The sequence below is a fragment of the Sus scrofa genome, chromosome 3, assembly GCF_000003025.6.
Source record: "Sus scrofa isolate TJ Tabasco breed Duroc chromosome 3, Sscrofa11.1, whole genome shotgun sequence".
In the NCBI taxonomy this organism is placed as follows: domain Eukaryota; kingdom Metazoa; phylum Chordata; class Mammalia; order Artiodactyla; family Suidae; genus Sus; species Sus scrofa.
The window spans coordinates 93297446-93359951 of NC_010445.4; the positions used below are offsets into that span (position 1 = coordinate 93297446).

The 62506-nt window shown below is 44.6% G+C and overlaps 1 protein-coding gene across 6 annotated transcripts; it reads left to right on the top strand.

The window, feature by feature from the left end:
* LOC110260018 lies at positions 5782-60510 on the top strand. Of its 6 annotated transcripts, none has more exons than XR_002342724.1 (3): positions 5782-6390; positions 7272-7486; positions 47754-48367. XR_002342724.1 is itself a non-coding variant. In XM_021087545.1 (3 exons), the coding sequence occupies exons 1-3, from the start codon at positions 6491-6493 to the stop codon at positions 59329-59331; spliced, it is 591 nt and encodes a 196-aa protein (XP_020943204.1). In that variant the 5' UTR covers positions 6404-6490; the 3' UTR covers positions 59332-60510. The 6 variants fall into 6 exon arrangements, 5 of the variants coding, with proteins under 5 accessions (XP_020943204.1, XP_020943208.1, XP_020943203.1 ...); XM_021087545.1 differs by lacking the exons at positions 5782-6390; positions 47754-48367 and adding exons at positions 6404-6807; positions 59273-60510; XM_021087549.1 differs by lacking the exon at positions 5782-6390 and adding an exon at positions 6404-6807.

A 62506-nucleotide genomic window follows, 5' to 3' on the forward strand; every position in this document is an offset into this window, starting at 1 on the left:
GCCCCAACCCTGTCTCATTTTGTGCCAGCCTTCCTTTAAGCCTCCACTGCTTCAGCCTCTCCGATCGCTAAATGGTCCCCATGTTCCCAAATTCTTTCATGTGTGTTTCTGTGGATGTTCCCACCTAGAATGTCTTTTATCTGCACAAGCAGGAATTATAATATCTGCTGTTACAATGACTGAGACTGAAGGTTGTAGTATAGAGCAAGCTCCTAGCACGGTGTTTTGGCAAAACGCCGTCCTCACTAAATGCTGGTGACCATTCTTTCCCTTCTTCTCTAAGGAACCCATCAGCACAGGGGGCTCTTCCCCTGTGAAGCCCCAGGCCCGGTTGATGAATCACCCCCCAGGACCCCACCATGCTTTGTTCTGCCCACAATTAGAGACCCGTTAGGGGATCTGTGTTCCCAAGCTGTCACCCAGGGTAGAGGCATCTGTGTCTCCTTGGAGCTTACCATGATGCCTGGCACACAGCATGTGCTACATCATGTCGGTTGAACAACTGGAACCAAGGTGGGTCTGGAGCCGGTGAAGTGTTGGGATTGCTCATCTTGCCCCGGCCGGAGTGTGTACTCCCAGTGTTGCTGCCGGGAAGAAAGGTCAGCATCCATGCCCTCCTGGGCTGGGGAACCTGGTGGGTGGGGGTGAAGGGGTGCCTCCCTCCTGCAGCCTAATCAGACATCTGGGTACACAGGCCGTGAAATCAGAATCCGCCTCCCAAGCACCACGGCCACGGCCAACTTTCCATCAATGAAATATTCATTTGCTCCACAGCCATGGTCTTCTCTGTGCCAGAAGGGAGGGGCTCCCACCTGCTCAGTGCCTGCCTCCTGCTCCTCCTGCAGACACCTGCCCTCTGTCCCCAGATTGGGCCCTTTGTTATCCAACCTCTGTGCCTTTACTAATGCTCTGGCCTCTTATCCCCCCCAAATCGGGACCGTCATTCTTCTGCCTTCCTGACTATCCACATCCAACTCACCCTTCCCCAAGGCCCACCCTCTCCACTTCATTAGAAGTGGTCTTTCCCTCTTTGAACCCCAGACACACATCTGAGCAGCAAACCTACACTTCACCAGCCCAGTCAGGTGGGATTAGTTCTTAAGTGGATCCATCCCAGTTCACATGGAATAAAGACCTTTGGCTCAAAATGATGGTTTGCCACTGCTATGGATTTCCCTCCTGTAGACTGGGATTGGGGCTGGGGTGCTTAGTAGAAAGGAGGAATGGGAGGAGTTCCCCTTGTGGCTCAGTGGGTTAAGAAACCGACTAGTATCCATGAGGATGCGGGTTCAATCCCTGGCCTCCCTCAGTGGGTGAAAGCATCAGGGGTTGCTGTGAGTTGTGGTGTGGTCTGATAGTTCCAGCTCCAATGTGATCCCTAGCCTGAGAACTTCCATAGGCTGCAGATGTGGCCATTATGAAAAAAAGTAGGAATGGGAATTTCCAGTGAAACAAAAGGGGGCTTTCAGAGACCTCTGCCTGGCTTGGACCCCTAGAACCTCTCACTTTAACCCAGGACAATTCTCCAGTCCTGCCCCTCCTCCAGACCAATGGCTCACAGGGGCAGAGCAGGGGAATGCTTAGGGATAAACACTAAGCGATCTCCAGCCCTAAGGCACTGGCACTGCCTCCAGGGGGCAGAGGGGTGCACGGCGACTGCTGTTCAATGTGGGGATGTTGTGCGACTGCCCAGTGATCCAGTGATAAACTGAAGGCAAGACTCTGGCAGAAGAAATGGCATCACTGTGGGGCCCCTTGGCCCCCCGTATAATTGGAGCAGGAGGGCCTGGCATGCATCTTGGAATTACGTGTGGATAAGATATTTCAAATCGAGTCTAATTTTCACACACTATTCATATGATTTTGATCCAGTGGTTCCTAAATAGTGACACTGGCTAGTCCATTGCCACAGGGTGGCATGTGGAGAATAGGCGTACAATTTGGATTTGGGTCAGGGGATGGGATTTGAATCCGAGCTCTGTTCCTTGCTGAGCTGTGATCACAAGGAAGAACTTTATCTCCTCAGGCATCAGTATAGACATGCATGGGAATTTTTTTGTGTGCGATTTTTTTAAAAATGAAAGTATAGTTGATTTATGATGTTGTACCAATTTCTGCTGTGCAGTAAAGTGATCCAGTATACATTTCTTATATTATCTTCCATCATGGTCTATCTCAAGAGACTGGATGTGGTTCCCTGTGCTATAGAGTAGGACCTCATTGCTTGTCCATTTTAAATGGAATAGTTTGCATCTGCTAACCCCAAACTCCCAGTCCATCCCACTCCCTCTCCCCTCCCTCTTGGCAACCACAAGTTTATTCTCTATGTGTGTGAGTCTATCTCTGTTCTGTAGATGGGTTCATTTGTACCATATTTTAGATTCCACATATAAGCGATATCATTTGGTATGTCTTTCTATTTCTGACTTACTTCACTTAGTGTAATAATCTCTAGTTGCATTCATGTTGCTGCAAATGGCATTATTTTGTTCTTTTTTTAGTGGCTGAGGAGTATTCCATTGTATATATGTACAACATCTTCTTAATCCATTCATCTGTAGATGGACCTTTAAATTGTTTTGGACATGCATGTTGAATGTGTGCGTGATGTGTTTAGCTCTATCCACTGAACCCTTTAATTTTTTTTTTTTAGCATTTCTAAGCACTATGTCAAATATTTTATTTTTGGTCCCCTCATTTAGTCCTCACAGCTCTAGGAGGAAGATATTATTATCCATATATTACAGTTAAGCAAAAAGAGAATTAAGGCAGAGGTTAAGGTGTTCCCATCATGGTGCAGCGGAAACAAATCTGACTAGGAACCATGAGGTTGCAGGCTCAATCCCTGGCCTTGCTCAGTGGATTAAGGGTCCGGCGTTGCCGTGGGCTGTGGTATAGGTCATAGACACGGCTTGGATCCTGCGTTGCTGTGGCTGTGGTGTAGCCTGGCAGCTCTGGCTCCAGTTAGACCCTAGGCCTGGGAGCCTCCCTGGAGTGAGGCCTTAAAAAGCACACACACACAAAAGACAGAGGTTAAGTAACTTGCCATAAAACCCATTTATTTATTTATTCTTTCATTTATTTATTTAAGTATAGCTGATTTATAATGTTATATTAGTTTCTGGTATACAGCAAAGTGATTCAGTTATACATATATACATTAATTTTTATATTTTTTTCCCTTATGGTTTATCTCAGGATATTGAATAGAGTTGCCTGTGCTATACAGTAGGACCTTGTTATTTATCCATTCTGTATGTAAGTAAAACCCATTTGTTAGGAATTTCCATCGTGGCTCAGCAGTAACAAGCCCAAATAGTATCCATGAGGACAAGGGTTCAATCCCTGGCCTCCCTCAGTGGGTTAAGGATCTGCTGTTGCCATGAGCTGTGGTGTAGTCGCTCACAGACATGGCTTGAATCTGGCATTGCTCTCATGTAGGTCGTGCGCTACAGCTCTGATTCAAGCTCTAGCCTGGGAACTTCCATCTGCCCTGAGTGCGGCCCTAAAACAGCCAAAAAACATAAAATACGAAAAAACAAAAAACCCAAAAGCCCATTTATTAAAGGGTGGGCCTGGGATTCCACATCAGGGTTCCTAAGCACTGTGAGATTTTGCATTCCTATAAATGGGGATTAAAAATCTCTCCATCAGTGATGTCAGGAAAAAATGAGATAATCTATATGAAAGAGTCTTGTAAATGGCAAAGCATTGTTTTCCAAAGGAGAAGACTCAGTTCTTGTCCTCAAGCACTTTTAGTTTGACTGAGTTGGTCAATAAGAGCTACATGGTGCCTAGTTGGATGAAACCAGGTGTCAAAATGTCCAGGGCACACCTGAGATAAATCCACTTGTCATCACCATCATCACTAATGGGACAAATAGGCATGATGTGCCTCCCGACACCATGGCACAGCACAGAAAGGACACTGCCTTCCCTTCGAAGTATATTTTTGCTCCCAATAGCTTGAATCAAAGCAGACAAATCCAGGTGGTGGGACATTTTAAAGGAGAATTTGCCTGGACCCTTCAAAAATGCCAAAGTCATAAACAACAACAAAGTCAGGGAGATTGTTCTAGATTAAAGGAAACTAAAGAGATATGACAATGCAATATACTGTGTGAATCTCAACTATGTTCTGGATTTTTCTTTTTAAAAAAGCCATAATGGATATTTTTGGAAGAATCAAAGACATTTAAATATGTTCTATAAGCTAATATTACTGAACCAATGTTAAATTTCTTAAGTGTGATAATGAAATTGTGCTTATGAGGGAAATTATTGGAGAAATGTCCTGGTTCCTTTTTTTTTTTTTTTTTTTTTTTTTTTGGTCTTTTTTAGGGCCGCAACCGGGGCATATGGAGGTTCCCAGGCTAGGGGTTGAATTGGAGCTGTGGCTGCCGACCTACACCACAGAGACAGCAACTTGGGATCTGAGCTGTGTCTTCGACCTACATCACAGCTCACGGCATTGCTGGATCCTTAACTGACTGATCGAGGCCAGGGATCGAACCTGTGTCCTCATGGATGTCAGATTTGTTTCTGCTGAACCATGATGGGAACTCCTGTCCTGCTGCTTAAGTGTTTGGGATGAAATGTCAGGATATCTGTGATTTTCAAAGGCTTTGGCAAAAAGAAAGCATATATATATATGCTGTACAGCAAAGTGACCCAGTTATACACATAGATATCTGTATAAATATTTATACACTTATATAAAGAGAGAAAAAGAAAAAAAATGGCAATGTTAATACTTTGTAAATCTAGATGAAAGATTTATAGATTTTCTGGAGTTCCCATTGTGGCGCAGTGGTTAACCAATCTGACTAGGAACCATGAGGTTGTGGGTTCGATCCCTGGCCTCGCTCAGTGGGTTAAGGATCTGGCGTTGCCGTGAGCTGTGGTGTGGGTCGCAGACGCGGCTCGGATCCAGCGTTGCTGTGGCCCTGGTGCAGGCCGGCGGCTACAGCTCCGATTGGACCCCTAGCCTGGGACCCTCCATATGCCACGGGAGCGGCCCTAGAAAAGGCAAAAAGACAAAAAAAAAAAAAAAAAAAATTGAGATGTTGAACAAACAGGTTTGATAGGGACGGTCAGTAATTTGCCACAAAACCTGTGTATTAAAGGGCAGATCTGGGGCTCTGCATGTTACTGTGTTAAGAGGAAATAGCTACTTAAAGGAACTTAGAGCTGAACCCTTTTATCATATTAAAAAAATCTCCACCAAATTTGTTTCATTGTTGGTTCCTTTTTTTTTTTTTTTTTAGGGCCACACCCACGGCATATGGAGGTTCCCAGGCTAGGAGTCAAATCGGAGCTATGGCTGCTGGCCTGCACCACAGCCACAGCAACGCAGGATCCAAGCCACATTTTCAACCTACACAACCAGTCACCACCACGCCAGATCCTTAACCCACTGAGCGAGGCCAGGGATTGAACCCGAAACCTTGTGGTTCCTAGGTGGATTTGTTTCCACTGCGCCACAACAGGAACTCCCTGTTGGCTCCATTTTTAATCAGTAGGGTAGCTTAAGAGGGGCCCATGGGGTCCTAGGGTGTAAGGCAGCTCCTCCACTCTTCTACAGGAGCCACTTCTCTATTTGGTCGTTCACTGGGGCCGCTTTCCCTTTGCCTGTTGTGTAGTCAAAAGAATTCCTTGCCCCAGATTCCAGGTTCCTAGGAGAAAGGGCTCAACATTCTTGTAGAAGCTGGGTACCCTCTGCAGCCCCATGGTTTCCATGGTGCAAACAAAGCCTGGCTTTACCCACAGGAAGGACAAAATGGCCAGAAGAGGATTTTCAGCCATCGTGTCTGTGGGCCACTTTGAGAGTCACCTAGGATGCTTGTTTAAAATGTCCCATACCTAAAGGGCTAAGGCCTGGGAACCCTCATTTTAACTAGCATCCCAGCTAACACTGGAGCACACCAAAGTTTGAGATCTGACAGTGTAGGCTAAAATCCAAACCTCTAACGCTAACATTCAAGGCTGGCAAAGCTTGGCTACCCTCATCCCCCAGCTTTACCTTCCCCTCCAGCCAGGGTGAAGGGTTCCCTAGCCCACCCTCCTTTGCGCAGGCTCACCTTTCTGGCAATTCTCCTTCTCTCCCCTCAATTCACGTGATGCCAACTCAGCTTCAAGTCCTGCCTATTCCCTGGAATTTTTCTGATCGCCTCAGCCCATATTCCAAGTGTTGCTCCTTTTCTCTGATTTCACTCAATGTGAAATTGGTGTCACCTGATTTATTAGTTGTGCTTCACTAGCTATGGTGGTTTTCGTGCTTTGGTTGAGTTAATATCATCCTCCTGCCAACCTGTGAAATTCTCGAGGGCAGGGATTCCATCTTTATCTCTGCGTCTTCCTCCTGTACCAAGGACAAGGATGAAGTACCAGGTAGGTCCTCAGAACTAGGTTTCTAATAACCGAATTGAAGGCAATCTGGGGGATGCAAAATGTAGAAGAGATGCTGTAGGAGAGAAAGAAGAGGCCGAGGATGGGCTCTGGCCATGGCAGCTTTCGTGCGGGGGGTGGGACATTTCCATGGATTCTGGGAGCCCAGGCTCTGTGGGCGGGTATTGGGGTGACCATCCCTCTCCTCGCCATAACTATTTGCATCTGGGGCTGGGCTGCTTTGGTGTCTCTGCCTTCTTGTGACAATTTGCATCTACAAATTTACATAGCCGTGAAGGAGCTTTCCGAGAAAACAGGGCCCGCCCACCTCCCCGCCGTATTCCGTCTTTGTTGTTCCAAGTCACCTGCGGTGAGCCTGCGCCTGGAGGTGTGGGCCTTGGAGCCAAGGCTGCAGAATAGGTCTGGCTGCGCCCCTGAGTATCTGGACTTCTACTGAGCCTCTCAATAATAGAAGTCCCGTAGCTCCTTGGTGACCTACCCGGGATTCCTCCATTGATTGACACCTGCCCAGTCATGCTACAAGCAGTTGAGACCAGCAAGGAGGGCTGGGCGCGGAGGGGGACGACATGGGTGTTTTATCATAAATGTACATGGGACCTCCCCTGTAGGCCAAGGAAGGTGAAGCATGCCACATTCACGCTGTTCCCAGATCCCCTTTGGCTGTTCCTTCCGCCTGGACCGCCCTGTCCCCTGGGTGTGTCTTGCTAAACGCCCCAAGGGGAGCTGGCTGGACTCCCCAAGGCGGAAGAAGACTCTCTTGAAGGCTGCTGAGAACAGCTCTCTCCAAGGGTTGTGAAGACGAAAATAAGACCACATTCAAGTATTGTTTCCTTACTTCTACCTCCCTACATTCCGCCCATAAGGCTCCAACCCCTGGACCAGCGCGTACCCCTGGACGGTGCCGAGCAGAGGCGTCCCTCGCAGAAGGACCGCTCTGACGGGTCTGAACTGCTTATCAGCCTCGAGTCTCTGCTCGGACAAAGGATGCACCCCCCCTACCACGGCTATGCGACCAAAAGCAAGGCGGCAGATGGAAGAAGAGCTGCAAAGATAGCAGCCGATGGAGGAGCACGGAAAGGTCAGTGACCCTGTGAACCGAAGCACACTTTGGAGGTTTGGGCGTGGAGAGCAGGAAAGCACAGAGTGGGCTCGTGATGGAGGAAAAGGGAAACGAGAAAAATCAATGATGCGGGAAGCTTCTCCTCACATCCTTCAGAGGCTGCAGGGAGAAGAGGGGGAGGGCGAGCAGGAGCTGGGAATATATTAGCTGCCTGATCCGTGTTACCAAGGGAGTGGTGGAGCCCGGCGCCCCGCGGCCTCTCAGGAGAGGGCTGATAATTACGGATGGGTCTCTGGTTTGATACAGCTGGGTGTCAGGGAGAGAGGTGGAATATATGATCCCTTCAAGGACCCCCTTGTTTGTACCAAAGCAGGTTACTGCATGACAGAGAATTCAGAGGGTTGTTGTATACTTATTTGTGTTGTACACTTCCTTTAGCTTTTAAGAAAATCTCCCAGCAAAAGTTCTAAGTGCTCAAGACCACAATGAATTTGGGGATGTCACTGCTCACCCGCCCCAGCTGTCTTTTATTTAAAATAGTAAAAACTCCAGGCTCCTGAAATCTTGATGACAGAGGTTTGAGAGTCAACCGGAACAGGGTCTTCAGCTTTCATTAGAAATGTCTGCGTTTCTCTTGGGTTAAGGGCGGGTGGGGTGTGTTGGAATATTAATGGGGAGTATTTAGATGAGGCTCTTAATTCGAGAAGAAGGTGAGAATTAATGCTTGACTTTAATCGGAGCCGGAATCATCACAGATAGGTTTTTACCCTCTCCTCCTCAATCAATTTCACTCTAATTAATTCTTCTGTGGCTAAGTCTTGTTGCATTAGATAGTCTGATTATTTCCACAATCAAGAGACTGTATGTTCATGCATTTTTAGTAAGGGACGACTGCATCCTTTTTCATAAGTGATCCTGCTGGTTGGCAGTTGCAGCAGCTAAAATAATTATAGAGCAGATTACTTACTTTTAAAGCATTGTTTGCTGTCATATTCATCCTAGGTGACAATTTGGAACAGCTCCGGAGGCTGCTATAATGGGCAGAGGAGCTGGGTATTTAATATGACAGTTTTCAATGTCAAGGGCTGTTTATGCATAGGTCAACGCCTCTTTTTAAAAAAAAATAAACACAGGGGTAATTTGGTCCTGCTGGCTGATGGATGTGCTGCAGAGCTGCAGGCCATTCTATGCTCAGTTTAAAACCTTGACTCTTAAAAAGGACCTGCTTCTGAAGGCTGCTTGGTACCTTCTGCCTTCAAGTATGACTGGTCCAAATATGGTTGTTCATGTCTGATGATGACTTATGGAATGGGGTGCTCTCATATCAGACCCCGCAATCTAGAAGGCTTGCAGCAGGGGACACAGTAATTTGAAAACTTCAGCCATTTGCTGTTTAGAAAGAGGATGAGGGGAAATCCACCAAAGGGAAAAGACTGCTTTTTATTTGGGGACAAACACTGGGCTTTTGGGTTATGCAGAGGAAAGCTCAGTGCTATTCTGGAATAGACAAGTTGAGACAGGAAGAAAGCAGTGGCCATGCCTACAAATGCAGAAAGCTGTCTTCCTTGTGGGCAGTCAGAGCCACCACTCACCCCAGAAGTTCTTCCAGTGTCCATGCGGTGGAGGAGGAGAGGGTTTCCTCTTCTCTCTTGAGGAAAACAGTGTTTGGACCTGAACTCCAGGCAGGGGAGATCTGGCCCAGGGCCCTCCTGACTATAGGAGTGAACTCTGCGGTCACATGGTGGCCTGAAGGCAGTGGAGGGAAAAGGCACACAGGGCACCCCAGGCCATGGGTCAGTGGACTCCAGGAGACCCCGTAGACAATCTCCAACTTAATTGCTTTTCTTTTTTCTTTCTTAAATTTTATTATAGTTGATATACAATGTTGTATTAGTTTCAGGTGTACAATACAGTGAATCAGTTATACATATATTCATTCTTTTTTCCCATAGAGATTATTACAGAATATTGAGTAGACCTCCCTATGCTATACAGTAGGTCATTTTTAGTTAGTTTATTTATAACAGTGTGTATGTGTTAGTACCATCCTGCTTGGTTTTCCCTTTGCTAACCACAAGTTTGATTTCAGAATTTGTGAGTTTGTTTTTGTTTTGTAAATGAGTTCTTTGGTATCACTTTAAAATTAGATTCCACATATTAGTGATGTCAGATAATATTTGTCCTTCTCTGTCTGACTTGCTTCACCTAGTATGATAATCTCTAGGTCCATCCATGTTGCTGCAAATGGCATTATTTCACTCTTCTTTATGGCCGAGTAATATTCCATTGTATATATGTACCACTTCCATTCCTCTGTTGATGGACATTTAGGTTACTTCCATGTCTTGGCTGTTTTATTTTATTTTATTTTTGTCTTTTGTCTTTTGTTGTTGTTGTTGCTATTTCTTGGGCCGCTCCCGCGGCATATGGAGGTTCCCAGGCTAGGGGTTGAATCGGAGCTGTAGCCACCAGCCTACGCCAGAGCCACAGCAACGCGGGATCCGAGCCGCGTCTGCAACCTACACCACAGCTCACGGCAACGCCGGATCGTTAACCCACTGAGCAAGGGCAGGGATCGAACCCACAACCTCATGGTTCCTAGTCGGATTCGTTAACCACTGCGCCACGACGGGAACTCCTCTTGGCTGTTTTAAATAGTGCTGCAGTGATCATTGGGGTGCATGTATCTTTTTGAATTATGGTTTTCTCTGGAGAGGTGCCCAGGAATGGGATTGCTGGATCATATGGTAGTTCTAGATTTAGTTTTTTAAGGAGCCTCCATACTGTTTTCCATAGTAGCTGTACCAACTTACATTCCCAGCAGTAGTATAGGAGGGTTCCCTTTTCTCCAGTTGTTTTTCTTCTGTAATTTTCAGTATCTTTTGTCAACCCCAAGCCTTCAGCAGTTTTCTTAACCTTACATCCTTAGGAAAATAAGAGTCTGTATCCACATTTGGAACAGAGGTGGGCAAGAGAATGTGATTTTCCTTTTGACCATGTCCTCTAAAGCCTATGCAAGGAGGCAGGGTGGTCCTGGAGCCCAAGGGAGGGATCCCATTTGCCCTGGGGAAGGAGACTCAGAGGATCCAGGGGACAATAGAAGCTCAGGCTGAGTCCTTGCTTAGGTGGGCAGGTGCAGAGGTGGAAAGGGACAAACCTCCTCCCCATATCCTGGGGAGAGAGAGAGAGAGACCTTCAAAAGGAGAAAGTACAGCTTGCAAATTATACAGGCACGGGTTGTTGGCTTGCGGCCATCTGGGTTGCCCTTAATATACACTGCAGTTGGCCAGAGTCTCAGAGATTGTCCTGCCCTCCTGCTCTCCGCACCAGCTGTTCAGGGAAACTGCCAAACTGTAGCAGCCTCTAGCTCATTTCCCGGGAAGGCCACTACCAGCTGTTCTGCCGTGCTCAGAGCCAGCAACTAGAGGCATCACTGAATCTTAGGTCACTGCTTCCACCTCTACTGCAGATGAGGAAGCTGACCAGTTCTGGGGCAGTTACTATCTACGTGAAATGACCAGAAGAGGTGAGCTGGCCCCCCAACCCCCACTTCACTGATCAGGAACCTGGGCTCAGAGAGGTAACATGACCTATTCTAGGTCACTCTATTGATCAGGGACAGGTTCAGGATTTGGATCCAAGGTCTTCCAACTCCTAATTCAATGCTCTTTCTGGATAGCCCACCCCTTGGGTGAATTTCTTTTTCACTGGAAAAAAGGGGGCTGGCTCAGGATCTCCAGCCAGCTCACCCTTGTATTTGCCAGATCACCAAACGCTTGTTCAGATCTTGTCTTTCCAATCTCCCCTGCTCCTTCAGGAGTCTTAAGAACACCTCCTAACAGGAGTTCCTCTTGTGGTGCAGCGGAAACGAATCTGACTAGTGTCCATGAGGACGTAGGTTTGATCCCTGGCCTCGCTCAGTGGGTTAAGGGTCCGGAGTTGCCTTGAGCTGTGGTGTAGGTTGCAGACGCAGCTCGGATCTGGTGTTGCTGTGGTTGTGGTGTAGCCCAGCAGCTACACCTCCGATTTGACCCTCAGCCTGGGAACCTCCATATGCCGCAAGTGTGGCCCTGGAAAAAAAAAAAAAGAACACCTCTTTTGACCATTTCACTACAGATTGTACCAGAATTTTTCAGTTTTCTCATCTGTAATAAAGAAACAACAATAGGAGAGGTGATTATTAATTGAGTTCATTCCAGTGTGTGGCACATAATATAATTGCTCCAAAAAAGGGTATATGTGAACTCAAGTCACTTTCATTATAAAAGACTGTGTCCAAAAGAGGCTGGGATTCGGTGAGAGTCACACTTGAGTAGGATGCTCCCTGGGGGAGGCACTGTGACCCCCCAGTAGTCATCAAGCAGTCGGTGGTCCCAGAAGCTAGCAGAGGAACAGAGAGACCCTAGTAGCTTCCAGTCACCTGCTCAAACCAAACCACAGTGTGAAGCCTGGCTGGGAGATGCGGGATGCGGAAGGGGAGAGTGAGTTGAGCCCTGGGGCGATGCACTTATACTTTTGTATTGCAAGTCCTTGGGGCTGTGTAGGCTGGCTTACCAGGTTTCTTTTTCTTTTTTTTTTTTTCTTTTCTTTTTTTTTTTTTTTGTCTTTTTGCCTTTTCTAGGGCCACTCTTGCGGCATATGGAGGTTCCCAGGCTAGGGGTCTAATTGGAGACTTAGCTGACCTATGCCATAGCCACAGCAACACGGGATCCAAGTCACGCCTGCAACCTACACCACAGCTCACAGCAACACTGGATCCTTAACCCACTGAGCAAGGGCAGGGATCGAACCTGCAACCTCATGGTTCCTAGTCAGATTCGTTAACCGCTGCACCATGACAGGAACTCCAAGTTCTGCAGCTTCTGACCTGGGTGTCATACCTGGGAAGCCTTAGTCAGGGTAAAGGTGTAGGACGGGGTAGAAGAGGGCAGAGGACCTCCATTTCCTTAGAACAATAGGACCCCCCCTGGGCTACATGTCGGAAACTCATTTGTTTTAATTTTTCCTTTAGTCTTTGTTCCCCCTCCTCTCCTTTCTGTTATTTTCTGCCGTCCTCTAAAGTTAAGTCCCTCACCCCTCGTATCTAAACCCCAGAGCTTATCACAGAAAATAAAGCAGACTGAAGGGAGGGGGCAATGGAGGGCCTCCCTCTCCCCAGGGGACGCATTTCTAGGAAGTGGTTTGGCCCCCATCTCCATGGTGAGTAGATCCTTCCAAGTGAGCACAAAAAGTGGACCAGAGAGGAAGGAGATCTTCCAGGGAAGTGTGGGGCCCCAGAGCTGTTGGCTGAGCTGTAGACAGAACTCTGCCCCCAGAGCTGGGCTGGCTTGTAGCCCAAGCTGCCGGGTGGAGGTGGAGCACCTGTGCAGTGGGTCTCAACTCTGACCTTTGCGCTAAGCTCTCTCAGGGCAGTGGCTGGGTCATAGGTGCTTTTTAAAGCACATGATCACTGGGAGTCCGAAGATCCAGCTGGGCTTGGGGCTGGTCCACATTTGAGCTGTGTGAATTGGAGTGAGTCTTTAACTTCTGGGTTTCAGTGTCCTCATTTGTAAAATGGAGAAGATACCCACCTCCTGGGTATGGCTGAGATAATGTATGCCAGTGTTCTAAGAACTGCGAAGTTCAATGCTAAGGGTAGTTATGAATATTGTGACTAATTAAAAAATTATTTCTGGGAGTTCCCGTCGTGGCGCAGTGGTTAACGAATCCGACTAGGAACCATGAGGTTGCGGGTTCGGTCCCTGCCCTTGCTCAGTGGGTTAACGACCCGGCGTTGCCCGTGAGCTGTGGTGTAGGTTGCAGACGTGGCTCGGATCCTGCGTTGCTGTGGCTCTGGCGCAGGCCGGTGGCTACAGCTCCAATTCAACCCCTAGCCTGGGAACCTCCATATGCCGTGGGAGCGGCCCAAAGAAATAGCAAAAAGACAAAAAAAAAAAAAAATTTATTTCCATCTTCTCTTCAGGGCTTCACACAGTGCAGGTGCTCAATGTGCAACTGATCGTGATACTGTGAAATAGTTATCTAGGCTTCCTTCCTTTCTGGGCTAAGAACTCCTGAAACCCTTGAAATTTCTTTAGGGATTAGAGTGATAAAGGTGTCTTATCTTTTGTTATTTATAACAAGCCTCTTTCAACCACTTTTGAGTTTATATTAATGTGGCAATTTTTGGAAAGCTTCTAGATTACCTAAGGATGGGGGTGGGGGCTGGTTGCCAGGACAACCAGTCATGATTAGAGGGTTGAAACTTTGAGCTCCCTACCTCCCTACACACACCTCTGGGGGAGATTGAATTCAATCACCAATGGCCAGTGACTTAATCAATTGTGTCTCTATAATGAAGCCTCCATAAAACCCTAAAGGACAGGATCCGGAGAGCATTCAGATTGGTGAGCACTCAGAGAGCAAGGAGGCTCTGTACCCCTTCCCCAAGTATCTTGCTCTTTGCATCTCTTCTGTCTATCCCTGAGTTATATCCCCTTATAATCAATGGGTGATCTAGTAAGTAAAATGCTTTCCTGAGTTCTGTGAGCCTTTAGCAAATGAATCAAACCTCACAAAGGGGTTGGTGGGACTCTCTGATCTATATAGCTGGTTCTACAGAAGCACAAGTGACAACCTGGACTTGCAGCTGGTGTCTAAAGAGGGGATGGTGGACAATCTTGCAGGACTGAGCTTTTAACCTGTGGAATCTGATGCTATCTCCAGGAAATAGTGTCAAAATTCAATTAAATTGTAGGACATTCTACTGGTGTCATAGAATTGTTTGCTGCACTGGAAACCCACATCTCTGGTGTCAGAAGTGTAATAGTGTTATAGTGGAGTTTTGAGCACGTGAGAGATATGCAAGGGAAGTGCATGTTTTACTTTACACTGATGATGTCAGCTTGTTCTGCATGAAGCTTCATTGGTCAGCTTAGACTAAATTATGCTGTGTAACAGGCACTCTCAATCACAAAGGATTCTCACTCACATTACATGTCCATTATTCAATTCTGTTCCATATCTTTCTCATCTTGGACTCATGCTATAGAGGCAGGATCTCTCTGTTGTGTGTTTTACCTCTTGGAAGAGGAAAAGGACAAGGAGGAAACACTTAATGGCTTTAAAGTTTTCGATGTGATGTACATCACTTCCATTGGGAAATAAAGTCGTGTTCCAATTCTGATGTCAGTGGGGCAGGAGGTATAATCTTCCTACAGGGAAGAGCACCAGCGAGGGGGAGTGTAAGGGTACTAGCAAATATTTTTTTAGCAAATGCTGGTCTACCCACAGAACAGTTTCATATTTTGAACATACTATGGCTTTAAATAGACTATTGTTTATGTAATAAAAAAACTTTGTATTGCAGATTTTACTGTACCTTAAATCCATATGATTCTTGTCTGTCTACCTAAATGTTGCCTATCCTTCAATGCCCACATCAAGTCTCACCTCCTCTATGCAACCTTGTTTACCGATCTCCACATTTATTGGCTCTTTAATCCATTCTGCCATTCTTGCCAGCCTTTTATTGGCTGCTGTTCTGTATGTGTCTTCCCTCCCCTAGGAGACTGGGAATCTTGAGAACAGGAAACCCATTGTGTATTCCACTGGGATTGCTGTCTGTTCATGGAAAGTACTCAGTGAGTCCTATGGGGTCAAGTTAAATACTTTGGTAGGGAATTTTATTTTTATGGAGCAGTCCTCCATGCTAATGTGACACAGTTTCCATTTTTGACAGATGGGAAAATTGAAAATGTTCAATTCAAGAAGTTTAGTGCACTGTCACGTTCATGCCTCCCAGACCTTGAGGCACTCTTATCACCCAAGCTGCCTCTCACTACTCCGAGGTGTGCAGGTCTAAAACATCTTTAATCCTTATGGATCGATCATTTCTGAGACCCATGTTCAGGTCTATCTGTATCACTGAGGTCAGATAAATGGCATCCACTAGACGATCAGCTGCTGAGTATATTGGGTTAAAGGAGCTAAGGAAGTAAATCACTCAGTAAGTGAACTTAGAAAGGCCAAGATGTTAAACTGCAAGCCAACCAGGATTTAATTTATTTGTTACTGAGGTCATTGCCATTTTTACTGCACACTAATAAAAGCCTGAGCTCTGTTACCAAGATTCAGCAGAAATTCTGGTCGTCATTTTTCCCTCCAGTGGCAAGAAAATGGAGACTGTCAGATTCGGGAAGCTTGGATGAAAGGGAATAAAGAAGAAAATCCCCTCCCCTGCTCTGTCATCTCTGTTTCCAGGACAGATGGGGTCATGTCATCTTCCTCATCTGTGTCATGGCTGCTCCGGGAATAGAGATCTCTTTCGGGGGCCAACATCCCCCTTTGCCCAGCCAGTTAGTTTGGGCCAGAAGGTGGACAACTTGGGGTTTCCACTGATGTTGAGCTCAATACAGGAGGCTCCCTACATTTTGGCCCTTGGCCCTTGGTTCCTTGTGCTTGCTCACCCCAACTTCTCTCGCACTTTCTCGTTTAACTAGCAAAGCCACTGCCAATGCCACATGCACCCAGTTCACTTTAGATTATAAGGCACTCAAAAAGCTTTTTCTCTTCCTGAAATTCCTTCTTTAGTCCTCAGAGTCACATCATATTCTGTGCTTGCTTCAACACCTCACGTAAAGTACCTGTTTCAGGAAGGATGCCAGTGACCTAAAACAATAATCATTTTACATTCTCTGTCTCAGCAGAGCTGCAGTTGCAACCTATGTCACAGCTGCAGTATTGCTGAATCCATTAACCCACTGTGCTGGGCTGGGGAATTGGACCTTCTTCCTGGTGCTACAGAGATACCGCAGATCCTGTTGCACTGCATCAGGAACTCTAGGGCATGGCATTTTTATAATTGAACCTTGAAAGTCATGTAGCTTCACTTTTGACATGCTCTGCTGGTTAAGGAGTCATAAAGGCCCATCTAGGTTCAAAGGAGGGGACACAGATCCCACCTCAATGAGAGGAATGGCAGCATCATGTCATAAGAAGAGCATGTAGGATGGGATAGACCGTGGCAGCTGTTTTTGGAGAGTTCAACCTGTTCCAATATGGTAACATGTGGATCATGTTGGATGAGAGCTTGGCAAGTAGGAAATAGTCAGCAAGTGCTGCTTCCTCTTAGATGCTTTGGAAAAAAAAAATATGAGATTTCTGACAATTCCTAGAAAGGCCATAACATTATGCAAATGTGAGGGATTGGCCTCTTTTAATCTCTGTTCCATATTATTGTTTGTTTGTTTTAAGTCATTTTAACGTTAAATTCCCCAAGAGTAGAACCACACCTTCTCACATTTTCTGGATTATTTTACTCTTTGATCCATTACCAGAAAATATCAGCGCCTTCCTTGACAACATTGGTGAGATATAAAGGTGATGTTTAGAACTGTGGAATAATGGAGTTCCTCTCGTGGCACAACGGAAATGAGTCCGACTAGTATCCAAGAGGATGCAGGTTCAATCCCTGGCCTCATTCACTGGGTCAGGGATACAGTGTTATCTGAGCTGCGGCGTAGGTCACAGATGTGGCTCGGATCCTGTGTGGCCGTGGCTGTGGCCAGCAGCTGTAGCTCCGATTTGACCTGTAGCCTGGAAACTTCCATATGCTGTGGGTGCAGGCCTAAAAAGCAAAAAAAAAAAAAAAAAAAAAAAAAAAAAAAGAACTGGAAAATAAAGTTGGACTGTAAGAATGGAACTAGACAATCAACACATAATAGATGCAGTCGTGTGTGTGTGTTTTATGTATTTAGTTATTATACATGTATATCTCAGTAACATATTGCTGTGTAGAAGACCACCCCAAACCTAATGGCATAAAATAGTGGTCATTTGATTGCTTAGGATTCTGAGGCAGAGGTTTGGGCAGGGCTCAGCTGGGACACTCATCTTTGTTTCGCCTGGTGTCAGCCCTAGCATCCTAAGAAGCAAGATGGCCTTACATGTCTGAGTGCTGGCTGTCCACTGGGGCTCTTTGGTTCTTTTCTATGTGGCTTCTTATCCTCCAGGATCCTCCAGGGCCTCACTCTCTCCATCAGTTTAGCCCAGATTTCTTCCATGGAAACTCATTTCCTGGAAGTCAGAAATGGAAGTGGAGTTCCCGTCGTGGCACAGTGGTTAACGAATCCAACTAGGAACCATGAGGTTGCGGGTTCGGTCCCTGCCTTTGCTCAGTGGGTTAACGATCCGGCGTTGCTGTGAGCTGTGGTGTAGGTTGCAGACGCGGCTCAGATCCCGCGTTGCTATGGCTCTTGCGTAGGCTAGTGGCTACAGCTCCGATTCGACCCCTAGCCTGGGAACCTCCATATGCCGCAGGAGCGGCCCAAGAAATAGCAAAAAGACAAAAAAAAAAAAAAAAAAAAGACACAGAAATGGAAGTTGTAAGGACTGTTTAGGCCCAGAAGTCCCAGAATGTCATTTCTACCCATAGGACCAGCCCAGGTTCAAGGGGAAAGGAAACAGACTCCACGCAGTGTGGCCCTGATTTTTGCAGCCACTTTTGCAAATGATCTTCACAAGGTACAGAAGCAGTGGACATCTGGACCCCTACCATGTGCCAGGTGCTAGTGTGGATTAATTCATTCCATCCTCACAACAACTCTGTTAAGTCGGGTCTATCAGTAGCCCCATTATGCAGATGGGTAAACTGAAGCACAGAGAGTTTAAATAACTTGCTTGAGGTTATACATATCATTTGTGTGCCCAGAGCCCATGCTGTATGGGCCATTCCTGTCACTGCCAACCCTTAAAGAGCTGACAAGGCTCACAGACTTGTCCAGAATAATCCAAAGGATACAGATAACAGCAATTAAAACTAATTATCATACTACTCAGCCATAAAACACAACAAAATGATGCCATTTCCAGCAACGTCGCTGAAACTAGAGACTCTCATGCTCGGTGAAGTTAAGTCAGAAAGAGAAAGACAAATACCATGTGATATCTCTTATATCTGGACTCTAATATACCGCACAAGTGAACCTTTCCACAGAAAAGAAAATCATGGACATGAAGAACAGACTTGTGGTTGCCAAGGGGGAGGACAAGGGAGTGGGATGGATTGGGAATTTGGGGTTAATAGATGCAACCTATTGCCTTTGGAATGGATAAGCAGGGGGATCCTGCTGTATAGCACTGGGAACTATGTCTAGTCACTTGTGATATGAGCATGATAATGGGAGAAAAAAGAATGTATACATGTATGTGTGACTGGGTCACTTTGCTGTACAGTAGAAAATTGACAGCTATAAACCAGCTATAATGGAAAAAAATAAACATCATTATTTAAATAAAAACCAAACCAAACCAAAACGAGAAAACGAATTATCTATTGAATGGCTACTATCAAGCAGAAGGGGTTTGCATAATTTCCGTTACCTCCCTGCATCCTCATTTCTACCCCAGAGCCCTGCAGGACAGCTCTTTACTATCCTCGTTGTGTAGATGAGGGAGCCGACACAGAAAGGTGAAAAGATTTGGATAATTTTGCCCAAGCAAGATTTAACCATAGCCCAAGTCACGTTAACCTACCTGGGGAGCAATGTGTGGATGGAGGGGCAATGGGGCAGACTCCTCAGCACTGCCCGTAGTCAATTCCTCCCTTGCTGTGGCTCCTCACTCTCCACACATCGTTCTGCCTCTAACTCAGCTCTCTGCCCTGCGTGCCTGGGGAGGGGGAAAAGAGGCGCAGGCCCACGGAGGCAGGGGTCCCAGACTGCTGGGCGGTTTCCTCACTGGGTGGACTCCTGCACATGCTGTTCCCTTTGCCCGGAATGCCTCTGATCTTGGCTCTGAGGAAAGGGCCTTATTGTAGCCAAGGGACCTCCCCTTTCTCATATGCGCTCTGCCTGAGCCAATGGGTGTTTCCTGATGCTTATCATTCTCTGCTATTAATTATTTATAGATTACAAAGATAATAGACTATGTTTCATGGCAGTTTGGGATTCACAGCAGAACAGAGCTGAAGGTATGGTGAGTTCCCACACCAGCCCTCCCCTCCCCCACCTCCCTCCATGCACCCATGTGACAGACTTGTTTCCTCATGACTGACCAAAGTTCGTAGTTTACATGAGGCTTCCTTTTTTTTGTTGTGGATCATACACAAAAAATTCCTCCATGCTCTACCTTTTTATCCCTGCTTCTGTCCAACTCCTGGCACCCTTTGATTTTTTTTACCATAGCCACAGTGTTGCTCTTTCCAGAACGCCTTAGAATCATATATATGTAGCCTTTTTGATGGTTTTTTTTCACTTAGTAGCATGTGTTTAAGTTTCCTCCATGTCTCTTCGTGGCTTGTTAGCTCATTGCTCATATTCCATTGTCTGGAGGGACCACTGTTTATTTACCCATTCACCCCCTGAAGAACATCTTGGTTGCTTCCAAGTTGGGGCAATTAGGAAGAAAACTGCTGTAAACATTTATGTGCAGGTTTTTGTGTGGACATAAGGCTTCAGCTTCTTTGGGTAAATATCGAGGAGCTTGAATGCTGGATTGTATGGTAAGAGTGTGTTTAGTAAAAGACCTTCTCACTGTCTTCCATAGGGGCTGTACCGTTTTATAGTCTCACCAGCAATGAATGAGCATTCCAGTTGCTCCACATCCTCACCAGCATCTAGTGTTGTCATTGTTTCAGATTTTGGCCATTCTTTTTTTTTTTTTTTTTTTGGTCTTTTGTTGCCTTTTCTAGGGCCACTCCTGTGGCCTATAGAGGTTCCCAGGCTAGGGGTCTAATCGGAGCTGTAGCCTCGGGCCTACACCAAAGCCACAGCAACACAGGATCCAAGCCGTGTCTGCAACCTACACCACAGCTCACAGCAATGCCAGATCCTTAACCCACTGAGCAAGGCCAAGGATTGAACCTGAAACCTTGTGATTCCTAGTTGGATTCATTAACCACTGAGCCATGACGGGAACTCTGCCCATTCTTAATGAATGTGTAGGGATAGTGCGTTGCTGTTTTAATCTGCAGTTCCCTAATGACCTATGATGTTGGGCATCTTTTCAGATGCTTATTTACCAGCTTTATTTTCTGTGATAAGATATCTACTTGTTCTGATCTTTTGACCAGTGTTCAATCAAGTTGCTCATTTTCTTCTTCTTCTTTTTTTTTTATTTCAGTACCCATTTTATTTATGTATTTATTTTTTGTCTTTTCATCTTTTCTAGGGCCACACTTGCAGCATATGTAGGTTCCCAGGCTAGGGGTCCAATTGGAGCTGTAGCTGCCGGCCTACACCATAGCCACAGCAATGTGTGATCCGAGCTGTGTCTGTGACCTACACCACAGCTCACGGCAACGCCGGATCCTTAACCCACTGAGCAAGACCAGGGATCGAACCCTCAATCCCATGGCTCCCAGTCAGATTCGTTAACCACTGAGCCACGACGGGAACTCCATTTTCTTCTTCTTTTTTTTTTTTATTGTAATCAATTCTTATTTCCCCAACACATTTTTTTTTTCCTACTGTACAGCATGGTGACCCAGTTACACACACATTTATACATTCTTTTTTCTCACATTATCAGGCTCCATCATAAGTGACTAGACATAGTTCCCAGTGCTACACAGCAGGATCTCATTGCTAATCCATTCTAAAGACAATAGTTTGCATCTATTAACCCTAAGCTCCCAGTCCATCCCACATAGTTGCTCATTTTCTTATTGTTGAATTTTAAGAGTTCTTTGTTAAATTTTTGGTTAGCATTCGTTTTCTGATATGTCTTTTGTAAATATTTTCTTGTGGTCTGTAGCTTATTTTCCCATTCTCTTGATAGATGTTTACTTTTTTCTCCCTAAGTGAAATGTTTGTTCTTTGAGATTAGAGACTTTTATTTATAGCTGCTTAGTACATAGTAGGCATTTATTAAATATTAGAAAGGGAGAAAGAATTAGCATTCTGCTCTATATATCAGGGTTTTATTACTTTTGTTGGTATTAGTCTATCCCTAAAAGATAATCCACCCTCAGCCTGATGACAACATCGAGTGTGGAAACTGATGAGGGAGTCTCAGACCTGGGAAAATTTACCAAGGGGGTGCTGTTTCCTGGGAAACCCTCTTGGGAACCAGTTGGCCTCTTGGCACCACCTTTTCTCCACATCTTTTTTTTTTAATGATTTTATTTTTTTTCCATTATAGCTGCTTTACAGTGTTCTGTCAATTTTCTACTGTACAGCAAAGTGACCCAGTCACACATACATATATACATTCTTTTGTCTCCCATTATCATGCTCCATCACAAGTGACTAGACATAGTTCCCAGTGCTATACAGCAGGATCCCCTTGCTTATCCATTCCAAAGGCAATAGGTTGCATCTATTAACCCCAAATTCCCAGTCCATCCCTTCCCCTCCCCCTCCCTCTTGGCAACCACCAGTCTGTTCTCCAAATCCACATCTTCATTTTAACATCAGCGCATTGTATTTCTTTCTTCCTCCCTTTCTTGTCTTTTTAGGGCTGCACCCATGGCATATGGAGGTTCCCAGGCTAGGAATCTAATCAGAGCTGTAGCTGCCAGCCCACACCACAGCCCCAGTAACACAGGATCCGAGCCACATCTGTGACCTGCGCCACAGCTCACAGCAACGCTGGATCCTTAACCCACCGAGCAAGGGCAGAAATCATACTCAAGTCCTCATGGATACTAGTCAGATTCATTTCTGCTGAGCCACAAAGGGCACTCCCGAGAACATTGTATTTCTTATGGGTGATGATAGATATTCAAAACTGAGACCCTCTCCCAACTATTTTGCCTTCTACAAAAGGGTGTGTGGTCATGTCTAGCTTTGCCAGTTCCTATGTCAGAGAGTTCCCGATGCGCTGCCCTGAAGGGACCACTAACCAATGGCCCTCCTGTGAGGCCATTTTCAGGTGGTTCACTTGGCATCAGCCGCTTTACTCTCTCCAGCTTCTGCCCTTTCCCTCCATCAGCTGTGAGAGCTGATCTGGACCTGGAATTTGTGTTGTCATATCACCTTCCCAGACATAGGTGTCCAGTTAATATGTGTTAATCCCCTAGGGACCCTTGCTGTCTTTGAAGCTGGGAAAAGGATAGATGGGAAGAGATGGTTATGGTGGTAACATTCTTGATAATAGCTCATTTTTTTTTTTGAGCACTTACCATGTGCTAGGCTTCCTGCTAAGTGCATAATATGTATTATCTTATTTAAGCATCAAAACTGCAATAAGACAGGCCTATTATTCCTCTCCTCCCCATCTGACAGGTGACCAAACTGAGTCACAGAGAGAGTACCTACATTTACCATGGTCAGATAGCAGACAGATGGCAGAGTCTGGATTTAAGCTCAGGACCCATGCCAGGCTTTTAACCATCATACTATAGCCCTCTCTCTTGCTGCCCATAGCAAAAAAAAAAAAAATGTCTCTCTGCCTCACAATCTGCAGAGGGCACAAGATTGACTTTTAGTACCCATGCTTCATGCTGCCCTGCCTGAACCCTGGAGGCTTCCCCAAGGGCACCCACCTCGTAGCCTCCTCTGCAGTGCTGGTGCTCCCCCTGGCAGCCTCCCCACCCCAACCCCGAGGAAATCTGCAGCTCCGAGGCTGTGGTGTCCCAGTCTCGCTCTCCAGTCCTTCTGGAGCTCTGATTAGCAGTATCTCCTCATAAGCTGTTCAAGGAGACCTTGTGGGTTCCAAAACAGAGCATTTAAATGGCTTATTGCCTCATAAACAGCACTCTGCAAGGACGCTGCAGGCCCCTGTTGATTGAAATGCTTCGTTTCTGTATTTTTGGGTTTGGATTTACCTTTCCCGGCTGTGGGTACTTCCTTATTCCAGGCAGGCTGACCTTTGCCAGGGGAAGGTTGATGTGCTGGGTTGGCAGGCTGCCCCTCCTGCCTTCCTGGACCTGTGAGAGGAGGAGCCAGAGGGGACATTCTTCCTCTCTCCTTTAGTCTGAGTGAGCAAGAGGGTAGAAGGCTCAAGCAGGAGAAAGGACAAGGAGACCTACAGCATCCAAGAGTTGCATCCTGAGGGTCCTTCACTGGAGTGTCTCCTGAGCTGTCAGCAGTGGCTAACCATGCAGTTAACCTCTGAGTCCTCACAGCTTCTGGTGTCCCCACCTGCAGATGAGAAAGTGGAGCCCAGAGATCACTCCCTGTTATGACACAGCTAACAAGTGGATCCACCAAAGATGGTTCACACACAGAGATGTCGCTTCGAGAGGTGAGGGCAAAGTTAAGGGACAAACAAGACTGGTACCCAAAGGTGAGCAACAGCAAGATGTTCTGAGCACCCACAAGCCTAAAGGACCAAGGAGTGGAAAGAGTGAGAGCAGAGATGGGAGGGAACTGGATCCATGGGGGTCAACCTGGAGTCACAAGGGACACAGCCACTGCCAGGACCAGGATCCAAAGCAAGGAGGGAGCAGGGGAGAAATACCCTCACTCTCATTTCTCCTGCTCTCTCAGCCCTACCTTGGCTCCCATTGGTCAAACCCATCCAGAACTCAGGTGATGCAGCTGAAAGGGCTCAGTCATCTGGGCACAGAGCAGGATGGAGGAGGTGAGGACAAGCTGGGGTGGGTGTGCAAATAGAGCACAACCACCATAGCAATTGCAGCTGGATTTTTGAGCCATAATCTCTTAAGAACCCTTGTCCTTCACCATGGTTTTTTCAAGCTGAAACACCCTTCCACTGTGAAGCACTGGATGGAGGTACCGGCCTGGCTCAGCTCTTTATTAGTTAGAGTGAATCTTCTCCCACTTTCCTCTTCCTCCTATAGGAACATCTCCCAAAGAATGAAATTGCCTGGACCCAGGCTTCTGGCCAGCTGGATCTCACCACAGCCCTGAATGCTGATATCATGGGTTTTTTGTTTGTTTGTTTGGATTTGTGCTTTCTTGGCTCAGTGATGGATCCTGGAGAAATCTGTTCCAATTTCTAACGAGCCATCTCCCCTTCTTACCCTCCACCTCCACTAGTTCAGTGCTTCTACCCAAGCCTTGCATTTTTCTTTGGATTTTTCTGCCATTACCATGAGTGGTCAGCCCCCAAGGACATTGCTGCTGCCCTGTCCCTGTTCATCTGGGCAGGGACTAGGTGCATTCTCTGATGAAACCAGACCAGAGAAAAGCTGAGGCAGGGCTCACCCTCTCGGGTGGCACCCTGGGCTAGTGTGAGCCATGAGGGGTGTAAGCCACTGGGGGTGGTTGACTGGAAAGCATTGGAATGCGGAAAGGTGGTCCCTCTGATATATCAGGACACCATGTTCAGGGCAAAAGGGAAGGAGAAGAGTTCATCTTCCATTACTATGGCAACAACAAGGTGTTGGCTAGAGACTTGGGAACTTCTGGAAGGGTCCCCATGATGTCTGTGAAACTAGATTTTCCATCCACACACTCATCCAGGTGCATCCACTTGTCTTTCCCCTGAAGCTTCAAGATCTGCTCAACCTGGCTGGTCAGAAATTTGCCCCCAAACACCATTCCTTGGGGCATTGGGACTTCTGGGCATCCCAGCCAGACCTGAATTCCAGAATTCTCACCTGCTCCCTGCCACCCACCCACCAGGACACTGATCTCCAGTCTCTGTCTGCCTTGCATTTCAACCATCAGCTTCACAAATGATGATGGTGATGATGTTGGCCAGCATCTCCTGTGCTTTAGCTACGGTCCCCAGTGCTTTATAAATTCTAGATAATTTTGTCTTCACAACACTATTATCATCCCCATTGCACAGATGAACATAGCAGGGCTTAAGAGAGATCACATGATTTGGCCGAGGTGACACAGCTAGTAAGTCATACAGAGATCCTGAATCCAGAGCTAGAAAAGCCCCCAGAGCCCACATTCTAGCCGTGACCCTGTATTGCCTATTGATGGCAAGGGATGGGTTTTTTTCCTTCTTTCTTCTTTTTTTAAAAAAGATTTTACTGAATTATAATTGATATACAATTAACTGCACATATTTAACAATACAAATTGATGAGTTCTGACATATGTATACAGCCATGGAATCATTGCTATAATCAAGATAATGAATATGTCTATCAATCCCCGTAGCTTCCTTGAGCTCCTTTGTAATCCACCCCTCACTCCCCCCTCCAACACAGTTCCTAGGCAACCAATTGTCTGCTTTCTGTCACTATAGATTAATTTGCATTTTCTAGAATTTTATATATGGAAATAGCATGTCCTTTTTGGGGGGTCTGACTTCTTTCAGCATAATTATTTTGAGTTGCATTCATGTTGCATGTGTCAATAGTTCATTCCTTTTAATTGCTGAGTAGTGCTCCCTTGTATATATATACTAAATTTGTCCATTCACCTCTTGATGGATGTTTGAATTGCTTCCAGTTTTTGATGATTACAAACAAAACTATTAAGAACACTCGAGTATGAGTCTTTTTTGGACATATGCTTTCATTTCCCTAGAGTAAATACCTATACGTGTGGAACTGCTGGATCATAAAGTAGGTATATGTTTATTATGATAAGAAATGACCAAACTATTTTCCAAAGTGGTTGTGCCATTTTACATCCCTCCCAGCAGTGCATGAGGAGTTCTGGTTGCTCCACTTCCTTGCCAGCGTTTGGTTGGTTAGTCTTTTAAATTAAGCCATTCTAGTAGGTAGATAGTAGTTTCTTACTGTGGTTTTAATTTGCATTTCCCAGATGACTAATTATATGATACACCTTTTCAGGTCTTATTTGCCATCTGTTTATCTATCTTGGTGCAATGGCTGTTCACAGTTTTTGCTCATTTTAAAAATAATTGCACTGTTTCACTTATGTCTTATTATTGAGTTGTAAATACTCTTTATATATTCTAAAACATGTCCTTTGTCAGATAATGTTTTGCAACTTTTCATATGCAGCCTTTTAATTTTTTTTGTTGTTGTTGGATGCTCCTGTGGCAAATGGAAGTTCCTGGGTCAGGGATTGAACCTGCACCACAGCAGCAACCCAAGTCACTGCAGTGACAATGCCAGATCCTTAACCCACTGTGCCACAAGAGAACTCCAGCCTTTTCATTTTTATAAGAGTCTCTTTTAAAGAACAAAACTTTTATTTAATTTTTAATTTTTATTTTTCGAAGTATAGTTGATTTACTATATTGTGTTAGTTCCTGGTGTATGGCAAAGTGATTCAGTTATAGTTATATATATATATTCTTTTTCATGTTCTTTTCCATTATAGCTTATTATAAGATATTGAATGTAATTCCCTGTGCTGCACAGTAGGGTCTTGTTGTTTATCTTTTTTATATATGGTGATTTGTGTCCGCAACTCCCAAACTCCTAATTTATCTCTGCCCCACCCCCTGTGCTCTTTGGTAACCATACATTTGTTTTTGAAGTCTGTGAGTCTGTTCTGAAAATAAGTTCATTTGCATATTTTAGATTCCATATATTAGTGATATCATATGATATTTGTCTCTGTCTGGTTTATTTCACTTTGTATAATATTCTCTAGGCCCATCCATGTTGCTGCAAATAGCATTATTTCATTCTTTTTATGGCTGAGTAATATTCCATTGTATAAATACACTGCATTTTCTTTATGCATTCCTCTTTGATGGACATTTAGGTTGCTTCTATGTCTTGGATATTGTAAATAGTGCTGCTATGAACATTGGGGTGCATATATCTTTTCAAATTAGAGTTTTCTCTGGATATATGCCTAAGAGTGGGATTGCCAGATCAAATAGTAACTGTATTTAGTTTTTTAAGGAATCTCCGTACTGTTTTCCATAATGGCTGCACCAGTTTACATTCTACCAACAGTGTGGGAGGATTCCCTTTTAAAGAACAAAAATTTTGAATTTTCTTTTTCAGTTTGTAGTGGTTTTTTTTTTTTTCCTGGCAATTGCCTGAAGAGAAGGTATACACTCTTTTATTGTTATTATTGTGGTAAAATATAATGACATAAAAGTTACCATTTTTAAGTGTACAGTTCAGTGGCATTAAGTGCATTCACACTGTTATAGTTTGTATTTTTAAAATCCTTTTAAAGAATTGTTGGCTAATTCAAGGTCACTAAGACTTTTTCCTGTGTTTTCTGTTAAAGGTTTCACAGCTTTAGCCCTAGTAGATTTATCTGAAGTGAAATTTTGGGTATGAAGTGTTCAGGGTTCATTCTTGTGTACGGATAAACACTTGTTTCTGCCCCATTTGTTGAAAAAAATTATCCTTTTTTCTTTGAGTTACATTATACTTTTGTCAAAAATTGGTTGTTTTTTTGGCTGTTTTCCTGGTTTGTTTTTCACTCTAGTTCTCAACACATTGCCTTCTGATTTTCACATACTGTTTCCAGTATAGACTTCCCCAACTTGTCTCTCTGCCCTGCTCTGGCTCTGACCTTCCCTCCTCACTGGTTGATAGATTTCTAGTGGTATTTTCCAGAGATGACCTAATTCTTGCCTATCCCCTAAACTGTAATCAGCCTTGCTCTAGCCTCCCTGGTCTGGGCTCTGTGCCCAGCACCTGGGTTCCGCTGCTGCCACAGCCCTGATGCCTGGAGGGCAAGGGCTGCAGATGGGTCCAGCTCAGGACCCAGGGAGCTCCAGCACAGCAGGCTTTCCCAGCTGCTTACTCAGGCAACCCTTGTGTGGGAGGCCAGAGATCCAGCCTTCATAGCAATGACACAGCCACCAGACCTTCTCAAGACTTCTCTGGTCATTGAGTCCCTGTTAAATCCAGAAATGAGATTTGGCAGAAAAAAATCAGATAAAACTGAACAAGGGGAATGCAGAGCCTTGCAGATCAGTGTTTTCCCACAAGGGAAGAAAAATTTTGTTTTAGGGCCATACCTGTGGCATAGGAAGTTCCTAGGCTAGGAGTTGAATTGACACTGCAGCTGCCAGCCTATGCCACAGCCATAGCAACAGCAGATCTGAGCCTTCTCTGCAGCTAATGACCCAGCTTGCGGCAATGCTGGATTCTTAACCCATTGAACAAGGCCCAAGATTGAACCCACATCCTTAGGGATACTCTGTTGGGTTCCTAACCCAGTGAGCCACAATGGGAACTCCAAGAATGGACCACAGTGGGTGATTTCTGCCTGATCATCCAAGATGTCTGATTAAAAAAACCTGGGATAAGCCTTGGGATGAATTCCTTACATCGTTTAGATTTTCAACCAAGCTGGAAGATGGGGAGTGTAATGCACAATTTTTGGGAGACATCATTCTGATCCATCAGGATGGCCCAGGGGGTATTGATCTCAGCAGGGGCTGTATAGCCTGCCTTCCAGACTGTTCCTGTTAGAGCCTCAAAGCAGTCTGTAAGAGACCTCCAGAAGGATTTTGTTTGTTTGTTTGTTTTGAATTTAGCTAAAAGGGGACACTGCACAGAACATCCAAATCAAATTTATCATCTGGCAAAAACATTTTCCACAAGGAATAAAGAATCCCTGTAGTCAGCATATGTCCAGGGATGCACATATAATTCTCAACAGGCTGGAAGGGCAGACACCACGAATGAACATGTTTGTGGGCCATGGGCTCTGAATTGGTTTTCCAGCCACTAGCCGAGCTTAGGCTCTTGCCTTTGTGAGCCAACAGCTCTAGTCTAGGAGGTTTTAAGATGTGAAGACAGAGTTTTGTTTTAGTGTTGTCCTATCTGGTTCATTCAGGGATGGCCCCATAACACCAAGTTCTAACCAAAGTCCTCACCACCCCTGGCAGGAAGTCACTCGCCTGCTTTCCTGGAGATGCATACAGCTTGCTTCTCTTGTGGGCCTTGTCAAATGGAGAGAGTACTTGGATGTGATTTTGGAGACACTGAAGGAAGGAAGGAGACATGGATTTGCATAATCATATGCTCATTTGCCCTTGGCCCTGGGTCTTGTTCTAGAGAAATTAGACCCAGGCTTGTCTCTTTTCCAGATTGTGGGGGAACAGAAGTAAATCAAAGAGGCTTAAGCTGGAGCTTGACTCTGACATTCCAGAATGTTGGGGACTTTCAACTCTGTTATGAGTACTGGAGTGGGGGTGGGGGGAATAACCTCCACTACTCTGGGAAATGGAGAGGGTGAGAAAACTGAAAGGACAGTTTTTCATGGTAAGTAATATCTCATTAAAAAAATGAAGCATTTTGGGAGACAGGATTAAGATGGCAGACTAGAACTGGAGCTCACCTTCTCTCATAAAAACAACAAAATTACAACCAAATGCTGAACAACCTTCAACCAAATAGACTGGAATCTCTCAAAAAGATATCCTCCTCCAGAAGACAAAGAAGAGGCCACATCAAGATGTTAGGAGGGGCAATTACACAATATAAGCAACCCCAGGTGGGCAGTTTACAGACTGGAAAGTAACTGTCACAGAGACTCACCTACAGGAGTGGGAGTGCTGAGCCTCATGTTAGGTCCCCACACCTGGGGATCTGGCACTGGGATAAAGAGCCCCTGGAGCATCTGGCATTGAAGGCAAGTGGGGCTTGTGCACAGGAGCTCCATGGGACTGGGGGAGATGGAGACCCCATTCTTGAAAGGTGCACACAGTCTTTCATATGCAGAATCCCAGGGAAAAGGAAAGAATCTGTGTCGGACCTGACTGTAGTGCTTGGAGTATCTCCTGAGAAAATGTAGTGACTGTGGCTCATTGTGGGGGAAGGACGTTGGAAACAAAGTTCTCCAGAATATTCATCAGCATGTGTTGCTCTAGAGGTGGCCATTTGTGGAAAATCTGGCCTCACCCATTAGCACTGAGAAGCCCCAGGCTAAACAACAATCCAGGTGGGATCACAGCCCCACCCATCCATAAATAGGCTGCCTAAAGACCACTCCAGGCACACAGCTGCCTCTAATATCACCCAGAGACAAACCCCATTCACCAGAGGGATAAGAATCAGCCCTACCTACCAGTGGGCAAGCATCAGTCCCTCCAATCAGGAAGCCTACAGCAAGCCCCTGTACCAAATTCAGCCATAAGGGGGGCAGACATCAGAAGTAAGAGAGGTTACAACCTTATTATCTGCAAAAAAGAGACCACACCAAAAGCCTATAAAAATGAAAAGGCAGAGAACTATAACTCAGATAAGGGAGAAAGAAAAAACTCTAGAAAAACAGCTAAGAGATCTGGAGATTATCAGCCTCCAAGAAAGACTTTAGATTGATGATGGTGAAGATGATGCAAGACATTGGAAATAAACTAGAGGTAAAGACTGATAATTTACAACAAACATTGAACAAAAAAATACAAAATCTAAAACTTAAGCAAGCAGAGATGCAAAATACAATAACTGAAATAAAAAATTCATCAGAAGCAACCAACAGCAGAATACAGGAGGCAGAAGAATGAATAAGCAAGGTGGAGGACAGACTAGTGGAAATCACTGATGCAGAACAGAAAAGAGAAAAAATATTGAAAGGAAATGAAGAGAGTCTCAGAGAACTCTATGACAATATTAAACATACCAAAATCTGTATTATAGCGGTGCTGGAAGGAGAAGAGAGAGAAAAAGGGACAAAAAATATTCGAAGAGATAATAGCTGAAAACTTCCCTAACATGGGAAAGGAACCACTCACTCAAATCCAGGAAGTACAAAGAGTACCATATAAAATAAACTCAAGGAGGAACATCCCAAGACACATATTAATCAAACTGACCAAAATTAAAGACAAAGAGAAAATATTGAAAGCAGCTAGGGAAAAGGAACAAATAACATACAAGGGAACCCTGATACAGTAATCAGCAGATTTTTCAGCAGAAACTCTGCAGGCCAGAAGGGAGTGGCACAATATACTTAAAGCGATGAAAGGAAAAAACTTCCAACCAAGATTACTTTACTCAGTAAGGCTTTCATTCAGATTTGAAGGAGAAATCAAAAGCTTTACAGATAAGCAAAAGCTAAGATAATTCCTAGCAACTCTAAACCAGTTTTACAGCAAATATTAAAGGAACTTCTCTAGGCAGAAAAGAAAAGACAGAAACAGGAAACAAAAATTCCACAAATGACAAGGCTCACCAGTAAAGGCATATATACAGTAAAGGTAGGAAATCATCCATACACAAATATGCTACCAAAATCAGAAATCATGAGAAAAGGAGGGTACAAATGGAGGACACTGGAGATGTACTTGCAATTAAGAGACCAACAACTTAAAACAATCATGTATATATATAGACTCCTATGTCAAAACTTCAGGGTAACTGCAAACAAAAACCTACCATGGATACACACACAAATAAGAAAAATCAACTCAAATACAACACTAAAGATAGTCATCAAACCACAAGAGGAAAGAACAAGAGAAGGGAAGGGAGTTCCCATCGTGGCTCAGTGGTTAACGAATCCTACTAGGAATCATGAGGTTGCGGGTTCCATCCCTGGCCTTGCTCAGTGGGTTAAGGATCCAACATTGCCATGAGCTGTGGTGTAGGTCGCAGACGTGGCTCGGATCCCGTGTTGCTGTGGCTCCAGCATAGGCTGGTGGCTACACCTCTGATTGGACCTCCATATGCCATGGGAGCTGCTCAAGAAATGGCAAAAAAGACAAAAAAAAAAAAAAAAAAAAAAAAAGAGAAGGGAAGAAAAAAGAGCAACAAAAACAAGTCCAAAACAGTTAATAAAATGGCAATAAGAACATACATATCAACAATTACCTTAAATGTAAATGGACTAAATGCCCCAACCAAAAGACATAGACTAAGTGAATGGATACAAAAACAAGATCCATATATATGCTGTCTTCAAGAGACCCACTTCACTTCGAGGGACATATGCAAATTGAAAGTGAGAGGATGGAAGAAAATACTCCATGCAAACGGAAATCAAAAGAAAGCTGGAGTAGCAATACTCATATCAGACAAAATAGACCTTAAAATAAAGAATGTTATAAGAGACAAAGAAAGACATTACATAATGATCAAAGGATCAATCCAAGAAGATCTAACAATTGTAAACACAAATGCACCCAACATTGGCTCACCTCAAAATAAAGGAACTGCTAACAACCTTAAAAGGAGAAATTCACAATAACACAATAATAATGGCGGACTTTAACACCCCACTTTCATCAATAGACAGATCATCCAGACAGAAAATCAACAAGGAAACACAGGCGCTAAATGAAGCATTAGGCCAGATGGACTTAATAGATCTTTATAGGACATTCCATCCCAAAGCAGCAGAATACACATTCTTCTTAAGTGCACATGGAACATTCTCTAGGATTGATCACATTCTGGGCCACAAATTAAACCTCGGTAACTTCAAGCATCTTTTCCTACCAAAAGAGTATATACAACTGGAAATTCACAAGAAAAAAAGAACTGCAAAAAACACAAACATGTGGAGACTAAACAACATGCTACCAAATAACCAATGGATCCCTGAAGAAATCAAAGAGGAAATTAAAAAATACCCAAAAGCAAATGACAACAAAGATACAACACTCCAAAACCTATGGGATGCAGGAAGAGCAATTCTAAGAGGGAAGTTTATAGCAATACCAGCCTACCTCAGGAAACAAGAAAAAGCTCAAAAAAAAAAAAAAAACCTAACTTTACATCTAAAGCAGCTAGAGAGAGAAGAACAGACAAGGCCCAAAGTTAGCAGAAAGAAAGAAATCTTAAAGACCAGAGCAGAAATCAATGAAACAGAAGTGAAGAAAATCACAGGAAAGATCAATGAAAATTTAATCTTTTTTGTGGTTCTTTGAAAAGATCAACAAAATTGATAAACTCTTAGGCAGACTTACCAAGAAAAACAGAGAGAGGGCTCAATAAAATTACAAATGAAGAAGAAGTTGCAACAGACATCACCGAAATACAAAGGATCATAAGAGACTACTACACACAACTATATGCCATTAAAATGGACAACCTAGAAGATATGCATAAATGCTTAGAAAAGTACAATTTTCCAAGACTAAACCAAGACCAAATAGAAAAGACAAACGGACCAATAACAAGTACTGAAATTGAAACTGTGATTAAAAAATTTCCAACAAACCAAAGTCTAGGACTAGATGGTTTCACAGGCAAATTCTGTCAAACATTTAGAGAAGGGTTAACACCTATCCTTGTGAAACTTTTCCAAAAAGTTACAGAGGAAGGAACACACCCAAACTCATTCTACGAGGCCACCATCATTGTGATACCAAAAACCAGGCAAAGATAGCACACACACAAAAAGAAAATTATAGGCCAATATTACTGATGAATACAGATGCAAAAATCCTCAACAAAATACTAGCAAACCAAATCCAACAATACATTAAAAGGATTGTACAAGTGGGATTTATCCCAGGGATGCAAGAATTCTTCAATATCTACAAATCGGCGTGATACACCACATTAACAAACCAAAGAATAAAAACCATATGATTCTCTCACTAAATGCAGAAAAAGCCTTTGACAAAATCCAAAAGCCATTTCTGATAAAAACCCTTCACAAAGTGAAGGGAACCTACCTCAACATAATAAAGGCTGTATATGACAAACCCAGAGCTAATGCCATTCTCAATAGTGAAAAGCTGAAAGAAAGCCTGATAAGATCAGGAACAAGACAAGGATGTTGAAGGGGGGCAAACACCACAAGTAAGAGAGGCTACAACTCTATTATCTGTAAAAAGGTCGCCACACCAAAAACCTATAAAAATGAAAAGACAGAGGACTCTAACTCAGATGAGGGAGAAAGGAAAAACCCCAGAAAATAAGCTAAGCCATGAGGAGATTCTCAGCCTCCAGGAAAAAGACTTTAGACTGTTGATGCTGAAGATGATGCAAGACATTGGAAATAAACTGGAGGCAAAGATGGATAACTTACAGGAAACACTGACTAAAGAGATACAAGATATAAAACTTAAACAAGAAGAGATGCAAAATACAATAACTGAAATAAAAAATTCACTAGAGGCAGCTAACAGCAGAATACAGGAGGCAGAAGAATGAATAAGTGAGGTGGAGGACAGATTAGTGGAAATTACGGATGGGGAACAGAAAAGAGAAAAAAGATTGAAAGGAAATGAAGAGAGTCTCAGAGAACTCTGGGACAACGTGAAACGCAACAACATCCGTATTATAGGGGTGCCAGAGAAGAGAGAGAGAAGGGGACAGAAAAAATATTCGAAGAGATAATAGCTGAAAACTTCCCTAACATGGGAAAGGAACCACTCACTCAAATCCAGGAAGTACAAAGAGTACCATATAAAATAAACCCAAGGAGGAATACACCGAGACACATATTAATCAAACTGACCAAAATTAAAGACAAAGAGAAAATATTGAAAGCAGCTAGGGAAAAGAAACAAGTAACATACAAGGGAACCCCAATAAGGTTATCAGCAGATTTTTCAGCAGAAACTCTGCAGGCCAGAAGGGAGTGGCATGATATACTTAAGGTGATGAAAGGAAAAAACCTCCAACCAAGATTACTTTACCCAGCAAAGCTCTCATTCAGATTTGAAGGAGAAATCAAAACCTTCACAGATAAGCAAAAGCTGAGAGAATTCAGCAACACTAAACCAGCCTCACAACAAATACTCAAGGAACTTCTCTAGGCAGAAAAGAAAAGACAGAAACAGGAAACAAAAATTCCACAAATGACAAGGCTCACCAGTAAAGGTATATATACAGTAATGATACAAAATCATCCATGCACAATTATACCACCAAAATCAGGAATCATGAGAAGAGGTGGGTACAAATGCAGGACACTGGAGATGAACTTGCAATTAAGAGAACAACAACTTAAAACAATCTCACATACATATAGACTCTTCTATCAAAACTTCAGAATAACTGCAAACCAAAAATCCACAATGGATATACAAACAAGGAATCTCTGGAGAAGAAATAAATCTCATAGTAAATAAGTGCATAATCCACCATGAAGGGGGTCATTTGACATCGTTCTTGGAATGCTGAAGTCTTCTTAGATCTGATTCTGATTTCCTCTACATCAAAGAATTTATGATAACTATAATTAAATAATGCAACTGTACAATTAAATAATACAGTTCTACAACTGTATTATTAATAACCATTTCTCTCCATGGTACAATGTAAGGTCTATAATGTCTTGTTTATCACATCACCTAGAATGGTGTAATGCCTATATTGAAGAATCAATAAGATGTAACAACCTGTGAGGACATATTTATATAGTTACACTGTTTTTTAACCAATTTATGCATTTTATAGTTTACTTATTTTCAGAGGGTGTATTATTTTTGTTATTCTTACCAGTTAAGTTATTCTTTTTATTATGCTATATAAAATATTTAATAGTATATAAGGCTTTCTTCTTTATAAATTTTAGTTGCATAATACACACAATTTTAATATAATGCTAATTTTTAAAGAAAAATTGAATGTAATAGATAATACTAAATAGTAAAGATGAAAGCCATACAAAATGGGATAAAGTCTAGAATAGATTTCCTATTTGTCTCAGCATATTTTCCATTCACTTCTCCAGAGGGAGTCACTTAATCTGTTTCTTAAGATCCATGATATAATAATCTGTATGAATGTAACTGTGTTTAAATATATGTATTTTATTCTATAAAAAAAAAATCTTCAAAAAGAAAAAAAAAAAGACAAGGATGTCTGCTCTTGCCACTGCTATTCAACACAATTTTGGAATTCCTAGCCACAGCAATCAGAGAAGAAAAAGAAATAAAAGAAATCCAAATTGGAAAGGAAGAAGTTAAACTATCACTGTTTGCAGATGATATGATACTACACCTAGAAAATCCTAAAGACGCTACCAGAAAACTGTTAGAGCTCATCAGTGAATTTGGCAAAATCACAGGATACAAAATTAATACAAAGAAATCAACTGCATTTCTATATACTAACAATGAAAGATCAGAAAGAGAAATTAGGGAAATGATCCCATTTACCATCACATCAAAAAGAATAAAATACTTAGGAATAAACCTACCTAAAGAGACAACCTGTACTCTGAAAACTATAAGACACTGATGAAAGAAATCAAAGATGACACAAATAGATGGAAAGACATATCATGCTCTTGGATTAGAAGAGTCAATATTATCAAAATGACTATACTACCCAAGGCAATCTACAGATTCAATGCAATCCCTATCAAATTACCAAGGACACTTTTCATAGAACTAGGACAAAATATTTTAAAGTTTGTTTGGAAGCACAAAAGACCCAGAATAGCCAAAGACATCCTCAGAAAGAAAAACGGAGCTGGAGGAATCAGGCTCCCTGACTTTATGCTACAAAGCAACAGTCATCAAAAGAGTATGGTACTGGCACAAAGACAGAAATATAGATTAGTGGAACAGGATAGAAAACTCAGAATTAAACCCATGCACCTACAGTCAACTAATCTATGACAAAGGAGGCAAGACTACAGTGGAGAAAAGACATCCCCCTCAATAAATAGTACTGGGAAAACTGGACAGCCACATGTAAAAGAATGAAATTAGAACACTTCCTAATACCATACACAAAAATAAACTCAAAATGGATTAAAGACCTAAATATAAGACCAGATACTATAAAACTCTTAGAGGAAAACATAGGCCAAATACTTTCCGACATAAACCACAGCAATATCTTCTCAGATCCACCTCCTGGAGGAATGACAATAAAAACAAAAATAACAAATGGGGCTTATTTAAACTTGAAAATTTCTGCACAGCAAAGGAAACCCTAATCAAAACAAAAATACAACCCATAGAATGGGAAAAAACTATTTGCAAATGAAGGAACCGACAAGGGATTAATCTCCAAAATTTATAAACACCTTCTGTAGCTCAATACCCAAAAAACGAACAACCCCATCAAAAAATGGGCAGAAGATCTAAACAAACAATTCTCCAAAGAAGACATACAGATGGCCAAAAAACACATGAAAAGATGTTCAACATCACTCATTATTAGAGAAATGCAAATCAAAACCACTACAAGCTACCACATTACACCAGCCACAGTGGCCATCATCAAAAAGTCTACAAACAGTAAAGGGTTTGGAGAAAAGGGAACCCTGTAACACTTTTGTTGGGAATGTAAATTGGTGCAACCACTGTGGAAAACAGTATGGAGATTCCTCAGAAAAATAAAAGTAGAATTACCATTTGGTCCAACAATCCCATCCTTGGCTTCTATCCAGAGAAAACCATGACATGTATTCCATTGTTCATTGCAGCACTATATACAATAGTCAAGACATGGAAACAACCTAAATGTCCACTGATAGAGGAGTGGATCAAGAAGATGTGGTACATATACACATTGAAATATTACTCAGCCATTAAAAAGAAAGAAATAACGGCATTTGCAGAAACATGGATGGACCTAGAAATTATCATGCTGAGTGAAGTTATTCAGATAGCGAGACACCAACATCAGATGCTATCACTTATATGTAGAATCTAAAAAGAGGACACAGTGAACTTCTTTGAAGAATAGATACTGACTCACAGACTTTGAAAAACTTATGGTTTCCAAATGAGACAGACTGGGGGGTGAGGGGAAGCACTGGGGCTTCAGGATGGAAATTTGGTTGTGATGATCATTGTACAACTATAAATGTAATAAAATTCATTAAAAATTTAAAAATATTTTTAAAAAGAAGCATTTTGGAGTTCCTGCCCAGGTCAGTGGTAACGAACCCAACTAGTATCCATGAGGATTCGGGTTCCATCCCTGGCCTCACTCAGTGGGTTAAGGATCCAGTGTTGCTATGAGCTGAGTTGTAGATTGCAGATGCGACTTGGATCCTGAGTTGCTGTGGCTGTGGTATAGGCCAGCAGCTGTAGCTCTGATTCGACCCCTAGCCTGGGAACTTCCATATGCCCCAGGTGCAGGCATAAAAAGAATAAAATATAGATAGATAGATAGATAGATAGATAGATAGATAGATAGATCGATCCTAGCCCCACACTATCATCTAAGTGAGTTTGGGAAGTCATCTGCCTTTGTTCCTTAATCTGTTAAATGGAGTAATACATACCTCACTGAGTTATTATGAGGATTTAAAAAAAAATAACAGCTACTTTTAACTGATTATTTGTTATGTGTTGGGAACTGTCCTAAACACTTTATATATATTAAATCATTTAATCAGAGTTCATTACTGAAATGGTGTCATATTTGCAAAGTGCCTGGTACAGTGTCAGCTGTGCAATAGATGCTCAGGAAATGGTAGTCGCTACTATTGTATTATTTCAGTATTATTATCATATTTTTATCAGGCTTCCCTCCTCCCCAGACTGTTGAGGCCTAAACTGAGAAATGTGGCTGAAAACATAATCATCTCTGAGAAAGAAGAAACGCTGGCATTGAAATTAATCCCAAACCTTTTTTTTTTTTTTTTTTTTTTTGGCTTTTTAGGGCCACACCCACGGCACATGAAGTTCCCAGGCTAGGGGTTGAATCGGAGCTACAGCTGCTAGCCTGTTCCACAGCCACAGCAGCATGGGATCCAAGCCCATCTTCGACCTAAACCACAGCTCAAGGCAACGTCAGATTCTTAAACTACTGAGCAAGGCCAGGCATCGAACCTGCGTCTTCATGGATGCTAGCTGGATTCGTTTCCACTGCACCATAACAGGAACCCCCTGACTGAACCTTTCTTGAGAGTAGGTTCTAGTGGGGTAACCCTGTGAGGAAGGGAAAAGTGGGTAAATAAGATCCACAATGGAGATACACTCTGCTGGCCCTGCCTAAATCATCCACCTGTAAGAGTTAGGGAGTTTCAAAGGGAGTTTTCATGGGCCAACAGGGACCTTTCTGTACTTATAAAACAAAACAAAAAAAACCTGGTTGAGGAGTTCCCTTTGTGGCTCAGTGGAAAGAACCCAGTTAGTATCCATGAGGATGCGGGTTTGATCCTTGGCCTCCCTCAGTGGGTTAAGGATCCGGCGTTGCTATGGCTATGGTATAGGCTGGCAGCTACAGCTCTGATTAAACCCCTAGCCTGGGAACTTGCATATGCTGCGAGGGTGGCCCTAAAAAGCCAAGAAAAAGAAAAAGAAAAAAGAAAGCCTGGTTGAGTGGGAATGAAAGAGAACATCATAGAGAGCTTCGGAGAATCCTGTTTCTGCATCACTGAATTTTGGGATGAGCGAGGTGGCAGCCCCTAGTCTAGGGGAACCACCAAGGAGGTGGTTGGGGCAAAAGCAAAACCTGACTCAGAGGGCTCCCTGGCCATTTCAGCCCAGACCCACATCCTTCCAGCCTGGGGTCTCCAGGGCACGGACCCTGAACACTGCCAGATTTATTGGTAGTAGAGACCTGAAGGTCTTCCAGTGGGTTTGCAGCTGGGGCAGCTGTCTCTCAGGTGCTTGCCAAAGGATAGTATAAAAATATCCTGGTTGTCTGTTTTCATAACTTATAACCGGGCTTCCAGGAAGCAAACATCTTCAAGGGCAATTAGAAAGCTTGTAGCTTTCTCCAGCGCAAGGCAGTATTGAAGCAAAGTGAAACATTTCCGAGAAAGTGTTCTGGGGAATTTATGTAATGTAATCTCCAAAGATCATATTTATATATATTATATAAATATATATATAAATATCTCCCTCCCAGCCCTGCTCCCCTTAGAACCCAGGCCCCATAGAGGTCATACCTTTGAACCCTTCTGGATTTAGAAAGACATAGTTATACGTTTATGCACTTTTATTGTGGTTTGTTTGCTTCTCTTTGATTTTAGAATTATTATTATATTTTGTGTATATGTCAGTAGCCTTTGAGTTTCACTTCTAGAAACAAATATGAAAAGTGAGTGTTTACATTTATGAAATGGCCAAAATCCAAAACAATAACAACACCAAATAAACGCTGCTGAGGATGTAAGGCAAGAGGAACTCTCATTCATTGCTGATGGGAATGCAACATGGCACAGCCACTTTGAAAGACAGTTTGACAATTTCTTACAAAACTTAACATACTGTTACCATATGACCCGGCAATTGTGCTCCTTGGTATTTACGCAAAGGAAGTGAAAACTTATGTTTAGGCAAAAACCTGTACATGATGTTTGTATCAACTTGATGATTCGTAATTGCCCAAACCTGGAATGGAGGTGAATGGAGAAACTAGTATATCCATAAAATGGAATTTTATTCGATGCTAACAAGAAATGGGCTACCAAGCCATGAAACGATACGGAGAAATCTTAAATGCACGTTACCAAGTGAAAGAAGCCCATCTGAAAAGGCTACATACCGTATGCTTCCAACTACACAACATTCTGGGAAAGGCAAAACTATGGAGACAGTAAAAAGATCAAAGGGAGGGAGGGATGAATAGGGCGTTGAAATTTTTAGGGCTGTGAAACCTCTTCTGTATGATACCATAATGGTAGATACACGTCACGGTAAACTCATAGAAAGTACAATGCTAAGAATGCACTCTGATGTTCGCTGTGGATTTGGGGGTGATAATGATGTATCGGTGTGCATTCATCAGTTGTGACAAATGTGCCACTCTGGTGGGGGATGGTGATAACGGGGGAGGCTATGCATGTGCGGAGTCGGGAGGATATGGATATAGCCTCCTAGTCTATACATATCTTCTCAGTTTTGCTATAATACTGAAACTGTTCTAAAAAAAAAAAAGAACATTTATTTTTAAAGAAGTGATTCTGGTCCTCATGGCTGCAGTCAAAAAAATAACATAAGGCAGACCCCTCCAGTGTTAAAACCACCCACCCGAAGTTGCACAGTTTGTCGGAAGATCTGCAGGTTGGGAGTGGCAGTCAGGAGAGAGGATGAAGCGCCAGACTGCCCAGTTCATATTTGATCTTTCATTCATCAAATCCTAATTGACAAATTTTGTGCCATATACTCTGCCAGGTGCTGAGGATATAGCAATGAAGAAAACACACAGAGTTCCTGTTGTGGCTCAGTAGGTTAAGAACCCACATAGTGTCTGTCTGTGAGGATGCAGGTTCAATCCTGGCCTTGCTCAGTGGGTTAAGGATCCGGCGTTGCTGCAAGCTGCGGCATAAGTCACAGATACGACTTGGATCTGGTTTTGCTGTCGCTCTGGCGTAGGCCAGCGGCTGCAGCTCTGATTAGACCCGTAGCCTGGGAACTTCTATATGCTGTGGGTATGGCCCTTAAAAGAAATATAAAACAAAATAAAATACAAAATACAAAAATCCCTGCCCTCATGGAGTTTACTTTCTAGTGGGGGTGATGACATGAGCAGAGGCCCTGAAGAGGGAACGTGCCTTGGATATTGGAGCAGTGGTGAGGTTGTCTGTGTGGCTGGGGCAGAGGCATCAGACAGCGAGAGGCGCAGGGGAGGTGGGAGAGGGATGGGTCCCGACCACATGGGCTGTGAAGGTCATAGTCAGGGCTTTGGCTTTACTCTGAGTGGTGGTGGCGGGGGAGCCACTGGGAGGACAAGAGCAGCGTGACATTGTCCAGCCTACATGATCTCAGCATCCCCCTGGCTGGTGTGTGGACTTCAGGGACACAAGTGGAAGCTGTACCTCCAATCAATCTGGGCCAAAGACCGTGATGGTAGGACCACAGTGGTGGCAGTGGGGATGGTGGGAAGTGTTGTTCCAGTTCTGGATGTGTCGAGAAGGGAGCGCTGGTAGGATAGGCTGGCAGATGGACTGCGTGGTACTACCTGGTCCTAACATGTATAAACTGTGTTTCCATTTAATGGTAAATATTGGACCTTCAGAGTTTGGGGGCAGCAAGCAATTTTAATTTTAGGGCACCACACAGAGACCACAGCACATTTCATGGGTAAGATTTAGAGTCATTTAATAGTCTCTCCTATTGGTCATTTTCTGCCTTTATTGAGACCGAAGAGACTGTGTCCTCTGAAGGGTTTGATCCACCTAGTGCTTTCTAGGCTTCAAGATACCATTTGTCACATCATCACCTTGAATTCCCCACTGGCGGTGCCGCACAGGCTGTAAATGTTAATGCAGCAAATTGCAGTGGATTTCGCCCGCACCCTCTCTGAGCACTCGGTTCGGAACACCCCCCTCCCTAGCACTTATGCCCACTTAGATTTCACTATTTAGCACTTGATTACACATTGCCTCGAATTGTTCTCCAGCCCACTCCCATCAGAGCCTCCCACCTTCCAGCCCGCCCGCACCTACCTCCCAGGATGCTGGGTTTTCAGCATCCTCAAAACCTAGTCTCTTTCCCTTGCCATGTTCTGTCATTGCATCAGAACCCTACTCCCCACTTCTCCGTCTCCTCCCCTCTTTAGCCTAAGCTTCCTGAGCCATCTCCTCACCCTCCTTTGCCTGAACCCTCCCTCCCTTCTGCCCCCGGATCCTGCTGCTGCTGCTCCTGCCTGGCTGAACCCCAGCCTGCTCAGGCCAGCTCTTCCTCCTTCTGACATCTGGGCTCCTGAGTTCTGCTGTAGAGAATCACAGCCCAGGCAGATTGGTGCTACTACAGAGTCATCATCTGCAGCCTCAGCAGGCCGCCCAGCAGCCTGGAAACCCTTGAAGAGTCCCTGTCAGCAAACCCATCCTTTCCCCAGAGTGGTTCTTCTCAGCATCTCCCACTCTTTGACCTTTGCTGAGAAAATAGAGGCCAGGAGGTACAAATCCCCTCACCCGAATGTGAATGTCTCCTTCCCCCCCCCTCCTCCTCCCTGCCTCCTCTGAGAGGCTGTGGGAATCCCTTACCTGCCCAAGGGCAACCCCTCCTGAGAGCTCAACAGCCTTGGCCCCTCCTTGGCATCTTGATTCTCCCCCTCCTGACCTTCCTTTTCTCTCTCTCGTCTTCCTCCTGAGCACATAAATGCGTTTCCTCTCCATCACGCTGCGATCTCCTTCCCAGCCAGACTTCAGGGTGAGGTATGCTTGGTGAGGCCACAGCTTGTCATGACCGAAAAAGTGTACAAAGGACACATTGCCAAGTGCATGGTCCCTTTCAGCCCGTCTTACCTGACGTTGCTGAAGTCATGATGTCATTGACCCCGTTCTCTCTTGCTCTGTGAACACTTGGTCCTCCTGCTTCCCACCGACCACGTTCCCACCTTACACTCTGCTTCTCGGTGCGCCCCCCCCCGCCCCCCACACCCTCCCCTCCGCCAATGCTCTCCTGTGGAGGGTCCTTCGGGCACTGGCCAGGGTCTTTGGGATGAAATCCAGGTTCCTTTGGAGCAGACAAGCCCCCCCACCCCGCCCCGCAAGTGGGTCCTACTTCCTCCCTCTCTTGCTGTCACACCGTTTATTGCCCTTCCACTGGCCACCTTCTGTCTTGTGTCCTAGCGCATTTCTCTCCTCTGCCTGGGGTGCCCATTCTCCTCCCTCGCCGTCTCACCAGGACCACTCCCAGTCATCACTTAAAGATCTGCTCAGGTGTTGCTTTATCCCTAAGTCAGCCTTTGACCATCACGCCTTATCTAACTCCCAAAACACCGGAGCATGTCTTCGTGTTAGCACTTATCCCAATATGTTGAAATTGTCTATCTGTGTCTGCTCCACTAATCTGTCAGCCCCTTGACACTGGGGACTGGGCCTCTTAACTCCCATGTGCTCGATGCCTGGCATACCTTGACACATAATACATGCTCAATTCATTCCTGGTTGCTGAATGAGCAAAGGCGTTAATGTATTAGTTATTAGTCTCAACTAGGCTGCTCCAGGGTAGTAAATGTGATTAGTCTTCTCAGCATTTTTAGGTGATTTTATAAATATAATAAACTTGAATTGTAAAAAGTATAAAAATTTAAATCCTTGCAGAAAAAAAAAAATTTAAATCCAGGAGTTCTTGCAATGGGATTGGTGGCATCTTGGGAGCCCTGGGACGCAGGTTCAATCCCCAGCCTGGCACAGTGAGTCAAGGATCTGGGGTGCCGCAGCTGTGGCCAAGGCTGCGGCTTGGATCTGATCCCTGGCTCAGAAGCTCCATATGCCACAGAGTGGCCAAAAAAATAAAAATAAACCCAGTAACACTTACTCCCTTCATGATGTTGTACAACCATCACCACTTTCTAGTTCCAGAACATTTTTATCACACCAGAAAGGAGACCCTCTACCCATTAAGCAGTCATTCTTCATTCCTGTCCTGTCTCCCAGCTCCTGGCTGCTGCTAATCTGCTTGTCTTTGTGGATTTGCCTGGTCTTGATAGTTTATATAAATGGAACCATACAATATGTGGACTTTTCCATGTGGCTTCTTTCACTTTGCATAATGTCTTTCAGGTTCATCCCAGGTGTAACATGTATTAGCACTTTGTTTCTGTCTTTATGGCCAAAGAGTATTCCATTTTATGGCCAAAGAACTGTACCACATTATTTATCCACTCATCAATGGATGGACATTTGGGTTGTTTCCATATTACCTTTCAGCTATAGTGAATTGTGCTGCTATGAAGATTTGTGAACAAGCTTTTGTTTGAACACCTGTTTTCAATTCCTTTGGGTGTATACCCAGGAGTTGAATTGTTGAGTCATATGGTAATTCTATGATTAATTTATTGAGGAACGACCAAACTGTTTTCCATAGCAACTGTACCATTTTAAATTTATATTCATATAAATTACCATCTACGTGACACGAGGGTTCCAATTTACCTACATTCTTACTAACATTTCTGACTTTCCTTTATTTATTTTTTTTTAAGTATAGCCATCTCAATGGGCACAAGGGGCAGATAAATTTCAAAGTATATGCTCAGCTTCAGTGGTTCCTATCTATAAATGCCTTATTGCCATCTGTAGAGAATGGCTCCCAACAGCTGTTGATGCCTAATGGGACCCTGACTGCTGGTCATGGTTGATTGGATCAGGGATATCTGAGCCAATTAGGGCCAAAAGAATTCCTTCCATGTTTTTTTTTGTTGTTGTTGTCTTTTTGCTTTTTCTAGGGCCGCTCCCACAGCATATGGAGGCTAGGAGTTGAATCAGAGCTATAGCCACCGACCTAAGCCAGAGCCACAGCAACACGGGATACGAGCTGCGTCTGCAACCTACCCCACAGCTCACGGCAACCCCGGATTGTTAACCCACCGAGCAAGGGCAGGGATCGAACCCACAACCTCATGGTTCCTAGTCGGATTCATTAACCACTGTGCCACGACAGGAACTTCTCCATGGGGGTTTTGTTTGAGAGAGAGGGCTGAGGGGAGAGAAACTGGGTTCATGTGGCTGAAATGTGAACTTTGGGGGCTGTGGGTATCTGTCTTGGATTCTACATATGGATAGAGCGGCAGAGGGAATTCCCAGAGGGGGAAAGAAAAAGAAAAGACACAAATACTCAGAGAGAAACAGAAATGAAAGCTGGAGAGAGCAGGCATCCCCTGAGTTTCTAACAGTCTACAAGTTCCCAGTTCTAGTTTTTCCTGGGGCCTGACACGTTCCTGCCCCCAGGGCCTACAAGTCACCCTTCCATCCTCTTGTGGCTAAATCACTCCGGTGAATTTCTGTTTGTTGCAAGTAGTAGAATCCGGGGCAACACCTCACTGGCATTCTCACAACCTACTTGACTGAAGAGGGGCCTTCAAACTCTAGGCCAAAAGAAAATATCTATAAGGCTCCTTTTGTTCTTTTTGTCCTAAAAATCATTTCTTGTGCCCTCACTGGCCTTAACCCCTGCCCACCAACCCAGTGTAAATTTGGAAGCACATCCACTGTATTAACCTCATCTAATATTCATGAGGCATCCTCAAGGGCACGGTGTCCAGCACTTTGCTACCACCTTGATGTGTCTCTTGGCATCTGTTCTAGATTTTTTTTCCCCCCCTAATAGCAGAACTCTCTTGTTCAGCTCTCCAAGTGTCATGTTTTCTTGTTTTGGTGATCAGTGTAACTTTTCCCACTCTTATAGATCTTTTCAAGGGCAGCCAGGCCACACAGCGTGGAGGAAAGGGCACTCAACTGGGGGGTTTGAAAAACCAAATTCCGGTCCTCTTCCTCTACTAGCTTTGCTCTGTAATGCTGAGTAAATCATGAGATGCTCTCGTTCTGTTTTCCCATCTGTGGAAGTGGGAGAGAAAAATAATACTTTCCCTGCCTACTTCACAGAGATGCAAGCTAAAATTAGGTCATGGATATGAACATTCCATGAGGCAAAAATATATAAATTGCTGTATCTACAATAGCAATGATCTCCCTTGATTTTTATTCCACTCTCAGACACCAAGTTCAAGGTCCTCACTTAATAATTGCTTGATTTAACCCTAGTTGTTTTTGCTTTTCTTTTAATATGCATCATGATTGTATTTAAAACCTAGGGAGCCCCTGAGCCGTGGGGGCCCTCTGCAGTCTCCTCTTCAGGCTGGGGTGTCTTGGAAGGTATCTTGGGATGGGAGTGATGCTTTTGAAAATATACCACGGTTCCAACTCTGTAAGGACACAGGACAACTAAATGTAATGAGTTATCTTGGGTGGAATCCTGGGCAAACATACAGGAAAAAGGGGTGAGCTGGGCTGCTCTGGGCTCATGGCAGAGTTCGCAACCCTGGGGCTCTGCCTTGTAGATTCTTGGTTTCAGGTTAGACAGATGGTATCAGTAAGTGGAGACTGAGGAAGGAAAGTCTTTTCTTTCCTTTCTTTCTCTCTTTCTTTCTTGGCTGCACATGTGGCATATGGAAGTTCCCAGGCCTGGGGTTGCATCGGAGCTGCAGCTGCAGGCCTATGCCGCAGCTATAGCAACACCAGATCTGAGCCCCATTTGCAACTTACATCACAGCTTGTTATGTTAGCCAAATCCTTAACCCACTGAGTGAGGCCAGGAATCAACCCCACACCCTCATGGGTACTAGTTGTGTTCTTAAGCTGCTGAGCGACAGTGGGAACTCTTGAGGAAAGTCATTTCTATCCTTGGAAAGGGTTATGCCTTTTCTTCTACTAGGCCTTTAGTGTAGGTGTTTTCAACTCCTTGTCAGGAGTTAGGCTGCCTTGGAGGTTTGCTATTGCTATGGTTACCCTCAGCATACCGCAGACCTCAAGACATCTAGAGATGTCTTATGTTTTGGATAGAGGCTGGTTTTCCAGAGGGTTTAAATTCATGTGTCTTTGAATTTCAGTTTTAGGTCTTGGCCTCAAGCTGTGCTTTGTAAGAGTCTCTCTTCCAGCTCTCCTGGCAGCATCCTGCTGCTGCTTATTATTGGAGCTCCATGGCCTGGGGGTGGGGAGCAGGGGAGAGCGTTTCCTAGGGGTCTGGTTAATTTTTGGTCTTGGGAAGGCCCTGGGTGGCTGGTATTGTGGTGTTGCCTGTTCACTGCTGCAGGCTTGCCTATCATTGTGGTTCCTCTTATACGTGGTCCTGCCTCTCCCCTAGGAAGGGACTAGAGGGGTGTGTGTGTGGGGCGGGGGGGGTGTATCTGAGTGTGTGTGTGTGTGTGTGTGTGTGTGTGTGTTTCCACTCCTCTCCACCAGTACTAAAGGTGATAGTTTCTGTTACTCTTCCCTCTCAGATTAAGATTTTGTTTCCATCAGGAGATGGAGCGAAAGGCCCAGGAGACTTCTGTGTCCCAACCACAGCGGCTACGTTACCCTTCCCCAGGCCAGCTCCGTCAGGGAAGCTTCCAGAATCCAGCGCCATCTTCCCCGTGAGCAACTGGTGGAGTGCTAGGGGGAAAGCCTGCCCCCTTATGTACTGCTCCTAGGGGTGGGACACGCCCCTGGTTTCCACATTTCGATGCATCAATGTATCAACTACTCTCAGTTTATCCAGTGTTGATGAGAAGGGAAATGCCGTGATCCTCATGACTGGCTGGGTGGAGGAGTAGAGACTAGAATTCTGAAAAACTGTCCCCTTCCCACCTTGGCTGCAGATCGACAGACGATTCTTCTGTGTGTTAGGCAGAGATTTTTCTTTATCTTGAAGATGAGTGATACATGGAGGAACTCTAGTATATAGAGAAAGGAACAAAGATAAGATGAATCCACACTAAAAAGACACCTTAATCTTAATTTGTTTGACCAGGTAATTTTTGCCTTTGGGTATAATTTTTTGTTGTTGAGAGTCATTGCTTCACAGATCACATGTTACGGGGAAGACAGTGAAATTAAAGATGTTCTCTCTGTGTGTGTCTTGGACTTGATTGACAGCCATGCCCTCCATACATAGTAGAAAACACATTTCCTGGAAGCTCCAAAATCATGGGCTTGAACCTCGGGAAAAGATAGACCTTATCGGATTTCCCATCGTGGCGCAAATCCGGTAAGTTCCGTGGCAGATTTCCTGTTAATGAATCCAACTAGGAACCATGAGGTTGCGGGTTGGATCCCTGGCCTTGCTCAGTGGGTTAAGGATCTGGCATTGCCGTGAGCTGTGGTGTGGGTTGCAGATGCAGCTCAGATCCCGAGTTGTTGTGGGTGTGGTGTAGGCTGGTGGCTACAGCTCCGATTCGACCCCTAGCCTGGGAATCTCCATATGCTGCGGGAGTGGCCCAAGAAATGGCAAAAAGACAAATATATATATATATAAAATATATATATAGAACTTATCAATTCAAAAATCTTGCCCTGTTCTTTCTGCAGGGATGATTATATATTAGGTTGATTCTTATTCTTGGCGGCCTGGGGATGAAGAGAATGTCTGTGGTGTCTGGAATGTTCCTCACCCAAAATCACATCTGTCAGCCAGCTCCCGAGTTTGTGCTAAGAGGCACATGATGACACGACATCAAATGGGGCAAACAGGTTCGTTTCCCATTTCGAAGAGCTGGACAATGTTGAACTTGGAGAGATTACATCTAGGCAAGATTGTGCTTGTGTCTGATCCACACAGCTCCCTTTCTTGGTCCACAGTGTTGTCGTAACCAGGGAAAATCTTGCTCATCTTTAGAGGTGAAACACCCTAGGCATTTTCCTGCTGCAGTGACACCAGCTCCGATGTGGGCCTCTTCTCGCTTGCCAGATGCGTAGGAGTCACTCAGCCAGTTCTGAGGCTTTTTTCAGAGGAAGTTGTTCCATATGTATCTGTACGTTCAGTATGTTCATGGGAGGAGGTGAGTTCAGGCTTCTCTGACGTCCCCATCTTGAACCCCTTTTCTTTCTTTTTTTCATGTGGCTCTGTCTCTACATCTATTTCTCTTGGACACTGACACACAGTTTTTAAAATTACAGGTAAAGGAAGTGAGAGACATACATCCTGTGCTGTTTTAAGGCAGGCTAATTTCTTGCCATTTCTTAATGACTGTATTTATTTTCCTTTAACCTCACATGCCGTTTCCTAACACATTGCCCCAGTGCACTGATTCAGTTCATTAGACAGTGGTTCACAAACTTGTCTGCACCTTAGATTCAAGGGGAGCTTCAGCAAATACTAATGCCTGTGTACCAGGCATTAGCGACATCACGGAGCTGCGGGATGCTCTGGGCTTTGGAAATTTATAAAGATTCCTAAATGATTCTGATTCATGGCCAGGTTTGGGAATCACTTTTCTTCTTCTTCTCTCTCTCTCTCTTTTTTTTTTTTTTTTTTTGGTTTTTAGGGCCACACCCACAGCATATGGATGTTCCCAGGCAAGGGGTCTAATCAGAGCTATAGCCACTGGCCTATACCACAGCCACAGCAATTCGGGCTCCGAGTCACATCTGTGACCTACACCACAGCTCATGGCAATGCCAGATCCTTAACCCGCTGAGCGAGGCCAGGGATTGAACCTGCGCCCTCATGGATACTAGTCAGATTCATTTCCACTGAGCCATGATAGGAACCCCACTTTTCTTTTTCTTTACCAAAAAAAAAAAAAAAAAAAAAAAATCTAGTTCTAATCATCTGGGAGCTAATTCCCAGCTAGGCTCTCATCAGAAGCATTTCCCTTATAAATCGCTGTAGGAAACAGCAGGAGATTAATCCTAAATCTATCTCTTCTCCTACTGTGATTGCCTTGGTCTTTATCAGGTTTGTTGAAACCCTTTCTACTACAATGGAAAAAATAAAAATCATTAAAAAAAAAAAAAGAAAGAAAGAAAGAAAGAGGAGTTCCTATCATGGTGGAGTGGGGACGAATCCAACTAGGAACCTTGAGGTTGTGGGTTTGATCCCTGGCCTCGCTCAGTGGATCCAGCACTCCCGTGAGTGTGTAGGTCACAGGCAAGGCTCGGACCTGGTGTGGCCATGGCTGTAGTGTAGGCCGGCAGCTGTAGCTCTGACTAGACCCCTAGCCTGGGAACCTCCACGTGCTGCGGGTACAGCCCTAAAAAGCAAAAAAAAAAAAAAAGAAAGAAACACTTTCTGATAAGTGCAGGGACTCCATTAATCTGCATACACATTTCCTGTTCTGCTGTGTCTTCCCTCTAATAATTTAGTTACGATTTGCATGATACCTTTTTTTTATTTTTTCCAATTCAAATGGCTTCTCACTGTACCTGAGTGGCTGGCTGCGTCTCTCTACCTGCTGTCTTCATGTCTGGGTAGACAAAATTTGCCTGTCTACTTGTGTCACCTCCATCTTCTGGATCTCGCCAGCCAGCTTGGCAAGCTTGCTCCAAGGGTTGCTTGGGCTACGCCTCAGGCTGGGATGTTTCACAATTTGGAGCCAGACTTGGTAAAGCAATTCCACACTTCTGCGTCTGTCTATTTCTGCCTGACTGGGGGCAGATTAAATCTGCTTTCGCTTCTGTAATATAAGCACATTCGATTAGGGACCCTCTGGTGGTTAGAGTCCATACCATATGGACTTTTATTAGGAGCTAGGGCAGATACGAACCTGAATACAAATTCTCTGGGGCCTTTTGGGCCACCCTTTGACCCAAGGGAGTCTATGGACATCATCTCAACATAGATCTGAATGTTCAAGTAAAGACTAAGACTGCTGTTTCATCAGGGCCTTGTCTCCACTTAGCATGAGTCACTGTCTTTCATCTGCCTTGGCCCCGCGGGTTGATAACACCATCTGATTTCCGGGGAGTGGGGATGACAGAAGAATAGATGCTTTCAGCTGAAGCATTGCTGAGTCCTGGGCTGTTTTAGGCCACATGGGGCCTCAGCGCAGAACAGTCCTTATTCTCATCTTTCTACGTGGTTCATTACCTCTCTCATTGGCTAGAGCCAGAGTGTCCATGCCAGCCAAGGGTAAGCGTTCAAACTCACCCATGTCATCAACAAAGGGCCAAAATCATTCTTTCTCTTTTAAGTTAAAATACTTCTTAATTTTTTCAGTTGTTTAAATTCTTTTATGCTGGAGTTCCCGTCGTGGCACAGTGGAAACGAATCTGACTAGAAACCTTGAGCTTGCAGGTTCAGTCCCTGGCCTTGCTCAGTGGGTTAAGGATCCAGCATTGCCTTGAGCTATGGTGTAGGTCGCAGATGTGGCTCAGATCTGGCTTTGCTGTGACTGTGGTGTAGGCTGGCAGCTACAGCTCCAATTAGACCCCTAGCCTGGGAACCTCCATATGCGATGCGGGCGGCCCTAAAAAGACAAAAAAGACAAAATAAATAAATAAATAAATTCTTATATGCTTTGTCTCTTTGAAGACAGCTATTGTTATATTAAACTATAGTTTTAGGTATTTCAAGGAAATTTACTATTACTTTTAGTGACTGAAACATAAAGGCATTTTCTCCCGCTTTACCTCTGCTTCAGGAACCCAGGAGAAGTTGAGAAAGTATATGATGCCCAAGGCCACTGTGGTTTCTCTAGATGAGGGTAAACATGGGACATTTCACTTATGTATTATTAATGCAGCATCACTATTAATAATAACTGAATCTATTGAGCATTTACTACGTGCCAGACACTTTGCTATGCTCTTCCCATAATTTATTTCAATTACTTCTTGTCCCACCCTACAAAGTAGGTAATATTTATTATCTCCTTTTTACATATGAGGACGTAGGAACTTAGGGAATTTAAAGCCTACACAGCTAGTAAATGGTAGGATCAGAACTCGAACCTATCCTGACTACTGTTCTTAATCTCTAGGGTTTTGGGATGATCTCCTTTTATAGAAATGCTGTCCTTAAATCCCAGTGGCACACCTTTCTCTGATTTTAAAAACTAAGACCAGGAGTTCCTTGGCGGCTCAGTGCGTGAAGGATCTGGTATTGTCACTGCAGTGGCTCAGGTGGATGCTGTGGTACAGGTTCAATCCCTGACTCAGGAACTTCCACAGACTGTGGGCATGACCAAAAAACCCCACAAAAAAATAAGGCCAGTATGATTGTTGGGGTTGTAAATATGAAGGATTGATGCATATAGCAGTCACTTGAAAAATAATTATCGAGGGAGTTCCTGACGTGGCACAGCGGAAATGAAGCTGACTAGGAACCATGAGGTTGCCGGTTCAATCCCTGGCCTTGCTCAACGGGTTGAGGATCCGGCGTTGCCATGAGCTGTGGTGTAGGTCGCACACGCAGCTCAGATCTGGTGTTGCTGTGGCTCTGGCGTAGGCTGGTGGCTACAGCTCCGATTAGACCCCTAGCCTGGGAACCTCCATATGCTGTGGGTGCGGCCCTAAAAAGACAAAAGACAAAAAAAAAAAAAAAAAAAAAAAATTATTCGAGTTCTCGTCATGGCTCAGTGGTTAATGAATCTGACTAGGAACCATGAGGTTGCAGGTTTGATCCCTGGCCTCACTCAGTGGGTTAAGGATCCGGTGTTGCTGTGAACTTTGGTGTAGGTCGCAGACGCAGCTCAGCTCCAGTGTTGCTGTGGCTGTGGCTGTGGCCAGCAGCAGCAGCTCCAATTTGACCCCTAGCCTGGGAAACTCCATATGCCGTGGGCACAGCCTAGAAAAAGGCAAAAAGACCAAAAAAAAAAAAAAAAAAATTGTCAATGTGTTGATTGGCAACAGCGTTTTATTCATTCAGATTTATTCATTCAGATTCATTTTAATATTCAGGGTTCTGGATGTTAGGAGATGATGGAAGGGGAGCAGCTTTGGCCTCCCAGGGGGTTCAGGCAGATGGTCTCTTCAGCCACTCCTGTGCCCTGTCATTGCTTATTCCAGGTCTGCTTTAAAAGGCTTCCTTCTTTCCCAGACCTCATACAAAAGTGACGGAGCTGGCTGACAAGCCTGAGAACCGCTGAGGTTTTTGAAGGAAAAGACAGCAGTTTCAGAAAATGAATCCTGTGGTTTAGAAAGAAATCAGCTTAGCTTATGATCTGAGTTCATTTTGTTCTGTTCTTTCTTTCTTTCTTTTTCTTTTTTTTTTAATAAGGAAAGAAAAGAAGGGGGGGGGGAATTGTTCTCGTCACAAAGAAAAACAATTTCCCTTGGCCTGGAGAATTATAGTCTATTTATGAAGGCTTCAACCCTCTGAGATCCTTGGATTTTTAGAGTCAAAAGGGACCTTTAAAGATAGCTTTTTCATCTGAGTCCTGAATTTTATTTTTTGTTTGTTTGTTCATTTTTTGTCTTTTTGCCTTTTCTAGGGCCGCTCCCACAGCATATGGAGGTTCCCAGGCTAGGGGTCAAATCGGAGCTGTAGCCACCAGCCTACACCAGAGCCTCAGCAACACTGGATGCAAGCTGCATCTGCGACCTACTCCACAGCTCATGGCAATGCTGGATCCCTAACCCACTGAGCGAGGCCAGGGATTGAACCGGCAACCTCATGGTTCCTAGTCAGATTCTTTCACCACTGAGCCACAATGGGAACTCCCTGAGTCCTGAATTTTATGGAAAGGAAACTGAGGCCTGAGGAAGTGTGGGCCGTATAACTAGTTAGTGGAGCTGATGCCCAGTTTTCCCTCCTTTTCTATCTTACTTCTTTTTCATTTTGTTTTTTTTTTTTTAAATGGGATGTTCATAGGCTACTGGGAGAAAAAAACAAGATAGCCTCTGCTTCTTCAGGAAAGGTCAGTGAGATCTCTGAAACTTCTAGAAAGAGGAGAGTCAAATTGATTAATCTAATTTCAGGAATAGTCTTGATCTTATTAGCTGAGGGACTGAATAAGGAGGCAGAGGCCCTGCAAAGCAAGAGTTATTACTACTTTCCAGAAAAACACAGGGAAAATGGATATTGGCTTCAAGGGGATTTGGGTCTATAATTTAATTCTTTGTCTCAGCTTAGAGAAACAGCTGACAGGCAGAAGGTCAGTGGATGCTAGTAGTGATTCAATGAGGAAAGGGATCCGAAGGATGAGGAATCATCTCTGTGGTATGGAACCCGCAAAAGGAAGAACTCCACTGCACTCTTATTGGCCTGGAAAGCTTTTTAAAAGTGCCAGTGCATTTTCACCAGACCAGCGAAGCAATGAAGATTTTCTTAGAGAGGCATTCCTATCGTGGCTCAGTGGTAATGAACCTTATTAGTATCTATGAGGACGTAGGTTCGATCCCTGGCCTTGCTCAGTGGGTTAAGAATCTGGCATTGCTGTGGCTGTGGTGTAGGCCGGCAGCTATAGCTCTGGTTCCACCCCTAGCCTGGGAACTTCCATATGCCGTGGGTATGGCCCTGAAAAGACAGAAGACAAAACAAAATAAAACAAAAAAGATTTTCTTAGAGGGAAAATCTCTAGCAAGGATGTGGCCAATGGTATTAATATTTATTCCCAGGGGAAGGATTTGAAGGTGAAATGGAGAAGAGAAAAAAGGGCTGGAGCTGTGTCGTTTAATCAGCGTTTATTGGATGCTAAGTCTGTAGCAGACACCAAGAGATAACTAAAACCTTCTCTGTCCCTGGAAATACTTGTGGAAGAGTAGGAACTAAGCAACCATAGGAGCTGATCCCAGGATTCAAGCACAAATATGCAAAACTGTCCGCATCCCAGCAGCTCATTTCCATCCTGAGACCTTGTTCTGGCACAATTTTGGGGCAGCGTAGTCCACTCCTATGGGCTACAAAACTCCCCAATTAATTAGCAGCTCACAGATTTTAGCCCAGCATCTGGGTGCTGGCTGAGGCTCACACATCCAGCCGAAATCTCAGGAGGCTTAAAAAGAAAAAGAAATTCAGAGTCAGCTGATACCCCCAGTTCCCTTCCTCAGACATCATCATTGCAAATAGGTGGTAAGCTCTGTCCCAGCCCAGCTCAGAAATTCAGTTCTTGGAGCTCCTGTCATGGCTCCATGGTAACGAACCCAACTAGGAACCATGAGGATGCAGTTCAATCCTTGGCCTCACGCAGTGGATTAAGGATCCGGCGTTGCCCTGAGCTGTGGTGTAGGTTGAGGATGTGGCTCAGATCCCATGTTGCTGGGGCTGTGGTACAGGCCGGCAGCTGTAGCTCCAATTGGACCCCTAACCTGGGAACTTCCACATGCCAAGGGTGTGGCCCTAAAAAGAAAAGAAAAAAAAAAAAAAAAAAGAAATTCCATTCTTGAGGACTGCCTAACTCTATCAAGGCTTCAGTTATTGAGGAAAGGGGCTGTTTGCTTGTGTTAAAAAAAAAAAAAAATGCATTATCCATCATGGAGTCCAATCCAAGCCAGTGCCAGTTGGATCAATCAACCTTTTCAAAATCTTTTTAGGATAGATATTCAGCTACAGTCATGAATTAAAGATGTGAGGGAGAGGAAAATTGTGCACAGCTTACAGTGGTTAACGCTGGGTTTAAAACCAGAGTGTGACACTGCATTAATCTTGTTGAGGCTTAATAGGAATTGAGTAAAATTTGTTTTAACCATTTCCGTTCTGATAAACATGAAAGGTTATTGCATTTTGTGGAAGGTAGGAAGGAGAATGACTTCAGTGGGAAAAGGGGAGACGGATCATGGTTAAATCAACTTTTTTTTTTTTTTTTGGCTTATTTTAGGGCCAGACCCACGGCACATGGAAGTTCCCAGGTTAGGGGCTGAATGAGAGCTGCAGCTGCTGGCTTACACCATAGCCACAGCAACATGGGATCCCCAACCCACTGAGCGGGGCCAGAGATTGAACCCACATCCTCATGGATACTAGTAGGGTTTGTTACCACTGAGCTACAATGGGAATTCTCAACTTTTTTTTTTTAATCTAAAAAAGACTAGAGGAGTTCCTGCTGTGGCTCAGTGGTTAACGAATTCGACCAAGAACGATGAAGTTGCACGTCCGATCCCTGGCCTTGTTCAGTGGATTAAGGATCCAGCGTTGCTGTGAGCTGTGGTGTAGGTCACAGAGGTGGCTCGATCTGGTGTTGCTGTGGCTCTGGCATAGGCCGGTGGCTACAGCTCCAATTGGAACCTCCATATGCCACAGAAGCGGTCCAAGAAATGGCAAAAAGCCAAAAAGCCAAAAAAAAAAAAAAAAAAAGACTAGAATTTTCCTTCAAAGCTGTGTATCTGATTGCTAAATATTAAATGAGTACCTTACTGGCCAATTTTACTCATTCCCCTACAGACATATTTCTAAATCATGAATCACTGTATACGTACAGGACAGTAGATGAGCTAAGTGGTGGTATCCATAGTGGATAGGATAATTCTGTGAATCCCTGAGTGAATTTTTACAGGTGGGTTATGGCAAAGAGTTCAGGAAACAGTGGGCTGGCTTCATGGGTGTGCCACCGGGGCAGTTACACAGGGCCTCACACTCAGAAGGACTCCATACTGGGGTCTTAATCTCACCATTCCTTATCTTAAAATTGTTAGTAAGTTCCCTTTGGTTTTGTTTCTGGAAGTAAAGTCTCATGGGACCATGGAGCAGGTACCCAGTGTTCTGCAGCCTTTACCCTCCTGTAGTCCTGTCTTCCTAGCCTGCCTGGGTTGGATTCTTGACTGCCTGTTCCCTACCCCCGGCAACCTCAGCCTCCACTGGCTTCCCCTTCCCCACCTCTGCCTTGTGATTTCTGTTACCCTCCACCTGGGGTGGTGACTAGGTCGCATGGATGGGGGGAGGCCTGCGTGCCACTATTGCCTTCTGCTCCCGGCAGGGGCCTGGACACTGGTGCATGTGTATGGGAAGGTTCTGGGTTGTTGTGCACTCATGACGTCTCATAGTAGGGCGAGGTAGCAGCAGTCTCTGCCCCTGGCTGGCAGTGCCACAGTGGGCAACCTCTGATCCAGATACCAAGTGCAGCCAGCATGGAGGCTGCAATCTCTCAGGGAGTCACCTGTTGACTGGTGGGGTAGGGCAGTGGGCCTGTGGGCAGGGGGAGATTGATTGGCTCACCCCTGGCCAGGGCCCTCCCTTTTCACTTTGCAGTGGATCCTGTTGGCAGGTGGTCAGCTTCAGAGGCTGTAGAGGTGGAAACAAGCTGATTTCTTTTCTTCTGGGTGTAAAGTCTATTAGTAAATAGATCAGAAGGAGAAAAACATAAGTTCCTGCCTTCACGGAGTTTCTAAACTAGTTGGAAAGGGATGAAATTGACATGGATGAAATAAGTTTTCATAAAGGATGTGGAGTTGGAGCACGGTCCAGAAGGTACAATTTAGGTTTGGAGGGGAGGGAATGAGCTCTAAAACATAGGGGAGCCAGTGCGACCTCAGAACGCATGCTGGCTTGCTTGATGTCTTTTGGTTCAAGGTCCCTCACTCACAGCATTCCAGGGGCAGGATATCCTGGTAAGAGGGGAAGAGGTGAGAACAGGCAGGGCTGATGTGGGCCACTGAGGGAGAGGCTTGACAGAACAGAAGGTGTGGGGTTTAGCTGGGAAGGCAGTTGCACAGAGCTGAATCGTGTACAGCAAAGGAGAGAAAATGGGTTGAGAGCCGCCCAGCCCAGTATACCGAGGCGCACACAGCAGGCTGCTACTACTCAACACAGCAGGCCACTCCTCGTTCTTCCTAGACCTGTGAAGAAAGAACAAAGGGAACTGACCTTGTGTTTCAGATGGAGCAAACTCAAGTTTCACAGTCAGCTCAGTGATGAGGGGGAAAAGCAAATATTCTCCGGTGAAGGTTGACTTAATTAGCCATTTTAATAATTCATGAGTCTTTAAAATGTTTGCCAGAAGATTCAGAGCTCAGATTCTGCTCCTGGTATTTAGCTCTGGGTTTTCTCGATCACAAATTGTGCTGCCTCATGGACCTGGAGCCTGGGAATTTGAGGTCTGGTTGGCAGACCGGGCACAGTTCTTAACCCTTTGGAGCTTAAAAATCTCTTTGAGAATCTGATGAAAGTTCTGCACCCTGGCCCTAGGAAAATTCTTATATATACAAATTTTACAGATTCCCCTGAGGTCTACCCTTGAACTCCATCTTAAGAATCTCTGATTTAGATGATCTCTAAGGATGCTAACATTCTCTTTTAACTTACCCACAAGCTACTCTGCCTATCTGTCACCTGGAAATGTGACTCTTTGGGCTTGCAGGCAAGCAGCCTCATGTGGCTGTTTTTGCAAAGTGAGAGGTGCATAATGCAATATCTGTTCATTAGGGTGAAGCAACGCTAATGCAGAAAAGAGAACTGAACGAATCAGAAGCCATGAGTCAGCTCCCTCCCCGCCACCTGCTAGCAGGCAGCCAGCTGAAGGGGGTGAGCTTCGGAGTCAGACGGCCTCAAATCCCAGCTCAGACATTTTCTGGCTGTGACGTGGGGGAGTGCCTTAACCTCTCTTAGCCTCAGTTTCCTCATTTGCAAAATGGGACCAATAAGATTTACCCTATTTCCTCCTGTTCTGAGGAGGAACTAAACCAGCCCTTTATAAACCAGCGCCTGGGCTGCGAGCTCTCAGGAAAGGGAGTTTGTCCCCCTGATTTCAGCCACAAGGATGAAGGTCGCTGTGAATTTGGGGACACTGTCTTCATAGAAGACTGGGAGAGAGGGCAGACTGAGGAGTGGCTGGGAACTGTCTGAACTCCTGCATGAGCGGTGCCTCTGCCCTCCGCTGCCCCTCAGAAGACTCCCCAAAGGGAGGCTGGGGAGGCGTCCGGGTAGCAGCCGTGGACTGGTCTGGAGCGGCTCCCGGTCTTGTCCCCTCCGCCACTGCTCAGGCATGTGGAGGCTGCAGGAAATGATGGGGGGAGATACTGGGCTTTTTCTGGCTGCAGGCCTGACTGCAGCAGAGGAGGAGGAGGAGAGAGAGCGAGAGAGAAGGGGCGGGGGTGGGGGGCGGTGGTGAGAGAGGGGCTGGCTTCTTTCTCCTGTTTCTGAGCAGACAGTCTGTGTGTGATTCAGGCACCCACCGTGAAGCTGGGGCTGGTCCTGGGGGACTGGCAGAGCCCGGCAGGATGTAGCTCCAGCTCTCAAGGACCTCGCAATGTTGACATGGAAATACGACCAGCCTGGGGAAGGGCCGCATTGCTGGATGCAGAACCTCCTGTCCAATACAGAGTCCGGGAAGGGCGGGGACAGTGAGGGCGGGATGATGGAAACAGGTTTATGCCGTGCCAGGCAATCGACAGGCACTGACTCTCACCCTGACGGTTACCCTCCAGCAGATTCGCTGTAACCCTTCACTGTGCAACGAGGAAACTGAAGCTCAGAGAGTCAGTTGCTCAATCAGAGACAGCTACGGTTATGTAGTGTCAGAGCATTCAAACCAGGGTTTCCTGCCTCTGAAATCCGTGCCCCCCCAACTCCCCAGCTAGGCTAGCTAGGCCTCCGGAGCTCTATCCCTGCAGCCTGCGAGGCCATTTGCTCTCCTGCTGCCCACAGTGCTATGCATGGAGTCCGGTCAGTAAATATTTGCCTTGTGATTGGGACGGGGAGAGTGCTCCTTTCTTGGCACCAGGCAGCTCTCGGCAGTTCACAGGCACTGTTTACCTTTCCTCCCACATTCCCCTGCGAGGAATCACCATCGCTCCCTTCCCTGCCCCACAAAGGAGGCAGAGGGGAGTGCTTGAGGTGCCTGGCTTTGACAGAGCCTGCTTCAGACCTGCCTTGTGCGGCCCCGGGTCTCCTTTGTCTTGTTTCAAGGAGCAACTTCTGCGCGGAAGTCCGAATTAAGAAAAACCTCACAGCCTTTACTAATGCCAACTTAGGAGGAATAAACATTTTGAGGCCTTCATAGACCCCGCCACCAAGAAAGACTGCGTGTGTTTGAGCTCCCGAGAGGGAAGGCACTTTGGATTTTCTGGCGAAGAGGCTTCCCAGAGACTGACAGCGGATCGGTGAGAAGTAGGTCTGCAGCCGGCAGCAGAGGGGAGGCTTCAGCCCAACTTGGGCCTCTGCCGAGCAGGAACCCTGTCGTCCTGGGGAATTTTCGGACCTGTCTCCTGACCTGATTTGCAGCCGGGGAGGTGAATGCATTACGCAAAGCTGGATGCCAAGCAGAGAGCAAAAGGAGACCCTCTCCATTCATTTCCAGCCATTGATTTGATGATGCTGATGAACTGTGATTTTTAAATGGAAAAGGCTTTGTCATCACGATTTTTCAATAAAACTCTAGCGCAGCTCTTTATTTCCTGACGAAAGCCCTAGGGATCCTTTTAACATGTCGGGTATGACATATTCCCCAGGGTCGACTTTTTATTTCATTGCCATTTTAAGGGTCTCAGAGCATGTGACTAGAATTCCCATCTAAATAATAGATTTCTGGATGGTAAAAAGCTTGTATAATTACTTACACTTAGTAAAGTCCCTTTGGATGGTAAAAAAACAGCATAATAATTTTTCTTGCTGTGACTTGACAATATGAATTGGTTTTGTATAAAGACCAGGAGCTCACTGGATTGAATTTAGGAGATTGGTAAAACAAATTTGACTTCAGTGGGTTTGAATGATGACAATGTAATAAACATATAAAGGCTAGGAAGCTAATTTATCATGGCTTTCAGTTTTATTTATTTGCAACTCGGTCATTGTTGGTATAAACAGTCTCTATTAAACATTATGGATTCAATTTCCAAATGACCCGTGAATGGCTTTCTACAGAGAGATTACTTGATTTGTTGTTTTCCTGAATAAAACATACTTTTTGCTCAGTAGGGTTATACAGCCCATATATTAGCCTTAGAAGATTATATGCTGCTGAGCCTGGCATCTCTGATGTGCAAGGTTTGATTTGTTCTCTGATCTATTTGTCTTCACTCTCTTTAATACACTGAGATGGAATGCATAACCTCTTAAGACCTGCACTTCAATGAATCATAAGAGAATGTCTGTCTGTGTGGCAGTTTATCATCTGAATGATAATTCTGGTTCCCTTTAAAAATGTTCAAGTGTCTGCTCTTCAAAATAGACCACAGTGAAAGGCATGAGAGCTGCTGTGGGTCACTGATGGGGAAGCATAATTGACCTCAGCTTTGGTTGCATGGTAACCGGCTCCCCGGGTATTAGATCACTGCATACCACAGAATTACCAACACGCTGCCCTCAAAGTCAGGGGGGCGATTTGGCATTTGCGATTCAGAAAGCTACAGAGAGCGAGCCTTGTAGAGAGAGGCAGCCTGTCAGGAGAGCTGGAGCCTCGGGGTAGGTGGCCCTCCAGAAGCCTGCCAGATTGTAAAAACCTGTTCCATTTCAGTCCTTTCACAAAAGGGTTGTAACTTTCACAGCCCAGTGCCCGCTGGACTAGCACACTGCACAAATGAAAACACTAAAAGGGGAGTTAGGATTTACATGAAGTATTTCAGGATGCTGAGACTGAGAGGATCTTGGGAGGCCATTTATTTTCATTGTTTCAAGGCCAGTTGACATATTTTAATGTATTAAAAGCTATTGTCTAAAGGGCTAGAAGGGAGTTCCCTTCGTGGCTCAGTGGTAATGAGCCCGACTAATAACCATGAGGCTGTGGGTTCGATCTCTGCCCTTGCTCAGTGGGATCTGGCGTTGCTGTGAGCTGTGGTGGAGGCCAGCAGTTGTAGCTCCGATTTGACCCCTAGCCGGGGAACTTTCATACGCTATGGGTATGGCCCTAAAAAGACAAAAAAAAAAAAAAAAAAAAAAAATAAAAATAAAGGGCTAGAAAAGCTAATTGCCTAAAGTGCAAAGATTCTACCTCTCCCAAGGAAGCTCTGTTTGTGGCTGTTGTTGTTGTTGTTGTTATTTTACTACAGCATAAAACTCCAGACTGAAGAATATAGACGTCTAGTGAAGAGGACGTCTTCATCCAGTGTCAGTTCGGGAAGAAATGATTCCCATTAATGACAGTAATACGTTCACTCCATAGAAACAACTGTAAAGCAGTCTTCAGTGAGGAGAATTGGGAGTCTCGGATCAAAGTTGGGCCATAGACCGAACTGATTTCAAATTTATTGACTTTAAGACTTTTGGGGGAGGTCTCTTTTTGTCCTTTTAGATCCGCACCAGTGGCATATGGAGGTTCCCAGACTAGGGGTCAAATTGGAGCTGTAGCCACCGGCTTACAGCAATGAGGGATCTGAGCCGTGTCTGTGACCTACGCCACAGCTCATGGCAACGCCGGATCCTTAACCCACTGAGCAAGGCCAGGGATCAAACCCGCGTCCT

Bases quoted from the DNA above. Each gene is read 5' to 3' on its own strand.
- LOC110260018 (XM_021087544.1), top strand. From the start codon at position 6,491: ATGGGCTCTGGCCATGGCAGCTTTCGTGCGGGGGGTGGGACATTTCCA. The intron at 6,808-7,271 runs GTCTGGCTGCGC...TCCGCCCATAAG, and splicing joins GAGCCAAGGCTGCAGAATAG to GCTCCAACCCCTGGACCAGC. The intron at 7,487-47,775 runs GTCAGTGACCCT...TGTTTCCATCAG, and splicing joins CGATGGAGGAGCACGGAAAG to GAGATGGAGCGAAAGGCCCA.